This window comes from Lissotriton vulgaris, chromosome 1_1, assembly GCF_964263255.1.
Source record: "Lissotriton vulgaris chromosome 1_1, aLisVul1.2, whole genome shotgun sequence".
Classification (NCBI taxonomy): domain Eukaryota; kingdom Metazoa; phylum Chordata; class Amphibia; order Caudata; family Salamandridae; genus Lissotriton; species Lissotriton vulgaris.
Genome location: NC_141685.1, coordinates 1,712,061,413 through 1,712,133,501, shown reverse-complemented (window position 1 = coordinate 1,712,133,501; position 72,089 = coordinate 1,712,061,413). Strand labels below are relative to the sequence as shown.

The window sequence follows — 72,089 nt, the reverse complement described above, 5'->3', positions numbered from 1 at the left end:
GATGGTGGCGAGTCTGTACGTACATCTGCGGCTGTCCGCGACCCTGACGGTAATTCCTCGTCTGAGGCGCTCTCGATGGGGGACGGGTGTTGCCCCGGCGGTTCCCTAAAAAACGGTTTTGCTGATGATTGTAATTACCATTCCTGTTTCCCCGGTTGGTATTGTGTCCCTGGTTGGAGTTATGACCTTCATCATAAGTGGGATCATAGTCGTCAGGGTTATCCCCTTCAGAATCGGTAGTTTCTGAAAAGGTGGTAACTTTTCTCCCCTGGCCCCACCTAGGGGTTTGTCCCCGAGGTGCACTATCTTCCTGAGCTGTGTAGAAGTTAGTAGCCAGGTAGGGGTATGCCCTTTCTTGGGTGAACATTCGGATATCCTTTCTTAGTTTTTCAGTTTTTCTTTTAAGAAGGTAGTCAGAAAAGGATTCCAGTTCGTATTGGATTTCCTCTAGTTTCTTTTTACCATCGTCTACCGCATTGCCTTCCTTCAGTTTATCCTCCAGTTCACGGATTTCCTTGTTCAGGATGTCTATCACGGCTCGTGCTGTTTCTACAATGAGCATCATCCAGTCCCTGGAGCAACGGTTAGAAATAAGTGCCCATCGCTCCAGGAACTGTCTGATCTCAATGAACATCCCGGGGATATTCCGGACTCTAAGTCCAATCGGGATAGTACCAGCTCGTAGGTAGTCGAGCATGAATTTAGCATGTAGTTCTGTTCGCTTAAATTTTTTGCGAAGGTTTAACAGTTTATTCCAGTCACCGTTTAGACCTTTAGGAACGGTGAAATCCTGGTTGCCATCTGCCGGAAGACCTAGCATTTTGGCAAAGTCATCATCCGTAAAACCGAATGTTTTTATAGTATCCATAGTAGATCCAGTTCAAAATGGAGCTATATCAGGTAGAGTGGGTTCTATAATAGGGATTCTATGCACCTTAATCTTTATAGGTCAAACAATGTATTCCTCAATCACAACACCATTCAAATTATGACGACCATCCATCACAGCCCATCTCAATTGGTTTACTTAGAAAAGAGGCACCCGGAATACCCCCACAGCACAAGGCTGTGAGTAAGAAGGTGATGTATATGCAATACGTGCCTCCTTGATCAGTTCACATTACATATGGCCGGGATGCCTCTCACCCCCTCCCAACACAATCCCCAAGGATGGGAAGACGGATGCAGTTCTGAACTTTTGGAAGGCGGGAGGGAGTTACCCTCCCGGCCGTATTTATTAAAATATGAAACAAAATTAAAACATTAAAATAACAGTTTCATATCATGTACAATTTTTCATTTATACATTACGATGTTTATTGGCTAACCTTAACAAATCTCTAATACAAAGGTTCTCCTAGCCGAGTCTAAACATCCTGCAAATGCATACTCTCTAAATAAAAATTGTACATCCTAACATTACGGGCCAACGGCAAGGTCGTAACCGGTGTCAGATCCCTACTACCAGAACTCCACCCTCACGTGTGAGGGGCGGGCGCACTGAGGACTGTACCTCTGTGCCAACTTCCAATTTCCCTTGTCTTAGCGGGGGCCCCTTACTTAACTCGACGCCATCTTAATGGTCGTCCGAGGACTCATGTGAGGTGTCTAGAAGGTAGCGTGGACCCCCCTCTCACCCCACACTGTTCATCACATCCGCCGTCGCGGATATCCTGGCCCCGGGAAATTCCTAGGAGGGGCATTGAGCCGCCTCCTCCCCTGGGAGGGGCCTATGACCGCCTTCCCTTCGGCGACCCCATACTTAGTGGGTGCCGCCTCCCCGTGTGAGGGGCTCATGGCCACCTCCCCCGGGCGCTCCCATCCATAATGGGTGGCGCCCCTCCTCTAGGGATCTTGAAATTACTGCTCACCGATCATGACCTTACCGCCACAGGCCGGATAGTTGACCGGCTATCCGGACCCCCCACACTCCTACTAAAGGTCATGATTACACAAACCCCTTAACCAAGCTATGAAGTCTCCTATGAGTAAGACATTCCCCTCCCGGGACAAATGAACCCCATCTTCTAGGTACATGTTATCCCCCCGAATACATCCATGCGGAATACAGTGCAACTGTCCTGAACGAAACAATCTACCCAGCTTGTTATTGACTTTCTTTACTGAATGATTCAAAGCTGACACAGAGAGGGCCCCCCGCCACACCTTCCTTGGAATCATGTGTGACCATGCTATCGTGCACCCCGGAACCCTCTTTGCCAACCAGCTAACAGTGGATAGAACACGCTCGAGGAGTACTCGCCGACCGAGCGCCACCAAACCATTGCCTCCCAAATGCACTATGATTATAGACGGCGGTGACCTTGTCCGCCCTAACAGTCCCTCGACAAAACCTTGAAACTGGTCAATACAGAGCCCGCCCCTTCCGTGGAAGGTCACCCTGTACCCGTGTTCCCCAGCTGCGTGAATCATGTCACCTGCTTTGAATACGTCCGCAGCACGCCTCACGTATGAGTGGCCCACGACCCACACCACTCTCTCCTCAGCCGGTGTTCTTTGACCGCTGGTCCCCAGGTGTCGGGTCAACTGCACAGTCCGCCCCGCCTCGCAAGCTCGCGAAACTGTAAACCAAACAAAAGACAAGAAGCGTGAGTGCATGACATTAGCTTCACAACATGTGCAACCGCACATACCTTTTATAACAATTCGAGGACCATCGCCCCAAGTGTTTCACCATTTCAACACTCTGACCCCTGGCTGTAGCCTCTGTAGCAGCCCCTATCCTGAAGGAATGGGTCCCAAAATCGCTCGGGTCCAAGCCCGCTGCCGCGATTGCCAAAGTCAACACCCGCTGAAACTGAAACCTTGTAAGTGGGGTGGCGTCGGTGTGTCTCAGCAAGCTTCCCCCCCATGCTGCCGCCCTCTGCGCCAGATATTCCTCAACGCACTGCACCAGGCACATGGGGGACCCTCGCATGCGCTGGACCACAACCCTGTCCCCCATCGCACCCTGATCGGTTTTTGACCTGGCGATTGTGATTACCATTGAATCACCCTTGATCTGGACGTGCTCCCGACACACACCTCCCCCCACATCCTTCTTATTTTTTGCCACCAGCTCGCTTACCCGCATAGCCCCATGGAATGCTAATGCAAAAGCGGCCCGGAATAGCACTGCTTCGGACTGGGAGGAACATGTCGCGGGGAGCACCGACATCAACAGGGACAATCTTTCAAACCCAATCGGGTGCCTCTTGTCTACCCTACGACCCTCGAGGCGTTGCCACCCTCACAGTGCCTTCTTTACCAAAAAGGACGATGTAGGGTCCTTGATACCATACGCCTGCACCATGAATGCAATGGCGGCCCTGTGTCTATTGGCCGTCGCTGCTGATCGGCCTGCCTTGTGGAGTGCTACTAAGAACTTCAGTACATACTCCTCCTGCCCCCATTTATCCCCTTCTGCTGGACCCAAAAATGCGCAATAGGAACGAAACGCTCCTTCGTACGCCCTCCTTGTCCTGGGAGCTAAGCTGGCTCCCACGAGGTCCTGTAATCCGGGGCACCGAGCGACCAGAGAGCTTCGGGAAATGGTGCCGCCACTAGATCCGCAGAAGGTAGATAACCCCTGAAGGCCTGCATGTGGGAACGAGAGAGTGCATCAGCCGCCTTGTTCAGTACACCCGGCACATGCCTTGCCCTAAACTGAACGTTCAGTCTCATGCACAGAAGTACAATTTCCTTTAACAATCTCAAAATCCACTTGCAGCGTGCTGCCTGGTTATTTATGCATTCAACCACGGCCATGTTATCAGACCAAAACACCACTGAGCGATCACGGAACTTGTCCGGCCATGCCTTTAGGGCCACCAAAATGGGGAACAACTCAAGAAACCCAATGTTACCTGTTAACCCACTAGTGTGCCACCACGTCGGCCATGTTTGCGCCGACCATCGATTACCAAAGATGGCGCCAAATCCCACGCTCCCTGCCGAGTCGGTCCACAAACCCAGCTTGTCCGAGAATGCTGGTGATTTGCTCCATACCACTCGACCGTTGAAATCCGCCAGAAATGCCAACCATATGTGCATATCCTGGCGAACCTCTGCAGACAGTCTCGTGCGGTGGTGTCCTTCCTTGAGACCGACCATGGCTTGTGAAATAGAGCGGGAAAAGGGGCGGGCCATTGGTATCACTCTGAGGGCAAAGTTAAGCTGGCCCACCGCTTGTTGCAACTGCTGAAGAGTTACCTTTTCCTTGCAAATGCACAATTCTAGCGAGGCCCTGAATTTCATTACTTTGTCCCTGGGCAAACGGAAGCATCCCTCCACTGAATCGAGCTCAATTCCAAGAAACTCGAGTGAAGTGGATGGCCCCACCGTTTTACCTGGTGCCAATGGCACGCCAAACCGTTTCATGAGATTGCAAAATTCCATTAAAGCCTGTGCACATTCCGTGTCATCGGCTGGCCCCAAGAACAAAAAATCATCTAGGTAGTGCATCACCTGTGTATAGCCCGTAGCTCTGGTGAACGCCCATTGCAGAAAACAACTGAATTTCTCAAAATAAGCACAAGAGATGGAGCAACCCATTGGCATACATCTATCCATGTAATAGCGTCCTTGAAACACAAAACCTAACAGACGCTGATCCTGAGGGTGTACCGGGAGCAACCGGAATGCTGATTCAATATCCGATTTAGCCATCAGCGCTCCGGGCCCCAGGCGATTCAACATGGCGACGGCCTCATCAAAGGATGCGTACCGCACCGAACAGACTCCTGGATCAATCGCATCGTTTACCGAAAGACCCCTAGGAGCCGACAAGTTATGAATTAACCTAAACTCACCTGGGTCCTTCTTGGGGACTACTCCCAACGGTGAACAAATGAAATTAGGAACCGGCGGGTGCCTATATGGACCGGCGACCCTGCCCCGGGCAACCTCCTTCGCAATCTTGCTTTCTACAACCCCCGGGTGCTGCTAAACAGACAGTTGATTTCTACACAGTGATTCCCCCCGAAAATCCCCCGCCGGGATGTGGAAACCATATGAGAAGCCGTCCCGTAACACCCCAGCGGAGACATGATCAGGGTATTCGTTTAGCCAGGGGATCATTGCCATGATATCTACGGGGGTAGGTAGTGGTTCCCCTTGGCCGATATTAGACCTGTTTGGCACCTCCTCTACCCCCGGTATCCCCATTCTTGGCTCTGCACGAACTCTCAGGGTGTGAAGAGTGTCCGCATCCTGCACACTCATGCCTGAACTTACATGTGCCCTGTGGCCTCGTACACTTGCCTCTGTTAAAATTCCAGCAAACCCCTCTCCTACCCCCATTCCCACCACTCCTGGGTTGGTGATCACCAGCGGGGTTTGTTCGAAAGGGCGCCGCCGATTGATGGCGGGAAGGCGCCGACCCATACTCGCCGAGCGAGGACGACTTCGTCGTGCCCGGCAAGAGCTGCTTCTGCCAAGATACGGAGTCGAGACAGTCCCACGTCAGAGACGAATCGTGCTCCTTGGCCTTACGAAACTTACTATCATAACCCCTCCATTGATCGCCCTCATATGTCTCATAGAAATCCATTATGCGTGTCTGATAACAAGCCAATTCATTTAAAATCTCTGGCTTACGTTCCCCCATAATGGCTGTAAACATCCCAAAGGCCTTGGCCCAATTAGAGATCGTCTCATCCACCCTGAAGCCCGCCATTTTTGCGCGCCACACACTCGGATGCCACAAATCCTTCTGAGCCTTAACATACTCAATCTCGTGATGGTCAGTCAGAAGTGAAAACATGTTTACATATTTATCAGCCCAAATCATTTCCTTCGTGGCCAGTGGAATTTGCTGAACTACTTTTTCCCTCCTTGAGGGCAAAGACCCACCATTCGCCATTGGCAGTGGCTGCTTACCAGACTCCATAGCTGGTCCCGCTGATTTTTCACCGCCAGCCGTCGGTCCTTCCGAGGGAATCTGTGAGGGGACAAGAGGGAGATTCGCCTTCGCAGCATCTCGCGATTGCCGCAACTGCTTCATTAGCAATTTAGCCTCTTTGGCTGTGTCTCCGGGTGCCGCCGCACCCTCGGAATTCTTCCCAAGCCACGCGGCCAACTGGGCGGCCAACTCCGGAGGCATTTCCTCCTCGCTGGTGGGCGTAACGACAACCGTAATCGGTTGGCCTGCATCCGGGATCGGTACCGGGGCTTCGACTGGACTAACTGGGCTTGCCGGGGGTGACTCGGGAACCGGGGCCTCCCCCCCTGCCGCCCTATTCCTGGCCCTTTTACCTCTCCCTACGGGGACTACTCCCGGCAATGCTGGTCCGATGACCTTCTTCGGTCTGCCCGTATTGCTCATTGCCGCCATCTGCTTTTTCATGCTCGCCATATCTTTCATCAGCATGCGGAGCATCTGTTCCGTCCCTGCCTTCTTTCCGGCCTTCTTGCCAGGCATCGTCGTCGGATATTCGACCCTTGCTGCTTAGCTGCCCAACGAGGTCCTGGATCCAGAGGTCCGAAGTGAAGAGAAGGCTCCTGAAAGAGAAACACAAAAATTACAAGTTCTCAAAATTGCTCCTTGTTCCGTCGAGGGCTCACGTGCAACGAAAGAGTGCAGCTTCCAAGCACCGGAACAAGAGGATGCTTCTTTGGATTGTTGCTCCTTTTATTCCTCTTCGGGAGGGCGTGTACCCTCCTCTGGTACGCCTACGGGGCGTGGCCAACGGTGTAGGTGTCTAGGACAACCCCTCTTGGGCGGGGAAAAGGCGCGCCCCGGCTACGCCACTTCGGGCATACCAGCCGAGACACGCCCCCCGCCCAAAATGGTTTCCCGGGGGGATCCGGGCCCCCTACCATACGTTCGGGGGGACCGAGTGGTCGCCCCTTTCCAAATGTGTTTCTCTTAGAGAGGTCATTATCCTTCATTCATTCTCGGGAATTCAGTCACTATAAGGCATCCATCCCCTGCCATAACAGTGGTATGGTTATATCTAGAAGACAGGGTGAAAGTTGTTCGGATGGGTACCTGCCCTACTGCCTCTGACATATGCAGATGTATTATCTTCTCCCTCCATTGGGCCTTGCAACACCAACGAAACAACCTCAATGAAAAGAGACCTACAATATGAGAAACCTTCACAGTCTCCACAATACGAACCTTGTGTGTAAAAGAAAAAGAAGTTCATGTATGGCAAGTGTTTGATTGCTATTGAGTTCTACTTGTATCACTATTCCTATGTTGTTCCATTTTAAAATTGTCAACCACAAAACAATTTGTTCGCACATTTGTCGGTATTCACATGCTTGAATGCTACATTAATCTTTTTTTTAATGCTCGCTATTGTCATATGCTCCTACCACAATTTAAAATGGTTTAAGTACAGTTGTTGTCTTTTACCTCTGATCATGGATGTTGACATGGAGGTTTCATCCAATTAGTTTACTGTCCCTGAAGCAGTGGCCTCGTCTACACTAAGCCATAGGTCACCTACATGGTGTACCATGGTAGCCATGGCGACTTAGTGCATTACAATGTCTTTGTATGTTTGCAACCAAACCTTTTATGGCCTTGATCAAACCAAACTGGCTTGATTACTACAGGCATAGCATACACCGCGCACCCTGTACTCTACTTCTGGTCTACCTCTTGTAATCGGCAGAATAAAAAAAAAATCTTACCGCAGCAGCAAATCTTTTCATGTTTAAGGCTCCGACATTATGGAGCAACTTGCCTCCATCTCCATGCGGTATCCAGGATCACTCCTAATTTAGGAAGTTCTCGAAAACCTTACTATTGTGCTATCTATCCTTTTTGGGTACTGATTCTCCCTCTTTCTCCCTCAGCATGGATCTCGGCGCCAAGAGGCCCTTGGGTGCAGGAGTAATTTTGGTGCAATCAAACAATCAATCATTACGTATGTTGACATTTTCCTTTATTACTCTCACAGATTGATAAGTATTTGCATTGATCTGATGAAAAATGCAACTGTTGGAGAATGTTCTCCTGGGACAGTGGAACAGACCAGTTCCCCCACTTGAGCATGGTTAGCATGGGCTGTTGTCTGTGAGGAGCTGGTGGTGAATGTGTATGTTGCAACCTACTTCCAGGCAGCAAGGCCCAGGGCCGGGTCACTCCGCAGTGCGCGCTGAACAAGTTCACTGCCTCGGTCACGGCTAATCATCCGCTCAGAGTGATATTAATCAGCCAGTGCCTCCTGTGACGATAAATTACCAAACTTCCTGCAAACTTCAAGCCGCCAGACTTCAACGCAGGTTCAATCTTAGAGTCGTGCAGCTGAAAGGAGGATGGAGGAAGGAAGCATGCAGAGGTGTCAGAAGAGAACGTTTTAATTGAAGCAGTGGAGCTCTGCTCTCAGAGCACCTCAAATACGATTTTATTTCAAAAGTACTTCTCACAAAGGTGACTTCTTAAAAAACGGATGGAAACAAAGTACATTTTTTGGAATAAAACACTTTTAGTGTTGTTGTTTGCATCAAATAACCTCCAGTTCAACATTTGTTGTATGAATCTAATTTTGTAGCCCATGTGTGTATGCCGAGGATAGCTTAAAATTAAGCTACATTTTCTCTCTTTCTTTAGCACCCAAAATACATTTTCCATGAGATCTCTTATGAATAACTTATTTCATATTTGAAAATATGATTTATGACCAAACATTATCATTGTGGAGGGCACTAATTCTTATTAGCTATCCCTGTTTAACCTTGCTTGATTACTCTGAAAAGAAAACTGGGTGCCGACAGGGGTATTAGTCAAATTAGAAGGTGCGACAAATCTTCCAAAAACAATGACAAAAAGGCTCTCACGGTATCACAAGGAATTGTCCCAACCACAAAAGTTGGGGAAAAAATATTAAATTCATTTCTGTACATTTTTGCAGAGATTGTAGGAGTTGAAAGATTTAAAGCTGATCGATTTACAAAGGAAACCTTGCTACTTCTCTGCAGGTCCGGCCACTTTTCCAAAATGACAGTTTCTTTATGCTTTCCCATTGTTATGCAGCCGAACATTGGTCAGTTTTTCATAGAAAATTGAGTTTACTGGACCCTGGCCTGAATCTTCATGGATGATACGTCGCTGTGACCATTGCTTACATTAACTAGTGTTAGAAGTTGGGGGGCCCTGCATTTTGGAGACCAGAAATAATTTTTCATCATTTGATTTTTATCTACAAGTAAGAGAAAGGGACAAAAGAGAGGAGCACTGAGAAAGTGGGGATGAAATTGAATCTGCATGAGTGAAATAAAGTTAAGGATGTTTGAAGAAAAAAAACATGAAATTAAATCAAGATTAGACAGCTTCCTATTCACCTACCGTCAATCTCCCTACCCCCCACCCCGCATTCGGCAGCAGGGTCTTAAGAAATTAGCACCTGCCCTTACGTATTTTTTATTTGTTATACTTATTAAGTATTGGAGCCAGTGACCAGGTAGGCCGAGAGTAATAACATGATGGATATTTTCTGACCTGCATCTCATCCCTGAGACTAAATAGTCTGTTGAGGCTCAAGAACAGCCACTACAGAAAAATAATATGGAGTTCCCTTTTCACTAAATAACATCAGCCTTTCGTTATCATAATTATAGTTTGTATGAAGCGATTTGAATTTTTAGATTTTGAAGACATAATGTTCTGTACAATGAGGGACTTTGACTAGGTGATGGGTGACAGTTGAAAAGAAGGAGTTTATTAATGAAATGTATTTTATGTAATGTTTTTGGACATCATTTAAATGTCGGATATTCACTCAATTAGTCAACCATAGTAGGGTGAAATGCCGGGCCTGCCATTTCAGGGTTTCAAACTGGTGAGCTGCAAATGCAGACAGATGTCAACTGTGAGAGCTTAAATCACAAGATATTTTAGGGCACACGACATTGCCATGGCAGTAGCATGGCTTAAGGTAAAAAGGCGTTTAGCAATACTTTCTGGTTTGTACTAGTGGTTCTGAATTTTCTGACGTATTATTTCACGGTGGGCAATATTTATTAGTCAATTACATGCGTAATGAAAGCGATTCAGCTGAAATAGGGAGATGCCTCATGGGTATCCTCTTCAAACAGTTTTGGCTTTTAAGTGGGGAATACTTTAGTGGGATCTTGTAGTTTTCGTGTTACCACTATATCTATGCTCCTCCATGTACCAGCATACAAAGTGGACTATCTGAGGGTATCAGGCATAGTGGTTTCGGCTGCTGCTTTCACAAGGGCGTGTTCATTATTCCCACTAAACAAATAAGTGTGTTTTCCAACCGGTGACAGACAGCAGTATCTCCTTGAAGAGAATAAAAAACCGCCCGCAGGCGGTGTCACAAGCCGAAGGTGGTCAGGAGTGGAAGCCCCCACCAAGGTCAGCGCACTAGGATTAAGGCTCTTTTTTCTCCACAGCGCCACGAAGCATTTCAACTACAGTTTGTGAGACTAAGGGGTAGCAACATCCTTCTCCCCATAACCAGCAGCCCCCTTCGCGTCTACTTACTTTGGGGCCAAAAACCTTCACCGAAGAGCAATGTAATTCGCGACAGCAAACTTTAAGCAGTTTACATTTTGCAGGATGTCTTTGTAAATAACCCATTTTGTCTTTGCAAAGAGCCAGCTTTATTTCATCAACTCCAATCCTTTGCTCGCAATGGTTTCTCTGCACTATAATACGGAAGCAACACTTTAATAACCTGGAATGTCCTACATTAAATTCAGTTTTCATGCCAAGCAGCTGTTGACAAACACAGTTGGGTGGCGTCTGCGCTTCAGTGGTTGGAAGGCCTGCCAGGTAATGGGCTTTTATTACAAACTTCCTTCAGTCTTCAGCCCAGCAATTAGGCCCCAGCCATGCTTCACGACCCCAGGCTGTCTCCCCGTGGCTTTGATCACAACTTTGCTCAGTGACACACATCTAATAACCAGGAATGGCACAAACTAAACTATCAAGGCCCTGAGTTATGCCCCGGACCACATCCTACGCCAAACAAAAGCGTAATTACTCTTATATCAACTACCGGCTTGACCCAGAGCCCGACCTCTCGCTCAGCGGTAGAGCTGGGAGAAGCGGCATTTTAAAAGAAAGAAGCATTGTCATAAAAACACCAGCATTGCTTACATTCTGAATATCTTCCTGCCATGGAATAACACAACAGTGTTGTGCTCTGTAAATTGTTGAATAATTTGAAACGGTAACGTAGGAGAGTAACAGGCCAAACAGTAAAACCCGGGCACAATCTTAGCCACCAGCGACAGATCCTTTACTGACCCGCTGGCCCCAGGGAGTGTCATAAAATTCACTCAGACATAAAGCCCATCTTAGGAAGGATATGACTAGAACCGCAGCCGCTCCTGGGCGTGCTTGCTTCACTTCACGCACCTCCTTGTCCACCCACAGCGGTACACTTCCACTGCACGTTATTTGATTCTCTTGTTCTCTGTGCCGATTTTCGTGCAAGACATTTTTTTGGAGTTTTTTTGTTCTACCTTGGGCGAGAGGTTGAGTGAAAAGCACAACTACCCTTAGGTGGTCACGACTCATGGTGATGAGCTGTGACGTGCTCGGCAGGTATTGCGATCAAGGGATCTCTTGTGAAAGTCAGCAGTTCCAATGAGGCTACGCCTTCACTTCTGCATATGATAGTGGAAGGACACCATGTTTTAGGTGTATCCTCGTGTGCCTCAACTCAGTGCATTCTTTCAAATGTAACAGGTGTGCCACAAATGCGTGCATTCTGGGAATTGGAGTATTTGTGCCTCAAACCAAGGCATTCTGGGAAACGGAGTATTGCTGTATTTGTTCCACAAATCGGTGCAGTCTGGGAATTGCAGTATATAGGAAAGACCAGGTTTAGTGTTTTGCAGACACGGAGAGTACTGGAAAACAGACTCTGCCGCCGTAAAAAGGGCATCCCTTTACATGGTGGGGCTGGGCGTGCCGACTTATTGTGAAACATCTGTAACACAAACTACGGCGTGCTGCTGTCCAAATCAGGGGGTCTCTAATGATATGGCAAAACACCTTCATTCAGTCGTGGCTTCTTAGTCAATCACTTCATGCATGCTGGATTCACTGCACACTTGCAATGAACACATTGAAAGTCGCTTAATGCAATCTGAAGTTGGTTTACACCCCACAACCGTCTGAAAAGGTCACACCTGGCATCGGGTCATTTGGCAGATAAGGGTAACTGTCTGGTTTATGTTATGCAGTGCTATTCTAAGCTATAGTACGTCATATTATATTATGTTGTGTTAATTATGTTGTCTTTAGGGTTGCCAGATCATTCAAGGTAAGTCAAAACGCCCTGTATCCCTCCGTATACTTTTATTTAACATGTTGACCCATGTATTCTGGCAGGTGCAAGAAACTTGAAATTTCCAGGCACAGGCGAGAGTCGCCTATGCAGTTCATATTCTTCTTTGCATTCTGGTACTCGTAGTCCGCAAGGTATCATGGAACGAACAGAAGTACCAGTACAAGAACACGAAGTGAAAAACATACACATGGAGTAGATGAGCTACTCACACATGCACACGGCTCCAGGGTAGTGAGCGCGCTTCAGTTGTCCTATTTCTTTGCTTCAACTGATGCCAGTTTCCGTTGATGCAGAAGGTACGGTGGCACCTGGGCCCAGCGGCCGGAGGGGGCCGCTGAACCCTTAAAATTGAAGTATTACGTTTTTCAAATAGCAGCCAGGGGGTGCATTTCCTTCTTTGCGATGAGGCCAATGACACACTGTCTGCACAACTGAAAGAACCTATTGGACTAACACTCTTAAAACAATCATTTATAACAACAACAACAAAAAAACTAGAGGTGGATGCCTGGCGTTTTGTGAACATGAGCATTTCACAACAACAGTGTGGTGCACGGTGCCAACATGCTGCTGCTTCAAGGTTTGGTTGAATGCTGCCCTTGGCTTTCTCTGCTTCTCAAAACTCCGTCCTCACGAATTGCTGACACTGTAAACTCTGTATATACGGTGATTTATATCTGGAACGTACCCTCTTAACTACCAGTGCCATTTCTCAATAAACCCTGAAGAGAATATTTTATTTTTAGGTTTAAAGCATTTTATTAAAACACAAAAAACATGGGGAAGGGAAATAGGAGGTCAAGTTTACATACAGTACAAAAAGAGACGTGTTGCAGCAATTCTGGTGGAAAGTGGGGAGGTCGGTAGTCCGGGAGGGGAAAAAAGGCATATGCTGTAAGGCAAGAAGGCAGTGCGAATAACCCTCCAATAGTCCCCAACCTCCCAATCAAAGCTAAGCATGAGTAGCGTCCCGCAACACAGCGAAAACAACACAGTCCCTCCAAGCCCCCCGTCCCCAGAAAAAGAGAAAAAAGAAAACAATACCCCAACATCCCCGTCCAATAGCCCGTTATAGAAACATTCACCCCAGCCACCTACCCCCAACCCCCAGTCCCCCTGATCCCACCCCTCTTAATCCGCTGGAGCCGCCGGCGGCGTCAGCCTAAGAAGGCGTAGGTACCTCGGACATGTGAGCTCGCGAAATTCCGTGGACAGCAGTGCCAAGAAAGGGTGCCAGAGCTCCTCGAACTGGTCTACATTTCCAGTCACTGTGAGCGACATCTTCTCCATACCCAGTACCTGCCAGAGTCTATGTAACCAGCCAGTGATAGAGGGGGCAGTGGGGGTGCGCCAGTGTACAAGGATATTTTGAACCGCTGAGCCTAGCGCAATAGCAATCTGCCTACCCCTGCGGGACTTCAGCGGGTACATCAAGTCGTTGGGAAGGCCTAGCAGGACATATGCCGGGAAGCGCGGGAGTTCAACCTCGAAGTGCTTGTCCACCTTATCTAAGACCTCCTTCCAATAAGCAGACAGTATCGGGCACCCCCAGAGAATGTGCGATAGAGTACCCTCCTGTCCGCAGCCTCGCCAGCAACCCTTGTCGGTGAGTTTGTGCATCTCGTAGAGCCTCTCGGGGGTGTAATACCAGTAGGTGGACACCTTGGTAAAGGTCTCCGTCAGCCCAGTGTGATACGCAGAGTGCCTCGCCCGATATGCGATCTTGTCCCACTCCTTGTGGCTCAGGGTTCTGCCCAACTCCCTGTGCCAGCGCTCTCTCCCCGGGTTGTGGTAATGAAACGGCGGGGGTTGGAGAAATTTATATAGATCAGTGATAAGCTTGGCATCCGAGGTCCGGGTCACCAGCCACCGCTCGTAAGGTGTGATTTGACGGGCTGCGACGTCGCGCACCTGGGGTTGGAGAGCCCAGTGACGGACCTGCATATAACGCAGTCTGTCCACCTCCGTCAGACCAAATTCCTGTCGGAGTTGTTGGAAGGGGAGCACGCCCTCCGGTCCGTAAATCTGAAAGAGTGCCCTGCAACCCGCACTCACCCAGTGAGAAAAAGCTCCCGGTTCCAGGCCCGGAGTAAAGTCTGGGTTACCAACTATGGGTGTAAACGGTGATGGGAAAGTAGTTAGCTCGCGGAGCTCGCAAACCGCGTCCCACACTCGTAGTGGAACCCGGGTGACAAAGGAGGCGTAGAGATTAGCCGGGCGATGTGCGCGCCGCAGGAATGGAACCTCTTGAAGGGTGCGACCTGCAACCGCCTGATCTTGAAAGAGCCAGTGCTTGTCCGATTCCCACCTGCTCCATTCCACCAAATACCGGAGTTGCGCCGCTTGAAAATACTTCCGGAGGTCCGGAACACCGAGACCCCCCGCCTCCGGGGCAAGCGTGGAAAGAACCCTCTTCATCCGAGGCTTGCGGCCCTGCCACACGAAACGGGAGATGTCAGCCTGCGCTTGCTGTATCCAACCCACAGGGGGCTGGAGAGGTAGAGCGCGTAAAAGATACAAGATCTGAGGCAGTACCGTCATCTTCACCGCTGCGATACGGCCCAGCCACGAGAGCAGGCCCTTGCCCCATCGGCCGAGTTCCTCCTTAATCTTCTTGCTAAGGGAAGAGTAGTTGGCTTTGACCATTTCAGGCAGCGAAGGTGCAAGCAGGATCCCCAGGTACGGCACCGTGGAAGAGGACCACTGCATAGGGAAAAGACGCTGGAGGTCTCGCCTGGTGTCCGCGGAGAGCGACACATCCAGGGCGGCCGATTTGGACATGTTCATTTTAAAGCCGGCCACGCGTGCAAAGGCGTTCAGTTCCTGGACGCAGGCAGGGAGTGACCGCCTGGGGTCATCCAGGGTCAGCAGGACATCGTCCGCATACAGGCTAGCAGTATGGGTATACTGACCCATCTTAACCCCAATAGCGTCCGGATTGTCGCGAATCCTCTGGGCGAACGGCTCCATATAGAGGGCGAACAAGAGCGGTGAGAGGGGGCATCCCTGTCTCGTACCACGCTCAATGGCAAAACTACTAGAGCTGTGTCCGTTGACTCGCACCGATGCTGACGGTCTCTTATAACAATTGAGTACCATGGTGCGGAACTTCTCGCCGATCCCCAGTTTCCCGAGAACCAGCTCAAGGTACGGCCAATGAACCCTATCAAAGGCCTTCTCCGCATCGACCGACAGCAACATCCGTTCCCCCGGGACGCGTGAGGCCTTTTCTAACACGTGCGTCACCCTCTTGGTGTTGTCGACTGTCTGCCTACTGGGCACAAAACCAGCCTGGTCCGCCTCCACCAGGCCCGGTAGGTGCAGTCCAAGTCTGGCCGCCAGGATCCCCGTGTAGAGCTTAAGGTCCACATTCAGAAGCGAAATAGGCCGATATGAACCGCACAGGGTCCGATCCTTCCCGGGTTTCGGAATAACCGACACCGTCGCGGAAAGAAGGTCCGGCGGGATGGCCCCCGGCTCAGAGAAGGAGTTGAACAGGCGAGCCAGGATAGGCGCCACAGTGGAGCAGAAGGTCTTGTAGAACAAGGCCGTGTAGCCATCCGGGCCCGGGGCCTTACCGTGCTTCAATCGTGCGATAGCGGAGATGACTTCCTCCACATGGATGTCCCTCTCCAGGTGGTCCGCCTGGTCGGGCTCCAGAGCCGAGAGGGTCACAGACTCCAGATAGGCCTCAGCTTCTCCCGGTGGGGAGGGTTCCGCGGCGTATAGCGCCTCGTAAAAGCTACGGAAAGAATCCGCTACATCCGCGTCACCGGAAACCGGGACCCCATCTGCACCCACTAGCTCCTTCACCACATTGTGTTGCTGCGCAGCCCTGAGCCGATGGGCCAGGAGCTTACCGCATCTGTCTCCGCCCGTATAAAAGGCATGCTTCAGACGCAACGCTGCGTATTCCGCCCGATCTAGATCTAGCGCAGAGAGGAGTTTCCTCGCCGCTTTCAGCTGCCTCCAAACTCGCGGAGCCCCCGTTCGGCGGTGAACCTGCTCAAGTTCCCTGGCTTGCGCCGTCAGTTCGTCCCTCTTACATTGCCGCTCTCTGTTCTCCGCCGAGGAAATGGAAATAAATTCCCCCCTGAGGACCGCCTTCAAGGCTGCCCACTGCGTCGCTAGGGACGTGTCGGAGTTGTTATTGTGGACCAGGTACTCCTGAATGACCTCCCCCACTCGCTTCACCACCGACTTCTTATGTAGAAGCGTATCCCGAAGCCGCCACATCCCTCTGGGGGGGGGCTGCCGGCCAAGCAAAGACTCCGGAAACCGGTGCATGATCGGACAGGGACAAGACCCCGATGTCAGCCGCCGTGGCGGCCGAGCGAAGCGGTCCGCTCACCAAGAGGTAGTCCAACCGCGAATAAGTGCGGTGCGCGTGGGAGAAGTATGAATAGTCCCTATCGGTGGGGTGCATAGTGCGCCAGAGGTCATGCAGATCCATCTCTGTAATCCGGTCTTGCACCGCTCGGGAAAGCTCCCCCGTCTGCGGGAAGCGTTGAGCAGACCTATCCAAAGCTGAGTAGAAGACCATATTTAGGTCTCCCCCCAAGACAACATGGCGATCGGGCGAGGCAGTGACGGCCACCAACACTGATTCCAGGAAACGATCCTGGTGGTCATTCGGGCTGTAAACGGAGCCAACCGTGAAGGCGATACCCCCAAGCCGCATGCGATACACTAGGAGCCTCCCCTTCTGCTCGGCATATTTGTACAATACCTCGCCCCTGAAGGAGCTGGCTAAAAGAATGGCTACACCCGCAGTCTTGGTCGCCGCCGAAGAGAAGAATTGGGTGGGGAACTTGGCAGAGCGCAACCTGTGACAATCTTTGGAAAGTAAATGAGTTTCCTGCAAAAGGCAAATGTCCGCCTGCGTCCCCTCTAGCAGGGAAAGGATCGCCCTACGCTTCACAGGGTTGTTCAGACCCTTAACATTAAGGGTCACCACCTTCAAGGACGGCATCGCTCCCAGGGGATCGAAGCGCTATGCAGCAAGCGAGGGATCAGCGGAGGGGACGCGCGGGGCAGGGGCGCAGGGAAGGCCAGAACCGGCCTTGCGTGTGCATGGGCAGTATCGGACGGGACCCCACCAACAACAAACCAACTCCTAAGCCCTCCCAGAACCAACCCATGGCAACTAGCCAAAACCATAAACAAAGAAAAACACCCCATTGTCTCAGTCCAGCCCGAACGGGCAAGTCTGCAGAAATCAATCAAGTGGACGTTCAGCCACTCACCTCCAACCGTCCCCCCCCAACCCCCAGCCCAAACCCAGCATCGTAGAGGCTAAGAATCTCTCCCCCCGGAGTGAAGTTAGGCCGTCATGGCCACGCCGTTGGATTCAGGCAAGTTCCTGGCCGCCGTTCTCAGGGCCTCCGCCATATCCGCCCTGATGGTAGGGGAATCAGGGCGACTCGCTGTCGCCGGCGATTGTCGTCTCCTTGATCTTCGCCGGCTCCGTCTCTCGGGACGTCTCCATGCAGGCGTCGCCCCGTCTTCTTCCATGGCTGTGAGTCCCAACACCCCGCAGACGTCTTGGAGGGAGCGCAGCTGGTGCAACACCCCATTCCATCGGAAGATTAGACGGAAGGGGTGACCCCAGGAGTAGGGCGTCTCATGTTCCCGCAGAAAGTCCGTAGCGATCCGGAAGGACCAACGCTTCTGCAGCGTGATGACGGACAGGTCCTGGTAGAGCGCCACGGGCCGCTCTCTGAAAGTTAAAGGCTGCTTCCTGCGGGCCTCCGTCATAATGCGCTCCTTCAAAGGGAAATCCGGCAGGAACGCCAGAATATCAGGGGGGGGTGCCGATGACTGGCGCTGGCGGCCCACTCTGTGCGCTCTGTCTATGCGGATCGGAAAGTCCGTGTCTTCTCCCAAAATCTCCCGGAACAGGTCCTGCAAATAGGCCACCAGGTCCGTTCCCTCATCCGCGGATGGGACACCCCGCACCCGGATATTATTCCGCCTGGACCTGTTCTCGAGGTCCTCAGAGTGGGCCTGGAGCTCGACACACTGCTCCCGTAGGCGGAGAACGTCCTGCTGGAGATGGACTATCTCCTCATCGCGGCGCTGGGCTGCCGTTTCCACCGTGTCAACACGTTCGCCAAGGCCCTCGACCTCTCTGCGCACTTCTCGGACCTCGCTGGCCACCTCAGTCTTGAGCGTTTGGAAGTCTTCTTTGAGGGAGCTGAATAAGTCCTCCATGAAGGACCTCGTGACCGGTGGCTCGCCTCCAGTGGCGTCTGCCGAGGCCCGAGAGGACCCCGGGGACGGTTGTGTCCTGTCCCGCAGCTGCTGGGCCCTGCTGAGCATGTCTGGTAGAGTGCGGTCCCCCCTTTTCGCGCCTCCTCTCCCAGTCATCTTGGCCTCAGCAGTGGGCAAAGCTCAGGGCTGGCCGCTGTAGATGCTTCCAGTCGCTCGTGGGCACCAGATGTGAAGGCCCCGCCGGAGACAAGGGTGATGCGTCACAGGCGACAAAATGGCGGCTCAGGCCGGGGCGAGACGATCATAGTACCGACCAGGGCGGTAAACAGGGCCAAAGACAGGGTCAGGGTCCTTCAGTAGTCCACTCTCAAGGAAGTTAGTGCAGGAGCCAGGGTGAAAGTAGGCACCCATTCGGCAAGGGCGCGGGTGAGGGTCGCCAGCTCCAGCTCCTCAGTGACAAGATGGCGGAAGGGCGAGACCTGAGAGAGCGGCCCAGGCCTGCAAGACCGCCGGCGACCCTCGGGCTGCAATGGGCCAGGAAAGTTCAAAGCCAGTGTCTCACAGTCGTACCGGCGGGTACACCCAGATCGGCCGCCGCTCAAACGCCTCCGTCTCCTGCCTCCAGATTCGGGATCCACGTCGCATCATACACCGACAGCAGTGGTGAAGGGGCAGAGCGCCAGCGAGGGTCCAGGGTCCGCTATCCAGCGGTGACTCTGGTCACGTAGGCTTCGGCCGGAGGGCTCCTGTACTCTGCGGAGCACGTCGGGTCCGATCCCTCGGAATCACCAGCTTTCAGCACTCGGCCCAGCCGAGGCGCTCGGACAGCGCCGCACTACGCTCCGCCTCCCAGGCTCCTCTCCGTGGTCCGATCCAGGCTCTTCTCCGTGGTCCGATCTTTGAATAAACTTTCAGGGCACTTCCTCCAGGGCGATAGGAGTCAAAGTAGTATCAAAATGTGCCCCAGGAACTCCGGCACAGTTCTCTCGCCCGCAAAGTAGCCGCGGGGGGAGAGAAGCGCAGGAATCGGGGCTCGAGCTGAGCTGGGCCGGAGGAGCTACGGGAGGAAGCGTCCGCTCACCCCGCCATCTTGGCCACGCCCCCATATTTTATTTTTAAATCTTGTTGTAGAATGCTCTGCAAAGTTTTGTTCACACAAACTGCGTGGTTCCGTCATGCTGTGGCCGCTCCGCCCAGGCGGCACTGATTCCCTGCCTGTGCGGGCTAATTAGTAAGTGGGTTGTGTCGTGACAAAACCACGCTGTCATGAGCACAGTCCGCCCGTGGCTCATGATGGCGTGGTTCCGTCACGAGCATGGCGGCGCCGCGCTACCCCCCTCAAACCCCAGCGCCGCAGCGGAATTACCGGCGCGGCCAAGGGGTTAAGGGGTTTAGGATGCCATAGGAAATGGCTCCGACCCTTGGTCAGAGCCGTTCCACCATTATCGTAATCAGCAGTTTGGATTCATTTCCAACAGACCCATTTGGATGAAGTCGGTCAGAAATGAATCCAAACTCGATTTCTGAATGACTTCCGATAGGCTCGGAGAGCCCATCTGCCATTCGGAAAGCTTTCTGTAATCCCAAGGGTGGCTCTTTCCGCCTGAGGGATCACAATGTCGAATTCTAACAGCCTTTCTGTTCCAGCCTTTCCGACACAGACAAGCTGAGGGAAGTTGACTTTGGGAGCCCCCAGCAGTGCCCCCATGGGTGCAAGACCTACGGATGGTGGGTGAGGGGGCATCTATGGTGCACCCCTGTTGATTCCTGCACTCCTTGGCAGGCAATTTGAGGGGCCTGCCACTGGGTGCAGAGATGAACAGCATTTCTTTTCTTTACAACGAAAGTATGCATTCCGGTCGGGATGCATGCTTCCTTTGTAAAGAATAGGACTGTGACCGAACAGTGTTCGGTCGCATCCTAATTGCTGGGTTGGGACCGCAGACAGGAGGTTGGTCAGTCCCAGTACGCAATCGATGTTGGTCAGACTCAGGTTTGTCCGACATCGAAACCGGCCCCTAAGTGTTAAAATATACTTCTGACTGCCAAATCTCATATCCCCTTGCCCCTTGTTCCGAAGATCTCTGAAGTTGAAAAAGAAGTGGAAAATCCCCAGCTCCAGATGCAAGATATTAACTTGTGAACACAAAGTTGATAGCTCCTGTGATGTGTTACTCTTAAATCTGGCTGCTGTTGAAGTGTTCCCCACTGCAGTCCTTCAATCTGGAAACCTGCTATTCACAATGGAAATTGATATGTAATCCTGCATGAATGAGTGATGGGGCAGGGGGTTGTAGAAAGGGTTCCTGTACCTAGGTGTTGCGCTTGAGAAGTGCTGTACTAGGCGTTTCAAAAGTTCTTTTAGGTTGACTGCACACTATCAAACACTACTTGGAGTTTTGCTGTGATAACAGAATATGTGTTCTGAATAAAACTTCTTGGTTGGGATGTTAATCAACATTTTAAAAACCTCGTTTAGCCTCCCTCGTGACCACAATCTAGACTATCTGTATGCTGCAGTCTTTTGAGAATAATTTCAAGGGTGCGTTAGCAGCCTTGTAAGTGGGAAATGTTAGTTCTAAATATTTACTCAAATGGAACTACAAGTTCCTAGCTGATTGACAAGGAGACTACAGTGGCACCTTGACACAAGGTATGGAACAGGAACATGCAGAAAAAAACCTGCTAAAGTTTCCTTCATTTGTAAGAAGTTCTGTGACTCCCGATTTTATGAAGCTGAGCACTGTGCTTTAAAGAAATGAAAGCATATTTAGACTTTTCTGGGAAACTTTAAATATTGTCGATTATGTTTTTCATTCCTTGGCATATTAGAAACCATCCAAACCCTAGGTTATCTGGGGTGTAGTTGAAGACCGCATCTGGGAAAAATGCTTTTCCAGGAAGAAGAAAAATTTGCTTTTTCTTTCAGAACTTCATTCCTCCTGTGCTGATTTCTACAGAACAGGAGACAATGAGGAATGGTATATGATATTCACAGTAGAATGCCTGGAAAACCTGTGCCTGGTACCATTTTCCAGGCATTCTACAGGGAATGGTGGTGTTTTCCCCAAAAAGAAAAAGGTCATTTAGACTGAGACCTGAATCTCAACTAGTAATTTTATGCTTTTGTTGATGAATCATGCCCTACATGTCTAACCATTCCACATCAGTATGGGTACCCTCCAGCAAAATAATCTTGAAGCAAAGAAATTTGTAGCATTCAATTATTTGAAGGATACGTTTCTCAATATTCTCATTTTGTTTTTTAAAATAATTCTTTATTTGTGCATAATTATACAATTTACAGTAATTACTGTTCCTTACAGAAAACACAAACAAAAAAGAAGAAAAAAAGAAACACAAAAACAACCCAGAAGTCAAATATCAGAAAAAGTGTACAAATTATGCCCTTTTTATTAGTTTACCCCCCCCCCCCCCAATCCTTGAATCCACCCATGAGGGGTTGGATTTAAGCAGAGTAAATATAAAGCATGAAAAATTTCACTAATAGTTATCAATCCATCTAGACAATTGTGCCCACATTTTTAAGCCTTTAGAGCAGGCCCGTATTCCCCTCTTTGCGTAGATACTTTTTTCAAAGGTATAATTTGCTAATAAGCGGGAAAGCCATTGATGAAAGCTAGGGGGGGTTGGATCCAACCACGCCGAGGCCAAGCATAGGTGCAGTATCGCCATACCAATAAATACCACTTGTTCTCCTGGCTTCCCTTGAAGTTGCGAGTCTACCCCAAGTCCCACCAAAGAAGAAGTGAGGACATAGTCCACCCCTAGCAGTTTCTTTAAAAAAGTTTGAGATTCCCTGTTTCAAGCCACAGTGATAGGATGATAAGAGCCGGGTTCCAGTGGTGATTTCTTTTTTTTTAGAAAAATAATGATTTTGGCCTGTGACCAGGATTGTGGTGTTTTCCTCCCTTAAATACATGTGTAATCAAATGTAGCATTATCTCTTTCAAATGTGAGGCAAACTTTTTGTAAAACTCTAAAGGTATATCATTCAACCCAGTAGCTTTACCACGCCGAAGATTATTAATGCAAAGCAAAATATCCATCCACCGGGGAAGCTCCTCAAGTTGTTTTTGATCTTCCTCTGAGAATTGTTCCCTGGTTGAGGGGCCAGTACTACAACTCCCAACAGGCCCCCTTCACCCACAGCCCAGCAATATAGAGTCCCTCTACCATGTGCTAGCCTAACCAAAGTAACAGGTAGGTAGCCATCTTCACAGGGAGGGGTGTACCCGGGTGAAGGGCCAGCACTACAACTCCCAACAGGCCCCCTTCACCCACATCCCAGCAAGATGGAGTCCCTCCACCATGTGCTGGCAATGCAACCCCTCCCACCAAAGTAAAAGGTAGGTAGCCATCTTCACAGGGAGGGGTGTACCTGGGCGAGAGGCCAGCACTACAACTCCCAACAGGCCCCCTTCACTAACAGCCCAGCAAGATGGAGTCCCTCCACCATGTGCTAGCAATGCATCCACTCTCACCAAAGTAACAGGTAGGTAGCCATCTTCACTGGGAGGGGTATACCTGGGTGAGGTGCCAGAACTACAACTCCCAACAGGCCCCCTTCAACCACAGCCCAGCAAGATGGAGTCCCTCCACCATGTGCTAGCAATGCAACCCCTCTCACCAAAGTAACTGGTAGGTAGCCATCTTCACAGGGAGGGGTGTGCCTTGGTGAGGGGCCAGCACTACAACTTCCAGCAGCCCCCCTTCACCCACAGCCCAGCCAGATGGAGTCCCTCCACCATGTGCTAGCAATGCAACCCCTCTCACCAAAGTAACAGGTAGGTAGCCATCTTCACTGGGAGGGGTATACCTGGGTGAGGTGCCAGAACTACAACTCCCAACAGGCCCCCTTCAACCACAGCCCAGCAAGATGGAGTCCCTCCACCATGTGCTAGCAATGCAACCCCTCTCACCAAAGTAACTGGTAGGTAGCCATCTTCACAGGGAGGGGTGTACCTGGGTGAGGGGCCAGCACTGCAACTCCCAAAAGGCCCCCTTCACACTGTGGAAAATTAATACAGTTTGGTGAACATTATCCACGCCATCTTGCCTCTTTCGAGCCCATTCGTGCGCGTAAGCGGCAGCCATTTTGAGCACCATGGCCTCCCTGCCCCTCGCTGATAGCCAGCGCGTCTCTCTCTCTCTCTTAACCTCGCAAGCATCCCCCCGCACGCTGACAACCCCCCCGCTCTCTCATGCCTTGGGCCATAAACCCCTCTTCAGCGCAGCTTCACCGCAGAACCCCATCCTGTTCCCAGCGCGACACCTCCCTTCATTCCTTTCATGGTCTCAGACCCTTTTGATGCAAACCCCCTTTTCCTGTGTCCCCGTTTGTCTTCCTTGTTCCCAGGCCGCCACCTGGCCCTGCGGATACTGTTTATTACCCCGTACAGTAGGAAGCTTCCCCTCCCCATCAAAAGACCCTCGAGCCGATCAAAGCCCCCACCCTATGAGATCCGATCAACCCCATGCATTCCGTGAATCGGCGGAATGCCCTGCTGCGCGACAACCATCACCTGTTGTGACCGGGGTGGGGAATTCAACTGTAAATGTATGTGGGAACGGGCCTGAAGGGGAGATTCCGAGGATGTTCTTTCAAATATCAAAATGTTGCGAGAATGTGTTACGTGCAATAAAGGTCATAAAACCTAGTATAAGAGGCCAGGCCTCAGAGATGTGGTTAGAGCACCTCGTGACGATACTGTCTGAATTGATGTGTTCTCCTCCGGAGAGAATAAAATCCTCGTTTCCTGCCTTCCAGTCTCCAGCGCCTGCTTCTTCATTGATTAATATTGGTGGGTCATAGAGGCGACACCGCCGGGCAACATAAAAGGGTCTTTGGTTACTGGTTGTCTTTGAAACCCTTTTTAGCAATTGGCGCCCAATGTGGGGCCCATCAGCGACTCGTGGGTCCAGTGGGAGAGGTCCTGACGACAGAGTGAACGACTGCAACGATCGGAAGGTACCCTGTCCGATAGACCCTCGTCTGACAGCCGATCATCCGAACTTCACTGGTTCCGAACAGACCTCTCTCGAGTGATCTGCGGTCCTGACTGGGAACCATCAGGAGTGCCACGAGAAGTACGAAGAGAAGAGGACGATCGGGCGCTGGATTCGGAAGACAAGAAACTGTCCATGCGGTCCGGGTAAGGTCGTGTAAACACGACGAATTGCGAAAGTGATTGATAATTGAAAGTGATTGATAATTGATGAGAAAATACTAGTATTACTTTTTGTTAATTTATTTGGAGATTCACTGTCTGCAAACGGAGAAACAACAGGCTCTCCCTTTATAAACAGCGAAGGATAGGTACGCACCCGTCGGACCTATCTTTCTCCCCCACTGAACAATTGCCCCTCCCCCCCATTGATTAACTGTTATAGATTGTTTTCTGGAGATTCTCTGTCTGCAAAAAGGGAAGAATAGGTCCCCTCTTTGCAGATAGTGAAAGGGTAGGTGACGCGAACCTTTGCGAGCCTACTTATTCTCCCCTGACCTAACATTGATTGCTCAAGATTGGTTCATGAGGTATTCACTACGTGCAAACAACGTAGAATAGAAATATTCTGTCTAGTCTTTGCACGCAGCGATAAGATAGGTAGTGCTGACTATTATCCCATTGTGATCCGTCATGCCTGTCTTCTCCCCACTGGTTAGTAGCCTGTTTAGCCCGGACCGCTTATTAGAGATGAACCATCCGGCTCCGCTGGAAGGCACCCCTAATAAGGACATGTTCATGAAGCATGGATTGATCGCTATAGCCTATAGTGAGCTGTGGCATAAATATACGAAAAAGGATCGAGAAAGTCAGTGGCCACTGAGAGGATCCTTCGATCTTGACAAAATAGAAACGGTAGAAATAGCCCTTCGTAGGAATGAAACAACACCTATTATGCTCGATAGTCTCGGTATGTGGCGCAAAGAAGCCACACGACGAAGGGAAGGCGACGAATTCAGAAAAGGTGAAGGGACACGACGGACAACCCTCCAAACGTCTAGTAGGCAAAGGGAAGGGCCAGCGATGGCACAGTTCAGAGGAGTAGACATGAAAAGGGAACGGTGTAAAGGGATGTGCCGACAAGTCAACCCCGGGACACAACGACCCGAAGGTAATCCCCCGACACTATGCACAGGACGAACAGATTTAAAACAAAACCAATGTGCTTTCTGTAAATGTCTCGGGCACTGGAAAGCCCAATGCCCGACTCTGCAGAGCATAGGTAAGAACGGAGGGTCGACAGAAAGAACAGGCCGACAGAAAGGGAAAAGGCGCGAGATAAAAAACCAATCAGACTAGTGCAGACAGGACAGATAGAACCACCCCGTTTGATTATGCTCGATGGCACAGATTTCGTCAGACCAATTTTAACGACATGTTAGAGTTCTGGGACTGATTGCTCTCTGTTGCTCCCCCACTCTGAAAAACAAACACAATTACAGGCCAGTGTAAACAACCCCCGTTAGAGAAAGGACTCAAGGAAGCCAAACGTCTATTATATAACTTAGGATTTAATTACGGTAAAGAAAACACACAACCAACGGTAAATAGAATAACTAGTAGAACACTCTCTAAAACAAACTGTACTAATAGGAGAAATATAAAACATATTATGCTCACTCCGGAAGTCCTCGAAATGTAACAGTTCGATGGTCCCGCCCACCTGAAACACATAGCACGTGTGGGGCGGGGCCTGCCAGTAGCCATGGACCAAAAGAGATCGCCGGCGAGAAGGTACCGGAGGCTCCACAAAGCAGGCAATGAAATGGTCTTCCCATACTACCCTTCCAGGGATGGCGTCCCCCGGGCCACGAGTAGGGAGGGGGCGGATGCAAATGACCCCCTCCCTTGTATCTCCTGGTCCGGCCATCACGAATTCCTCCATCGAACGGATGCAGGGTGGGCAGGGAGGGAGAGGCGACACGGACAAGCCTCTCCTGCCTCCGCAGGTAGGAGGCTTCCCTGCCCTGGCCCGGCGCCGATGTCCTCCAGCCGGACGACGGCCATATACCTGCGCAGCACAGGACATACAATGCCCGACTGGTATATTTGCGCAGCACAGGACATACAATGTCCGACGGGCATACTTGAATAGCACCGGACGTACAACGGTCCCCCAAGAGTCGGAGTCAGGGGTGTAGGGTGGTCATCATGTGCACCCCTGATTCGAAGGGACGGCGTGGGATGCGCCGGGAGAGGGAGGCGGCACGGACGAGCCTCCCTCACCTCCCCAGATGAAGGCTCCACTGCTGCACCCTGGCGCCCCGAACCAAAATGTCCTGCTCCAACAGCATGATGTCCTGTCTTTGTCGCCACAAGAAGTTTCTTCCACTCCTGAAAGATACGACGGAGGGCGGCTGCCGCAGGGTCTCGAAATGGCGTCTGGGCCCTCGGAAGGCGGGTCAAGGCCTCTGGAGTAACTTTGTCCAAAATTGCAACTCGGGCATTTGCCCACCTGGGCGCAAGCCCCCACCATCGACAAACATCCCCTCGACTTTGAAGATTCTACCAAAGTCCCAAGAGCCCTCAGCCCCTTCAGACTTCCGGTGGGGAACAGCTGCATTGATCACAAATAAAATAACCACGGCACAGTAACAAGATGGCGGTGCTCTCGTGTCTGCATCAGCTTCCGTCTGAACCACCCAGGAACATTATGGGCTAACGAACTCGAGTAAGTTCCGGCTGAACATCAACATGACCCGGTAAGAAAGACTCTACCCCCTCCCTCTCTTGATTGACGGTCCACACCACCAGCCCCTCTGTTAGCACAGTTTTTTGAACTGCCGAAAGGGACCCTGGTCCAACCGCCAATCGTCGGGGACATTTTTGCCCCTGATGCTACTTCCGGACTAAACCGGCCTCGCCCAAAATGGCGCCGGAATCAATAGGAACTAACAGATGCCTCGTGGTGTTCCTTAGCTAATGAAACTTGGTGTACTAAGATTTATATACGAACCTTTGCGCACTTGATGAAAAAGGAAGGAGGGTTCACTTGACGAACATTTGAAAGGGGTCCCGTAAAAAAAATGTTGATTTCAATGAACGATTTATTTTGATATTTATTGTAACTGGTACATAACGTCGCTTATGACACACACCCATGGTATGCATCTAGGAAATGTGATTACAATGAGCTTGACTGTGTTCCCATTTATGAACTGAAATACCCCTGATCCCTCATCACGCAATGAAACGTTTTTAGTTACTTGCAAATAATTAATTAGGCCTTTCTAACATGTTCTTGTGCCGCAAAATAACCCCCCCTACTGTATGTGCTTCCATCATCGACATGTCCGGCCAGAATATGATCGCACTCTCACATTTTACGTACTGAACGATTATGCAAATAAAGGTTTTCCAAACTATGAATAGGCATCACATACTTTTGTAAATGTGGGAATTGGTGGGAGGGTTTTTTCTGTGCGCAACCGTTCTGCTCTTTTTTTAAGGTTATCTGAGAAATGGTTGTTCGGCCCTGGATTGATGATCGAATCAAAGGTATGATACGTTGCCTCCAAAATATGCGACTAAGCTCAGGAACTAACGTATGAAGAAGGACCTCGACTTCTGAGAATGGGTAAAGTAAAGCGGTGTGATTGATAAAATGTTATAAAGATATGGTGGTCGAAGGTACTAAGGTACAGGGTTGACCGAAGAACTGATATGCCTTAGACCATCACAGCTTTGGGAATGATTTAAGGATCCCGATGGCCAGATACATCTACAAAACCGGGTACCTCGCGCTAGGCACCTCTGATTCCTCTTTGTAGCGTTTCCCTACACACGATCCATAATGCCATCCTCGAACCCCCCCCATGAACCACCTATCACATTGCCCGCCCCCTTGACTTCAGAAACCAAGACCCTAGGGATTATATCCCGAAGAGATAAGTACGAGTATGCGGTAAGTAAAGGACTTTCGTGCCCGTACATTTGATGTGTTCGAATGTTGTTCCCCCCCCTCCCCCTTTCCCTCCTTTTTCCCTCTGCAGGTTACATTAGAATCCCGATTAGAGTATCATAAGGGATCTGGAGCCACGTCACGCCCGATGCATGAAAACGGACTAACGGTGCAAGACGACACAAAAAGACGCCCTACCCAATGCACGACCTTTTTGTACCTGACCTAATGCTCTTCCGTCCCAAAACTGCATGCTTTCTACATCCTAACACAGACCCGAAACGTCTAACGTTGGGTAACGCACTGAATAGCCCAAACAATACACGGTCATTCTCCATGTCACACGTGTACTGTTTGGCCTATTGTTTCTCTCTCTCTCTCTCTCTCTCTCTCTCTCTCTCTCTCTCTCTCTCTTTCTCTCTCTCTCTCTCTCTCTTTCACCCCTCCACACTTTCCCTCTTCCTAGCGACTGGCACCTAATTGGCGAACCTGGTGCACCTCCTGATTGGCCCCAAATACCACAAGTATTTGCACAAATTCGTCCTAAATAAAATTGTATCGGTACCACGTTACTACCTCTCCTTTTCTGCTAAATATGGATGAAATTTAAATTGGCCAAAAGGAAAGGGACAGGTAAGACGACTAAGGTTCCCTAAATTTGACCCACATTCAGGGAACTATTTGTCAGTGGCTTCTATGATAAAATATGTCTGTGGTAATGCGACCATCCCCATTCCAAATTGTCTCCATACCCCAAGCAGTAAGAAATGATCGAGACACCCCCGTCTTCCCAAAATGCCCCCAGTTCGGTATCAGCTGCCCTGAACGAGAACCTGAAAAACGCCCCTTGCTCCAATTCGCTGTGTTCCTAATTGCTTTCCATAAGATCCCACCCACCCCAAGGATAAGTTTAATAATTATCGCAAGCCCCCCCGAGTTTTTGTAGTAACCAGGTTGCGAGAATTTATATAGAAAGTTAGAAAGATGTGTGCAAAGTTAAAATTAGATCGAAAACCGAAAGAACTTGTTGCAGTAAACCTTGTTGAAAATAGGATGTTTTGATGTAATGAAGAGTCGTTTAGCCTATGTTCATCCCTCAGAAGGATGCCTATCAGACTATGGTGAATAGCACGTTGCACTTTTTCGTAAAATACAAAGCCCTGAAGACCAGCCTAGCCTTGCAAGACTCGTACTAGGGAAATGGGTCTCTACCAGAAGAACTGACATCTACTGTAATAGACGAATGCAATGAATGGGTACCAGACCTCGTACCTATTACAAATGAATGTAATAACCAACAAAACGCCAAAGAATTAGCCACAAAGGAAAGTTGTAAGGAATCCAGCAAACCCATCATCAATTGTTTATACGTTGGCTGCAAAATCTCAAATGTAGCGATTGTTTACCCCAGTTGCTTGGTGTTGGGAGAGAAATAGATTTATGTAATTACCTTCTTCTGCAAAATCTCTAAAGACTGTCTTTTCAAAACTCATTTAAGGGTATCACTGTCGGAGGAGAAAGAGACCGGATGTGGGAGCACGCGGCCTGACTGCGGATCGTGGAACCTCAGCGACGGAGGCCGAGGCGAGACCACAGCAGTAAGGAGTCGCAGGATGAGGCACTGTTTCAGACAAAACTAAGGAAAGGGCTGACCTGAAGCCCCTGCTCTATGATCGACGTGTGCCAAAAGGTCCCCGCTCTCTGAACCTGGTTATGGACCCGCCTGTCTCAAATTCTCCGTCCCCCTGATCTGTTCCCGACTTGGCCCTGCTCCATCCCCTCCTCCTCCGACCTACCATAAGGACTGTTCACACCCACACCTTTCCACCTGAACTTCCAAGTTCCTCCAAAATCCTACTGAGCTACCCAGAGAAGGGTATTCCCTGCGTCAAAAGGGAGGGAGCTCCGACTAAGTAGACCACGAACTATGTTAATCTCAGAACGGTGACCTAGAACTCCACCAAGGGTCGCCCCTAAAGAGAAGATGAACGAAGTATGTGGTTCTACCCGCTGCTGAACGCCTCGATGATGATGGAAGCAACAGGAAATACCCACCACAGAGACTCAAGAAACAAACAGATCCCACAACTCAAGGACAATTGCACTTTTCATCACAATCCTATGCTCTGCGTTACGGAAGAAAATGCACCTGCTCCAAAACCGTAACGCATTTCTCCTATGAGGTCTGACGAAACCAAACAAAATGTACCCCTACCCGCAGACCCCCAACGACTCAATCCACATGAACATTTCTGTTGACAGAACGAATTGTAATCCAGGTGCTTAACAGTGCCAACAGAAGACGACAAAGACACCGAGAACTCTGATATTTTTTTTTTACTATATCTCCTTTCTCTCCCAATCACCATTGGACTAACTATGCTCCCGCCGAATACAAAAAGGACTTACTTATATGATAACTTACCAGCTCCTATTCCGAATGACTATAAGTATCTATGATCTGTACCCAACGCCCTCGCTACGTAATTCTAGTCTGATATTGCATTACAATGACTTTTTCTGCGACCAACTTAACGATGAACCCGCCTACTAGATGATGAGATTTTTCAATATGATGTTTATAATGTGATGTTTATGTACAGTTCTTTTGCCTAAGTCCCCTCTCCCTTACTTATGACCGCTGCAATAGGTATAGATAGGAAATAGGCCAGCAAGATGTCTTGGAAATGTTAAAGGGAGGACTGTGGAAAATTAATACAGTTTGGTGAACATTATCCACGCCATCTTGCCTCTTTCGAGCCCATTCGTGCGCGTAAGCGGCAGCCATTTTGAGCACCATGGCCTCCCTGCCCCTCGCTGATAGCCAGCGCGTCTCTCTCTCTCTCTTAACCTCGCAAGCATCCCCCCGCACGCTGACAACCCCCCCGCTCTCTCATGCCTTGGGCCATAAACCCCTCTTCAGCGCAGCTTCACCGCAGAACCCCATCCTGTTCCCAGCGCGACACCTCCCTTCATTCCTTTCATGGTCTCAGACCCTTTTGATGCAAACCCCCTTTTCCTGTGTCCCCGTTTGTCTTCCTTGTTCCCAGGCCGCCACCTGGCCCTGCGGATACTGTTTATTACCCCGTACAGTAGGAAGCTTCCCCTCCCCATCAAAAGACCCTCGAGCCGATCAAAGCCCCCACCCTATGAGATCCGATCAACCCCATGCATTCCGTGAATCGGCGGAATGCCCTGCTGCGCGACAACCATCACCTGTTGTGACCGGGGTGGGGAATTCAACTGTAAATGTATGTGGGAACGGGCCTGAAGGGGAGATTCCGAGGATGTTCTTTCAAATATCAAAATGTTGCGAGAATGTGTTACGTGCAATAAAGGTCATAAAACCTAGTATAAGAGGCCAGGCCTCAGAGATGTGGTTAGAGCACCTCGTGACGATACTTGCTGTCTGAATTGATGTGTTCTCCTCCGGAGAGAATAAAATCCTCGTTTCCTGCCTTCCAGTCTCCAGCGCCTGCTTCTTCATTGGTTAATATTGGTGGGTCATAGAGGCGACACCGCCGGGCAACATAAAAGGGTCTTTGGTTACTGGTTGTCTTTGAAACCCTTTTTAACAACCTACAGCCCAGCAAGATGGAGTCCCTGCACCATGTGCTAGCAATGCAACCCCTCTCACCAAAGTAACAGGTAGGTAGCCATCTTCACAGGGAGGGGTGTACCTGGGTGAGGGGCCAGCACAGTATGACACCTAGCCAAGTGGCGTATGCCACCCAAACCCGTCATGATGCCTAATACTGTGTACCACAACAATGTGATGAGTTCGTCAATCGTGTGCTGCATGACATGACATCCCAATTGTCACAACAACCAACCTGTGCAGTACACATCAATGACTCTCTATCCTTTGTACAACAGGTGATCGTGAACTGGCAGGAAATGTCAGCAACTGGAAAAACCAGGCACCCCCCTCAGACCATGGACCCTTTGAGCTGATGACCTTGATGCCTCGGATGACGTGGAAGTGGCCAGTACACCAGTGTCGCCAGTGCCTTCCCGGTCCCAGGACATTGCTGTCACCACCACCTTGACCACAACACCAACAGTGGCCTCTGCCGTCGGGACCTGTACTGCCACTACCACCACCACTACCACTGTCAGGAATTCGCTCCACAGGATCCGGTCATTGCTCATAGGGGTCCACCTCCAAATGTTACCAACTCCCTGACCTTAGAATACAGGTAGTTCGAACCATTAGGCGATGGATAAAAGGGAAGGGAAAGGAACTGCTGGGACAAAAGGCTCTGAAATGACATAAACATAAAAGACACTGTTATGCAATGCATATAATGAAACAACTACTCTCATATATTCTCGCTATGAAGAAGTATGTCTGAAGGATCATAAACACACCTCCAACAGTAGAACCAGCACACAGACAGCAGTTCAGGAAATCATAGCAAAAAATAAACGAGCCCAGTTCTCAACCCCTGAAATAAGAAAACTCAGTTTTCATTAATGGTTGAAGCTTTCTAGCATTCCATAGAATAATAGAGATTGGCAAGAGCACAGATCATCTCTATAAACATCCTGCTTCAAAGATTTGGTTCCTGGAATATTGTATCATCATATTCCTGCAAGTCCAAAGTACTTGGAATTCCAATACATGGAATCCTGTTTACACACAGTAGAACATAGTGGCCACCACAGTCCTCCGCTGTACAAACAATAAAATGAATATCCAATGAAACACGGCAGCAAGTGGTCACCAAACACACATTGGTCCGCTAAGCTTGTAGAAAAAAAACTTCCATGAACGGCAACGCGTGGCAACTGTACACACAGCGTTCGGCCATTAATATAATAAAGAATACAATGTCACGGCAGCATGTAGCTCTCACCACAATGCTCCACAACAAATCCACAAGGCCAAAGGTGTTCTAAACGGTAACGCGTGGTCCGCCGACACACAGCGTTTCGTTTTAAGCCACAAGCGCAGCGTGCAGGAAGACACACTGAATACGGAATGTGGCAGGTAAACTGGGTTCTAAACGGTAACGCGTGGTCAGCCGACACACAGCGTTCCAATTAATGAAGAGGGCGCAGCCTCGCAGGTGCACTCACCATCCTCGGAGTATTTTCTGCACAAGATACAGGATTGTTTGATCAGCCCCGGGAGTTTCAGAGAAACGAGAGACCAGCTCACCGAGACGCCGGCACTGGGAAACAGGAAAGAAACAAAATAACGTGCATTCGCTGTAGCGCGTGAAGTCAATAAGTACCTCCCACTACAAGAGGTTCATGGGAGTTGTAGTCTTTAGGCGTTATGTAGGCGCCAATGAAACACGAATACTGACAACCACTGCAACAAGTCTTCCCTGTCCCACCCTCCCAGACCCATTGGACAACAAAACAACCACCACATCCCAGTAGAGCAGGGAGAGTCTCCGGGCTAGGACCCAGGTGAGGCAACAGGTTCCGGACAGGAGGCCAGGTGGAAGGGCAGGTGGCCAGCAACACCCACCCAATTGTGATGCCGAGGCCGTGGATGCCATCAACAGGGTTGTGGACGTTTATGAGCGTGCACAGGCACACCAAGACACACTGGAGCACTGGCAGCTGTTGAGGTCCATCGACAACAGGCTGGCACAGCTGGTGGACATCATGGGGCAGCAAGCAGCGTCTCGGAGGGAGCAACCTTCAGCCCATATACCACCTCCCCCTACCCCCAGTGGCCTGCAGGATGTCATTACACAAACATCCCCTGAGGCCACAGAGAGGGATGTGTCCCTCCTCCGGCGAAAATACAGAGGGGATGTCCGAGGAAACGGCCAGCTGAAACCAGTGGCAAAGCACCAGCCAGCTATCAGACGAGGAGCCGGTGCTGACTTCACCATGCCCGGAGCCTGCAAATCACTCTGCTGACTATCCTCCCCCACACCGGCAGGCCATCGCTTTTATGTATTGTACTGGGTTCCCACAACAATGTCGGTTCTACACGATGTTCTCATCCTCCATGACTTTCAACTTGATGATCCCCACCCCCATCTTGTAAATATGCACTCCACCAACACTGCCACCATTGTAAATAAACACCCTTGAAACACTCATGTCTGTGTATACTCCATGTTTTATTCACAGGGTGTACAATGATGTAAACGTTACCATGTCCCAGGAGCAATGCTTGTCTGTACTCATGTTGAAAATGAAGCGACCTAGGGAGAACAAGAGCACAACATACACATGTCAGGAAACTGCATCACAGTCTTCACACCACACCGCATTTCACGGCTGTGCTATCTATCCACTCCACAATTTTCACCAGTCACAACATTTCCATTTGTGAGCCGTGCATGACTACCATGTCACACACACATTTGAAAGCAGCAAAGAGCCAACCACAGGCAGCAGTCACAACACACATCCAGACATCACCACCAACCACCCCTCCCGCATACCATGTCAACACCGTACGTTGACACCCACCTTCAGGGGAAGTAGCGCTCAATGAGCTGTCATCTCTGGTCCACACCTTCCTCCTCTCCACTATCATCATCACTGGACACGGGCGGGATAGCATGCGGAGCCACTTGTTGGTCTGCAGGGTCCAGGATCAGGGGGATCCCCTTGCGCAGGGCCAGGTTGTGGAGCATGCAGCAGGAAACCACGATTTTGCAGACCTTTGCGGGTGAGTAAGGCAGGGCCCCTCCAGTCTTGTCCAGGCAGTGGAACCTTGACTTCAGCAGCCCGAATGTGCGCTACACCACCCGACGTGTCTTGCCATGTGCCATATTATATCGCTGTTCTCCTGGGGTAGTGGGATTCCGTACTGGGCTCAACAACCATGGGCGGTTAGGATACGCAGAGCCACCTATGGGAGAGGTGGACAGGCACACCCAACATTACCACTGTGGTGTGGGTCAGCAGGGCACACATACAACACAGTGTTTGACACTTGCAACTCACCAACAAGCCAGCCACGTTCCGGATGCATATTCACCATCAGTCGGGGCACAATGCTGCCCTGCAGGACGTGGGAGTCATGTGCAGAGCCTGGAAATCTGGCACACACATGCTAGATGATCTGATTGGTCTGGCACACCACTTGGACATTGATGGAGTGGTAATGCTTCCTATTGTGATAAATGTATTCACGTGCCTGTGGTGGAACCAGACCAATATGTGTGCCATCAATGGCACCCACCACATGTGGAATCCGACTCAGAGCGTAGAAATCAGCCTTCACAGCTGGCAATTCCGCTGCCCCAGGAAAATAGATATATTCATGCTTAAATAGCATCATGGCTGCCAGGACATCACGCAGTACCACACTAAACATGGGTTGGGACATCCCCCCTGCTGTACCAATTGTGTGCTGGAAAGTGCCAGTAGCGAAGAAGTGAAGTGCTGCCATTACCTTGGCCGTTGGTGTGATTGCCCCGGGATATTCCCTGCGTGGCTGCAGGTGGGGCTCCAGTTGGGCAACCAGGATCTGCAATGTGGGACGGTCGAAGCAGAATCTGTGTATCACCTCGTCATCCACAATGTCCTCCAGCACAGTGTTTGGACGGTGCACATTCGGAGCCCTCCCAGGATGGTAGCACATGTCAATTGTAAACACAACACAGCTGTACCACATTTGTGATCATGACAGACACAGCAATAACAATGACTGACATCAGCAGTGATGGTACCACAGACTGCATGTGGGTTGGCCCTCGCACACAACAATGGCACACCTGTAGACTTGCCACACATTGACATCCCCACAATGATGTCACAGACATGTGTATGACTATGCACAAAGGCACGTTCCCACATGTAGCACAGACAGCCTTGATTGTGCAACATATACCTCATGTGTGAATCTGCATCCACACAGGCCCCAATCTTTGTGCTGCACCATGCCAATACATAAATACACAGTCCATGAGGTCATGCATCTCTGACTAGACCTGCATAGGCTGAACAAGGACACATGAGAGGGCAATCCATCAGGCATCCATCACACAGCAACAAATTCATAGTGCATCCATAACATCATCACATGTCGTTGCACATACCATGCACAGACACACATGTAACACAATCTGCAGGTCCATGGTAACAATGAACTGTGTAAATGTAAACCAGCAACCCATGTCACATGTGAGCCACCACATCACTACATTGTCACAGATGTGCACTGGCCTGGCATGTGCACTCAGCACTGGTCTGGGTGCGTAACTTGCAATGTTAGCACTGCCCTGTTGCATGATCATGGTGGACAATGGACACCCTTGGACAGTGCCCGCGCCACAGCATGATGTGTTGGCAGGTACCATGTACCTGCTTAGGCACCCATGTCCCCTTGCCAACACGGAATGTGTGCCTGACCATGCAGTAATTGGCCTCGCGCTTGCAGTGCACGCCTGCCGCAATTTCAAAACTTGCATTCAGCCTCCAGGAATGCGTTTCCCATTGGCTGTTGAATAGGGTGCCATGGCGGGGACACACCGGCGCGGTCATACGTGCGCTGCCGCTAGGGTGCACCTTTCAAATGCATCCAGTTTCCGGCACCGCGATGGAGGTTCACGCATGCTGCGTGGGCGGGGCAGGCTTTCCACAACATTTAAATCTACATTGTGAAAGGGCAGTTGGTATGTCCCTCCATGCAGATAGCGGTACCCACCACTGTTCCCTGGCGCTGAGTCACCGCCCATGCCCATGCCCATTCAGTCCAGGGGCCCGCCATGCAGATAGCGGTACCCAACATCAGCGGTGGGTACCGCTATCTGCATGGCGGGTCCCTGGACTGAATGGGCATGGGCAGTGAGTAACTACCAGGGAACGGCGGTGGGTACCGCTATCTGCATGGTGGGCACCTGGACTGAATGGGCATAGGGGTGACTCACCACCGGGGAACAGCGGTGGGTACTGCTATCTGCATGGCGGGCCCCCGGACTGAATGGGCATGGGCATGGGCGGTGACTCACCACCGGGGAACAGCGGTGGGTACCTCTATCTGCATGGTGCTCCCCTGGACTGAATGGGCATGGGCATGGGTGGTGAGTCACCCCCGGGGAACGGCGGTGGGTACCGCTATCTACATGGCGGGCCCCTGGACTGAATGGGCATGCGCGGTGACTCACCGCTGGGGTACCACTGTCTGCATGGTGGGCCCTGGACTGCATGGGCATGGGCATGGGTGGTGAGTCACCGCCGGGGAACGGCAGTGGGTACTGCTATCTGCATGGCGGGCCCCTTGACTGAATGGGCATGGGCAGTGACTCACCGCCGGGGCAGGGCGGTGGGTACCGCTATCTGCCTGGTGGGCCCCTGTACTGAATGGGCATGGGCGGTTACCCACCGCCGGGTCCGGGCGGTGGGTGCCGCTATGTGACTGAATGGAGGGATAACAACTGGCATTGCCACTTGCACATTCATATGTATCTGTTAGCCTGCCCCACCCCTGCGGAATGCATGCTTCGGCATTGCGATGCCAGCAATTGATGTATTTCAAATGATGCACCATCGCGGTAGCACGCACATGCGGTTGGCGGTGCGTGACCGTGATGGTCCTTGCACATGCAGCCAATGGAAACAGGTACCGTGGGACACGTAAGCGATTTTCAAAAATGCGGAAGCCTTGCACCACCACATCGGGGCCAGTCATTGGCTAATTTTGAATGAGACAGCCCGGGAACACCAATTGCTGCAGATGTGTGCCACTGATATCAGCTCAGGGATCTATAAATGTGTGAGTCTGAGCACCACACATCCACTGCTTCCAGCCACTGCTGCCTGCACCCATCACCTCTAACTGCTGCTGCTGCCCACTCCACTAACTGCTGCTGTTGTGCCAGTGTCCTGGATCTTGCCATGCCGGGAGTTGGACAGATCCGGTCCCGTCCCTTCAGTCCAGAGGAGCTGGAGATCCTTGTGGATGGTGTGCTCAGCCACTATGAACGGCTCTACGGTGCCCCAGGACAGGTGGTAAGTGCAGTGGGGGACATGTTGGTGTGCATGAGGTGGTCCCTGACTCCTGGTGTCTGCAATCTGGGTGGTGTTCTGAGGGAGGCAGTGTGGGGGTGCCCCAGCAGTCCATGAACGCTGTGATGTGTTCCTGGTTCTGTCACTGACTGATTGACCTCTATGCTGCGCAGTGTTATCTTTGAGGGGTAACAAACATGACATGTGTAGTCTTGTGCCTGTGCTGGGTCACGACCGATTACAGCTATCTTGTGTGTGTGTGCCTCACCTGCTATCCATAATGGACTAATGCCATATTGTCCTGTCAGTCACATATGTTGTACTGTACATGGCTGCTGATAGAGACTCGTACCTTCTATCTGTGTGAACGGCCAACTGTTCACTGACTTGCCCCCTCTTGTCTCCCATTATGGTAGGTCAAGCTGCACCATCGCAAAGCCGTGTGGAGGGAAATAGCACATGATGTGGTTGCAGTGGGGGTGTGCAACAGGCGACACACACACTGCCACAAGTGGTGGGACGTGAAAATGTGATACCAGTGGGTCACTGGGACCATCCCCTTGGGAACACCTTTTACTCCTCTTAGCAACAGAGGATTCCACACAGTTGGTTTGTAAATATCAAATGTTTTTCATTTATTTGTCAAAGTTCACTGAATATTCATATGTAGCATATTCAATAGATGAAACTTTATCCACATTAATGTACCTCTATGGTTCAATCATTCATGAGGCATCATTATTTTTTGAAATGTCCAATGCATTTCGGGCTACTAGATGAGCCCTTCATCAGGGAATAACGCTATGGAAAGAAGAGATTACATGTAACCACTTAATGTCTTTGACCATAAAACAATGCATTCAAAAAAAGACAATCATCCTAGGTTAGAGTTGTGAATGTGTACATGCTGTCCTCACTGAGATAAAATGAAAAGTAAATGCGAACGGTAACTTACATGCCTTTCGCATTTGGATAGATCAAAAAGCTCGCTTGTTGCGTTACACTGAAATAAAGGGAAAACGCGGGTATTGTTAAGTATGGCAACGCTGTTTGAAACGGATAGACCAAGCGTGAGGGTATGTTCTGACAAACTAACCTGTTGTGCGGTGAGTTGGATTTTCGAAAAAATCAAGCGTGACGGCTTCTGTATGGTTTAGCGTCTCTGTCTGCAACAATGTTGCCATTTAGTTTGTAACTTCAAACCACGGACGCGGTCACGTGTCTAATGGAGGTTAAAGAAAGACTATGGGGAAGTGGTTCCCTGTCGATAAACATTCACTTTAATTGACATAACGTGCTCGCTATAAGCTGGTGTGAGTATCAGTGAATGGTGGTGAAAATAAGGGTAAATAAAGAATGTTGAAAAAAACGGAAAAAATGAAAGTAAACACGGGCGGCCCTGGGTCGTGAACCGGGGTCTGGGAAAACTGATCCTTATGGCAAGAGCTCTAAAACGCCACCCATGGAGAACCCAAACTTGATGAACTAAGATAAAAAGCTGTGCACCCATCCGAAATTGTTTTCTGTTACAAGTGTGGGGACGACATCTCCAGGCTCAGCAAGACCGTGGCGGATATGACACTGGGGCTGATTCCAAGATCGGCCGGTTTGCACGACGTACCATGATAACTCTAATGCTACGTATCATAGCTGTCACACATCCTGACCTGTCCGCACGGCTGAGAGGGGAGAAGCAGAAAACTAGCGGTGAGCACACTGACATGGGTTTGTGACTTGGGAGTGCATGCATGTATTGCTGGTCAGACACAGTAGTGACATCCATGGTGTATATGGTGTGCTGCTATTGCATGTTGGTGGATTAGCGGAGTGAGAGTCCGCATCCATGTCAGCCAGCTGGACATACCAGTTGCATTGTAGTGCAGGGGCCCAGGACATGTCATTCATGTCTGTGGTCCCATGGCTTCACATGTGTGGTGGTCTGCATGGACTTTCCCTGTTTGTTTCATGTACATGTGTCACAGGGCCCACTAATTCTTTGACATGAGGATGTCTGGGAGGGGTGGTTCATGTGCAGGATGGGTTCGACATTTTGTCCAGCAGTCAAGAAAGTTTGGATTTTGTAATTTGCTGTTAGTGAGTATGGCACTTAGGTATACCTCTGATCTTTCTCTTTCAGCTTTGAACGAGGGCACTGACAGACAAACGACGGAGGGAAGTGGTGGCAATGCATCCGGATCATAGACCACACAAACACTGACTGAGATGGAACAGAGCAGCCCCGGAGAGGGGGACAGAACTATCCCTGAGGACTCACATGTGGAGACACCATCGTTATCATCTTCAGACAGCGGTGGTGAGTCAGCACTGTTGGTAGACACAGGGAGTGGACAATCTACACCTTCAGTCGGTGCACACCACACTGGGCCCACACTGCCACCAACTGCAAAAACTACTGCTTGTGCTCGCAAGAGTAGGGGGAGCAGAGTGGCCTTTGGTGCAGGCGCCACTGCCCCAGCCCCTGTGATACAAACTGCCTTTAGTGCTGAGGCGGTTGATCTGCTGCAACAGCTGTGTGTAGGGCAAACAAACATGATAAATGCATTCCTGGACCACGATAGGAAGTTGGGGCAGGTGGTAGCATTCATGGCGGGCATGCATGGTGATGTTGTTGGTCTCCACAGGACAGTACAGTCCTTATCCAACACAGTGTCTGCAACCATTCAACAGTCACATGGACAAGTTTCTACTTCAGTTCCCTCATCCACACCACTTACTGTCTCAGGGTAGAGTGACACTTCTAAACATGCATCATTTTCAGGGTATTGCGCTAGAAGCAGCCACAGGCAGCAAGGCAGGCAACGGAGGCCACAGACACCATCCCCTGGGAAAGGGAAATATTTCACAGAACACAACATCAGCTACCCTGGAGATGACACACAGGACCCTCAAGGGGTGATGGGGGGGGCACAGATTTACAGGACACACAGGCATCCAGCCCAAAAGGTACTCACAAGGGCAAGGCACATCTCATGGACAAGGCACAGACCAAGGACAGGGCATCCGCAAAGGACAGGACACCACCCATGGACACGGCTCCTCCCAAGGAGCAGTCACCTCCCAAGGACCAGGCCCCTACAAAGGACAGGGCACCTCCCAAAGACAGGGCACCTACCAAGGACCAGGCCCCTACAAAGGACAGGGCACCTCCCAAGGACAGGGCACCTCCCAAGGACAGGGTACCTCCCAAGAACAGGGCACCTCCCAAGGACAGGGTATCTCCCAAGGACAGGGAACCTTCAATGGACAGGGCACCTCCCAAGGACAGGGCACCTTCAATGGACAGGGCACCTCCCAAGGACAGGGCACCTTCAATGGACAGGGCACCTCCCAGGGACAGAGCACCGGCCACGGATAAGGCACATTCCAAAGGCAGGACACCTCCTAAGGCCAAGGCGTCTCCCACGGCCAAGGCTACTCCCAGGGAGCAGGCACCTCCCAGGGCCAAGGCGTCTCACATGGACAGGACATCCACCAAGGACAGACATCCATCACCCATGCGTCCCCTGAAGCTGGTGTTGGTGAAGGAACGTAAACCACATCTGTCAGAGGTGGAGGACCCCATACCTCTACTCCTATCCACACCCCAGTGAAACAGAGGAAGGAGTATAGTGTTGTTGCATCCCCCTTTACACATAATGCAGAGGGCAGAAGGCAGGGCCAGAGCAAGCGGCAAGCAGGATCCAGCACGTCCCCAAAGAGCAGACCCACACATGCACATGATCCAACCTTGATGGGTGATGTTTCAGATGATGCCGCACCACTTACCAGTCCAGTCATGTCCAGGGTGCCCTTCCGAATCCCCAAGAAACGGAAACACACACCTGTAAAACCTGACCACTCCAATGTCGCACAAGGACAGCTGTCCCCAGCTCCCAGAGCCACCCTGCCTCCTGGCACTTACAGCCCGGTAGCACATCATTTCAGTGGTCCTAGTTGGTCAGCTGCAGTTCACTCTCATGTGTCAGATAGTGGCACTGTGTCTATTTCGCTGTCATGCCTCATGTAGTAGCACTGTGTCAGTTGTGCCCTCTCCTGTTTCAGGTACTGCCACTGTGGGTGTCCGCCAATCTCATGTCTCAGATGCTGGCATGGTATTTGTTGGTCAGTGTCCAGGGACAGGTCCTGGCAGTGTGTCAGGATCTATCGCTCATGTGTCAGTCACTAGAGCTGTGGCTGTTTCTCACACTCCTGAATCAGGTCTTGGCAGTGTGTCAGGGTCTGTCGCTCATGTGTCAGTCACTACAGCTGTGGCTGTTTCTCAGACTCCTGTATCAGGTCCTGGCAGTGTGTCAGGGTCTATCGCGCATATGTCAGTCACTAGAGCTGTGGCTGTTTCTCACACTCCTGTATCAGGTCCTGGCAGTGTGTCAGAGTCTGTCGCTCATGTGTCAGTCACTAGAGCTGTGGCTGTTTCTCACACTCCTGTATCAGGTCCTGCCACTGTGTCCGAAGCTACGAGGTCCCACAGTACACCTGATTCTGTGCTGTGAGGTGCAGTTCCCATCACTCAAATCTCATTGTAGCACTGTGTCAGTTGTGCCCTCTCCTGTTTCAGGTACTGCCACTGTGGGTGTCTGCCAATCTCATGTCTCAGATGCTGGCATGGTATTTGTTGGTCAGTGTCCAGGGACAGGTCCTGGCAGTGTGCCAGGGTCTATCGCTCATGTGTCAGTCACTAGAGCTGTGGCTGTTTCTCACACTCCTGTATCAGGTCTTGGCAGTGTGTCAGGGTCTGTCGCTCATGTGTCAGTCACTAGAGCTGTGGCTGTTTCTCACACTCCTGTATCAGGTCCTGGCAGTGTGTCAGAGTCTGTCGCTCATGTGTCAGTCACTAGAGCTGTGGCTGTTTCTCACACTCCTGTATCAGGTCCTGGCAGTGTGTCAGAGTCTGTCGTTCATGTGTCAGTCACTAGAGCTGTGGCTGTTTCTCACACTTCTGTATCAGGTCCTGGCAGTGTGTCAGGGTCTATCGCGCATATGTCAGTCACTAGAGCTGTGGCTGTTTCTCACACTCCTGTATCAGGTCTTGGCAGTGTGTCAGAGTCTGTCGCTCATGTGTCAGTCACTAGAGCTGTGGCTGTTTCTCAGACTCCTGTATCAGGTCCTGGCAGTGTGTCAGGGTCTATCGCGCATATGTCAGTCACTAGAGCTGTGGCTGTTTCTCACACTCCTGTATCAGGTCCTGGCAGTGTGTCAGAGTCTGTCGCTCATGTGTCAGTCACTAGAGCTGTGGCTGTTTCTCACACTCCTGTATCAGGTCCTGCCACTGTGTCCGAAGCTACGAGGTCCCACAGTACACCTGATTCTGTGCTGTGAGGTGCAGTTCCCATCACTCAAATCTCATTGTAGCACTGTGTCAGTTGTGCCCTCTCCTGTTTCAGGTACTGCCACTGTGGGTGTCCGCCAATCTCATGTCTCAGATGCTGGCATGGTATTTGTTGGTCAGTGTCCAGGGACAGGTCCTGGCAGTGTGTCAGGGTCTATCGCTCATGTGTCAGTCACTACAGCTGTGGCTGTTTCTCACACTCCTGTATCAGGTCTTGGCAGTGTGTCAGGGTCTGTCGCTCATGTGTCAGTCACTACAGCTGTGGCTGTTTCTCAGACTCCTGTATCAGGTCCTGGCAGTGTGTCAGGGTCTATCACGCATATGTCAGTCACTAGAGCTGTGGCTGTTTCTCACACTCCTGTATCAGGTCCTGGCAGTGTGTCAGAGTCTGTCGCTCATGTGTCAGTCACTAGAGCTGTGGCTGTTTCTCACACTCCTGTATCAGGTCCTGCCACTGTGTCCGAAGCTACGAGGTCCCACAGTACACCTGATTCTGTGCTGTGAGGTGCAGTTCCCATCACTCAAATCTCATTGTACTTGATGTCTGGACTGTTCATTGTAACCACCCTTGCAATATTCTTGTCCATGGGACTGTCCGTATGACATACGTCCTTCTGCTGCCTCAGATGTGCCTGCTCTGTTCTGGCCACTGGCCCTGTTAGTAATGGGATGCACTGTGCCCCTCACTTGCGCTGCCTCAGATGTACCTTTTCTATTCTGGCCACGGGCCCTGTTAGTAATGTGATGCACTGCGCCCCTCACTTGCGCTGCCTCAGATGTACCTGCTCTGTTCTGGCCACTGACACTGCTAGTAATGTGATGCACTGTGCCCCTCACTTGTGCTGCCTCAGATGTACCTGCTCTTTTCTGGCCACTGGTCCTGTTAGTATGGTGATGTACTGTGCCCCTCAATTGTGCTGCCTCAGATGTACCTGCTCTGTTCTGGCCACTGGCCCTGTTAGTAATGTTATGCAATGTGCCCCTCACCTGTGCTGCATCAGATGGACCTGCTCTGTTCTGGCCCTGTTAGTAATGTGATGCACTGTGCCCCTCACTTGTGCTGCCTCTATTGTACCTGCTCTATTCTGGCCACTGGCCCTGTTAGTAATGTGATGCAATGTGCCCCTCACTTGTGCTGCCACAGATGTACCTGCTCTGTTCTGTACCATGGACTGTTGATGCACTGTGCCCCTCACTTGTGCTGCCTCAGATGTATCTGCTCTGTTCTGGCCTCTGGCCCTGTTAGTAATGTGGTGCAATGTGCCCCTCAATTATGCTGCCTCAGCTGTACCTGCTCTAATCTGGCCACTGGCCCTGTTTGAGTTCTGATGCCATGTGTCCCTCACTTGTGTTGCCTCAGATGTAACTGCTCTGTTCTGGCCACAGGCTCTATGGTAACGGTGCTGCTTGTTGCCCCTTGGTTGTGCAGCTTCTCATGGACATGCTCTGCATTCTCTCATTGCCCTGACTGGAACTATGCTGCTTGTTGCCCCTTGGTTGTGCAGCTTCTCATAGACATGCTCTGCACTCTCTCATTGCCCTGTCTGGAACTGCGCTGTTGTTGACCCTTGGTGGTGCAGCTTCTCATGGACATGCTCTGCACTCTCTCATTGCCCTGCCTGGAACTGTGCTGCTTGTTGCCCCTTGGTTGTGCAGCTTCTCATGGACATGCTCTGCACACTCTCATTGGGCTGCCTGGAACTGTGCTGCTTGTTGCCCCTTGGTTGTGCAGCTTCTAATGGACATGCTCTGCACTCTTTCACTGTCCTGCCTGGAAATGTGCTGCTTGTTGCCCCTTGGTTGTGCAGCTTCTCATGGACATGCGCTGCACTCTCTCGTTGCCCTGCCTGGAACTGTGCTGCTTCTTGCCCCTTGGTTGTGCTGCTTCTCATGTACATGCTCTGCAATGTGTACTGGCCACTGGGCTGGCTCCTGGGTACATCAGAGTGCTTTCTTTGTGATGGTTAATAAAGGCACTAACTCATGTTGTGTACTTTGTCAGTGTTCGTGCTTGTTGTGTACTTGCATTGTGGATTTCTTGTGTTTACAACATGCCCTGTCTACCACGGATTAGTTCACAATGGTGACGCACCTGACAACTAGTGAGGCGAGTTTTGATCATGCCCTCTGCCCCGCTCAATATACATATATTACTGGTCCGGCCCAGCAAGAGTAAGGGAGTGACACCTCTGCCATTGATGGGAGGGTGGCATTATTGATGGCAGGGTGGCATTGAACGCACATATACTTACAGGAAGGCCACTCAGGCACCCACTGGGCCACTGGCGGTCATTTACAAATGCAGGGACCGCCCAGATCGGTCCACCACGGCTGCCCACAGCAGCAGCCCTCAGCTGGGACTGGACACCGGCCCCTCGGGCAGTGCCCTAGTGCCCTCGTTGCTAATCCTATGCTGCTGGTGTGAACAGGTAACAATGTTCATGTATGCTGTGGCGTAGTATGTGTGTATTGCATACTTGCGTACCTGCGGCGGCGTCCACGACAGTGCATGACATGCTGGAAGTGAAGTACAAAGAGGGCCGGGAAGGCATGTAGGGCTGGGTCCATAGCGGTCGGGTACGTGCGGTGGGTCTGGAGGCACTGCTTTCCCTTTCGGTTGTGGTGCTCCTGCCGTCTATGAGATGGTGGTTTTTCCGCTGTGGTGTTCTCGTTTGTTTGCGACTACATAATACGGTGTCTGGTGTGTTCCGCGGCGGTTCACATTTTTCCGCGGCGGACGGTAAATGTGCCCAGTTCGCCTTATTAATATGGCGGACGGAAGGCCCGCTGCTGGCGGACGGTGAGGTGCATTTTCTGCCGCCTCCACCACTGCGGTCATGCTTCCGTCCGCCATCCTAATGGACCTCCTAGTCCACCTCGGCACTCCCTATGTTCTCTTTTAAAAATTGGGGTATCCATTTCCTCATATGCACCCAATATTCCTCGTTTAAAAGTAGCGCTCCCTCAAAACTCCAATTAGATTTGTCCTTATTTCTAGTGCCAAACACCTTAAGTACCACTATTAAAGGGTTGGGGACTGCTAGTATGCGCAGAGCTTTCTCAATTGAGCACTCATGAAGAATAGTGTGTGAAGCTAAAATAAAATCTAATCAAGCATGTTTTTGATGTGGAAAAGAAAAAAATGTAAAGCCCGGATCAGTGGGATTTTGTCAGATCCAAATGTCGGGAAGAGCCTGTTCGAGGCATAGTGTCCTTAGAGCTTTGGGTTTCTGCCCACTGTAGTACCATTCGTTGTCAAGGGACACATTTTGACTTGCAAGCAAATTTATATTAAAATTCCCACAAATAATAATAGGTAGTGGCCATGTAGCTAACTCATTATTTGTATAATCAAAAACAGTTGGATCATCCATAGTACTTCCATAAATAGTGCATATTGTGATTGGATCCCCATTGTCCCTACAGCACTGTGTGATTACCCACCACCCATTTTGATCAGCTATTGTATAGATTAATTGAATAGACTGATTAGCTGTCAATATTGCTACACTCTGTGTCTTAGAGTTTTGGGTTTTGGCCCCCACCAATCTGTATCCAAGTGTCTCCAGCAAATGTATCTGTGCCCCTTTGATGTGGTTTGACTGCATAAATATTATATTGGCTTTTAACAATCGTAACCCTACCGCAGTGTGCCGGCGTTTCTTGACATCATTAAGACCACAGATATTAATCGTGGCAATACGCAAATTACTCATTATTACAAATGCTTTTCTGCCAAACTAGTAAAACCATGCAACTTAATGTCTGCCCACAGAGTACCAACCCCTTCAGCCCCAACCCCTTCCTGTCAGACTCTTACCTAATTTGTTTTTCACAGGAACGTCATGGATCTGAGGTATGGTCCTCAACTTCTCCAATTCATCACTTGCTATTGACACTTAGTCACAGCCAGGCAGCAATGGTAATCGGGGAAGAAGGGAAACAAAACAAGAAATAAAAGGAAAGAAACACAACACGTTCTTCAGCACACAGGACCAGTCGGGGAGATGATATGATGTGAATAGGAAAACGGTAGCAATTACTAAAGTGATAATATATCTATTAACCTATTGTATCGCTTACTTCTTAATGTATAACTACATTGAGTTTTCCTTCTTCAATGTGTAATGCATGATTACTTATGCAATGGTGTAGGATGATCTCTGGTGCTCGGACTACTGGTGCTAGGAATAAAACAGAATATAATAAATTCAATGTTTTTCTTTCTTGTAATAGGCGAAAGGTATGAGTGAGCTTGTCTGTTGCTTTGCCTATTCTTATTGTAGCTCGCTGAATGTATTCCAAATGAAAATAACTAAATGTAAACTTAAAACTCCTTCATGCAGGTACTGAATTACTTGAGGCTTTGTTTCTTTTCATAAATGCCAGTAGCAAGAAAAGAGCGAGATCAACAGCGCAGGAGCACTGGATCAGGTAAGTAATACAAAAACAATAGCATTAACATTGACAGAGCAGAAGCGCTGTTACCGTGTAAACCAAAAGGATATTCTGATTTAAATGCCTTCTTTTCCCTTTGAAATGCAGGTCCGACCGTCTGGAGGTTCCAGAAAGCAGAGAAGAAACACTGGTACTAGGAATGACCCGCCGAGAACAAAACGAGAGAAGCCGCCAACACGGAGAAAAGACGCGGTACCAATGCCCGAAGAGAAGCCCCAGAAAGCACTGCCTCAGGAAACACTGCTGGTGAGTATTGGGCCATTCGAGAGCGAGAGAACGCGAAGCATTTGCCGCTTGAGGAGAGGCAGATTATGACTCTCTCTGTCTTTTCCCGCACAGGTGCAATAATGCTCGGCGGCCATCTTAGTAGTTTTTACGTGCGTGGTAGTTCCTTACTCGCGCACACCTGACACTTCCTCCTTTGAAACCCCCCACCCTCAGACCCCACCCGCTCCCGCCACTGATGTTACCTGGCGCCGAAAGAGCCAGAATGATAGCATCGGAGCACTTGTGAACTCGTGCCCCTCCCCGGTCCAATCCTTCTAATTTCATTATTATTCTCTTTTGCCACCCTGTATAATTCTCAATAATACGCCTTATTTGGTGCCAACAGCTTTAGAGGCATTCGCTCAATTCCCCAGTTAGAAGAAAGAAAAACGATTAAGAAAAAATAAATATTATTGTTGCAAATCTTAATTCGAGAGGAAGGCAAGAAAGAAAGAAAAGAAGAAGTCAATCTGGAAATGTAGCCGGTGTCCACTTCACAAAATTATGTTCAGAGATTCATTCTGAGATCTTATGTCAGCAGCTGTAGGCTATTTGTGAACGGAAAACTCTTGGAGGTAAGCTTGGGCCTGGATTTCTGATGCAAAACTACGTGTAGTTCCCTTGAATATAACCTTTAGGCAAGCAGGGTTCTATAGGTAGACTGTTGCGCCCAGTTGTTAAAATGGTGCAAAGAGTTGTCTCAGCCTCCATCTACGCTCCACCGTTGCATGGGCGAAATCAGGCCGTGTAGAAAAAGAGATACAGTTAAATTCTTTCTTGTTTGTGGACCTTGCAAGGTCATACAGCAGTTGTCGCAAGAGAAAATTGCCAAAATAGATTAGCATGGTGCTAGGATATTGCGGGGGTGGTAGATTTTTTAGATAGTGTTAGTGGGAAGCGATGAACCCAATGTATCTCCTTATCCCAATCCCAAGAAGGTAGATCCGGGAAAGCTCCTTTAAAGAATGTAATCATAAAAGTCTTGGGATCATTCCCCTCTGCCCCCTTCGGAGTACCTAGAACACGTAAATTGTTGCGGCATAGGCTGTTTTCCTGCTCCTCAATTTTAAGCACAAGGTCCTTGACTATCCCATCATGTTCCTCGCCTTGTGTTTTCAGGGTTACAATGTCTTTCTCAAGGTTTTCAGTACGTGCCTCGACTGAGGCCATCCTATCTGCAATCTTAATACAAGTCTTGCCCACTTTCATGATGGTGCCCTGTAGCTTTTGCATGGCCCGGCGTGACCTTCGGTTGTCTATCTTGACTTCCTCTTGAAAATTCTTTACAGATTGCAATACTTCTGATACAGTAGGCTCAACTTTAGACTCAGCCCCCCCATCAACGGTGCATCCTGTGGGTGTATGGCTCTCTCTTGCACACATCGTTGGTTTTGTCAATGTTGACAATTGCAATGCAGAATAGTCCCATCTGAGATCCATCGTGCTGCCCTGATCCGGAGTCTCACATTTCTTATGTTGATTAAGTTTCTATCTCAGCATTTTCCTTGGTGAGGTGGAAGAGCAAGATACTTGTCCTTGACAGGCTCACTGAGAGTCACAACATCTTCATTAATCAGATTGCCCTTCTCTGCTGCCGTGATATTGGGGGCGTGTGAGCTCTGTGCATCAGCGTCGGGACAGGGTAATGGCGATTTATTCCTCTCATACTCTTGAGCTATCCCCAGGCTGGGAGCTGGACTAGACTGGAAGATAGGTGCTTTGATCTCCATTACACTTCCTGTGAGTTGTACAACTGCCAAGGGACCTAACTGATCCATTGAACCATTTGAGCCAGCCATTTCCCCCTCTATTACACTGTGTATTTTCCCATCTACTGGAGCGAATATGTTCGAAATAAGTGGTCGTCCACACTGCACGCTTTGGGTAGATTGGCCATTAACTGCACCTTTAATTATCTTCGCTTGTCTTTTTTACTCTGTTTAATAGTCCGCTCGCTCTTTTCCATAGAGTTGGGATTTTCTCACTTCTCTCTGTTCTTGTCTCTATGAGTATCTGGGTGTTTTTGGTGATTCTCAGCTACAGCAGGGTTAGGCTGTGAGATGTCACTCCCCAGTGGTTCTGTCAGTTGTACATTTCTAGTTTTATTAACTTTAGCTCCCCGCCCTGCCATCCTTACTTGCTTTGTTGCAGTGAACAGAATACAGTGTATCTTCCACGTCTGGGAGGTCCCACGCCTTCTGCGCGTCAGTGTTAGAGTCTCTCTCCCCGCCTTCAACAGGTTTCTGCAGATCTCGAGAAACTCCAGCAGAGAGCACACTGCGTTAGAGTCCCGCCGCAGGGCAGCCGTGGCCGATGATGCGATGATGCAGGAACAAAGCGTGTTACAAGCGCCGAGAAGAGCCAGGAGAGAAGCATCAGTGTTGCTTCTACCGCAGCTTGTTTGTATTTTCTGCACAGCGAGCGACAGATCAGAATCGCGGTCAATGCGCCTCAACGTGCCTCAGATAAGTTCAGGTCCATGAAAAGGTTAAAGTATAGTTAAGGCAAGATGGTGCCTGAGTAGTCGCTGCCGATGCGATTCTACCGATCCGGTCTCAAAATGAACCATAATTGACCCTGCATCCACATGCTACACACACAAAAAAAACTTTCCTTCAACATTGTCATTTTGAAAGAATATTTGGATAAGGTGCCTCTGTACCTGATAAAAATTAGGCACCTGATGTATTAAAGATGTTTACCCTTTCTGTGACTATGAAAAATGGTGTTAGTACGTACTAGTCTAGAACTAATATGGAGTTTTATTGAGACATAAAATGCCTTTCTTTTTTGTTATGCTTCCTGGGTGCACAGTAGTTAATTTTTGTAAGGATCTAGCACTTTATAGATAATAAACAATTAAGATTAATCGCATTTTTTGGATCAGAGTAGGTATCTATATTTTTCAAGAGGAAGTTGGTTAATGAGATCATTCCTTTGTCATTCACGAGATTGCTTATTGGTGCCTAGATGTCTGCTGGACTAAGTATTCACACTTTTGTATTGCTTAGAAGACCATCTTCTCCCACTAGGCAGTTTGGCTGCAGCTCTTTGGCTAGGTCCTGGCTTTAGATACTGGGTGTAGATTAAAAGAACTTGAGGCTTACAAGGTAACCTTATTTGAGCATGCTGACATCTGGCTGTTAGCCCAGCTCGTTCTGGAGGCCACTTTTGATAGACTAGAAAGGTTTGAGCCCAATGTGTTTCCCTCTCACATGCAGATATTGCAGTGGTGGTTTTGGTACAACTAGCACACCAGGAGCTTCTCTTATCTTTCAAGCAGGGCTGGATGGATCCTGATGGATACTGCCAGGCGTTGTTGGGGAAATAGGGTGTAATTTACAGACCCTCTTGACTGAGAATAATTGGTCTCAGGCAGTTTGAACTCACTACTCTAACTTGAAAGAATGAGATGAAGCTTTTCAGCCTCTTAATGGATTCTTCTTTGTAATGCGGTTCAAAGCCATGTATGTTTATTCAGGCAGGTATTTTTCAGAGGTGTCCTTCGAAGTTGATTTGTGGGTGGAAGAGCATCTGTTATATCTCTCTGCTAACTAGATCAAGCACTGGGAAGTTTAGATGTAGACACTGCAACAGGATCATTTCATATTCTTCAAACTATCGTCTCATCCCTAACAAATATGTGACCCTTTTCAGCTGGTTAATTAAACAAGGAATAAACTTCATCATCAACCTACCTCTAAAATTGAATGTGGGCTTAATTTTTTTTGGCAAAATGCACTGCTTCTCCTATTGTGTTTCTCAGAGAGGATCTACTTTGGGTTCCAAGGTCAATGTGCATGTCAATCATTTTCTATCATTTACAGTTTACTGGTTCAGATCGGGATGAAGAGATGGTGCTCTATAATGATCAGAGTGCCTTGCTCAAGGAGCATGTACTTGGTCTTTTCCTGTTCTAGGTGACAGCAGCACGAATATATTTCTACATGCCTTTGTTCTTTATGTTCCCCAGCACTCTTGATTCAGGCGCATGACGGCAAGTGAGTATCTCAAATTTAGGTTTTTGTGTATTGAGGCTTGCTAATTTGGTTCCATTGTGCAGGACAGGCCTTCAACTTGGTGTCTCTGGAAATGATCAGCAGCACGGATGGACTTCTTTGCAGATATGGGTGTGCTAATAATACCTGTCCAGAGGACTCTGAGCCTAACCATGTCTGATGTTTATTTGGGATTTTACACCACAACCATCAGTGCACAGGGCAGCCTTTAGAGCCTGTATGAAACCCTGTTACAGGGGTCAAATCTGAGTCTATAGGAACATATGCAGACTACTTCAGAAGTGGTTTCTGTGTTATACACAAATATTTCACCTCCTGCTAGCTATCTTACAGGGATCTCTCTTAGAATTGCTGGTAAATGTTCCTTTAAAAGATCTATCTCTAAAACATTTTTGTTTTCTATTTATTGTATTGCCAAACTGTTACCAGGTCTTAAAGGGAGGATTAATTCTTATGTTTATTATGCCTTAAAGGGGATTTCCATACAGTACAATACAAAGAGAGTCCTTTGATTTGTGTCTTGAAAAAAGAGAAATCATCACATTTATGCGGTGCAGTGTAATCATAATCACCAGTTTACTAACCTTTTGGCAATGTAGAGTTGGCTTGTCAACCTTGGGCTAGCCTGAAAGTGAATGAATCCTCCAAGGTGCACCCTGAGGAGACATGTCCAATTGGTGACTATGCTGACTTACTCTTTGTCACAGTTGGTGCTCCTAGGCAGGTTCCATGAAAGGGGTGCAGACAACTTGACAGGAATACTGGAGGAGTAACTATGTAAAAAAGTTGTGGTGCACTACCACAGTTAGTTAGTGCATATACTGTGAAGAGTGTATCAGTAAATCCTCAGATATTTCAGAGGGGTCCTACGTACCATCCTTGGGGGTGTGGAATTACAGATCGCAACAATCATAAAAGGATGAGATGCAGGGTGCTCCTGAAGAGATGCGGAAACCAGGGTAGTGTAGCTCAAAATGCACTGTCCCCCCCTTCATGGCAAAATGGAACCTCAATTCCTTCACCCATGAAATGTTAATCACCACCAGGTAGCATACTGTGGTTGTTATCGGGATAGTTACATCAAAACAATAGTCTGGATTAACACACAAGTCTAGGCTCAATATGGGTACTGATGAGCACCTTTGCTGGTTTCTGCGACCAATAGCTCAGTCTGTATTTCCTGTAATAGACAGATTTCTTTCACTGTACTTATTGTTAAATTATGTATCCCACATAAATCTATATTATATTTCATTATGTTCAGCTTAGTTTAACGCTTGTGAGAAAGTCAGATCCTGGGAAGTCCTGTGTTAGAGTTGGCATGTTTACCCTGTCTTTTTGCCTTCTGACCTCCTGGTTTTGACTCTGATTTTGCTGCTTTAGTGTCTCTGCACACTTTCTCACTGCTGTCCGGTGTTAACGTGCAAGTGCAAGAGCAAGTTTTTCTAAAACTCGTTTGGTTACTATTCCCACTACAGTGAGTGCAAAAGCAGGGAAAGTGTTGGATAGTGGAGGGGTAAAATTTAATATTCCCACTCAAGTGAGTGCAACAGTAGAGATAGTGTTGGATAGCGGAGGGGTAAAAAAAAATTATTATTCTCACTCCAGTTAGTGCAAAAGCAGGGAAAGTGTTGGATAGCGGAGGGGTACAAATTACTATTCCCACGCCAGTGAGTGCAAAAGCAGGGAAAGTTTTGGATAGCAAGGGGTACAAATTACTATTCCCACTCCAGTGAGTGCAACAGTAGGGAAAGTGCTGGATGCCACACCAATAAAAAAAATACATCAACATTTTTATGAAATTTTATTTCCATTATTAACATGAATTAATATTGAAATTTCAAAATATAGTTATTAAAAAAGATAATAAACATTCATTAATTACACATTGTTTAACGCTATAATATCCACAACACACAGCTAAAATTAATTACACAATTACAATGACTAATTACTAATTAATTAATGCAAATTAATTAACAAATAATTAATAATTTATCAATAAAATATAAATTACTTCGCACCCTTCCCACCATTTACACCTATAAACACCACAACACGCACCTGAAATTAATTAAACAATTCCAATAATTAATTAATAATTAATTAATTTAAATGTATTGACAACTAATTATCAAAAACGTATTATTACATTAATTTACACATTTAACCCTATAACATCACAATTATACAATTATGAATAAATATATTTTTTTTTTATAAATTTCATATAGTTAAATTACTTCCCACTATATTCACCTATAAACCCACAATCTGCTACAGAACTAAACACGCACAATTCAATATAAAAAAATATTAACTACTATAAATAATAAATAAAATCTATATAATTAAATTACTTCCCACCCTGTTCCCCTATAAATCCACAACCCGCTACGTAACTAAAAACACAAAATTCCATTTATATTTTTTTATTAACTACTACAATTTTAACAAATACAATAACAATCCCAATAATTCTCAGACAAAATACTAAAATATATAACATTAATAATCGATATTTTTAACAACTATAATTTTGTAAATGATATTTAACACTTAAATATTTTTGCAATCGATAATACTTACCTAACTATCGATATTCTTGTCCATATTTTTTCTATCGATATTTCTGACCCACAATATTTTTACCTCGATATTAATAGATTGATATTTATACATTGATATTCTAGCTCTGTACCAAGGTAGTACTAGCTAATTTCCATTATCCTCCTCCGGTGGAAGTCACAGGAAAAAGCACGCTGGTTGAAGGGAGGGATTGTAAGTTGCCTCAGCTCATGCTGCTTACATTCTGAAGGCTGAGAGACTTTGAGCAGACTCAGGTCAACTTCAGTTACTTTCTCGCAAACAGACTGCACTTCAGTCTTTGGTCCTCTACTGGGCATAGCAGCTGGGCTTCTCTTTCTTTGGCAAGTCAGCTTCTGCTGAACTATACATGTGCCACCTCAGGTCAGACACACTCCTAGGTCACAGGCAGATTCACAGCAAATTGTTTAAACTTCAGGGGGATGTCTCCTCCCTTCTGGGAGACTTGCAGTCACCAGCCATGGATCTCAGCAGTTCTGAGAGTACTCTGAGGAGCACTCCCTTCCTTGATCTTAAAGAGCTTGGATCTGGAACCAAGTGAAGTAGTTTGTGTCCTCCTTTTGTAAACATTTATTAGACAGATGATGTTTATCTCACTGTCAATGCCCAGGAACCAGTTATGGGTGGTACCTTTTCATAATTGATGTTCTTTCTACAGCACAGATATAATGTTTGTAAATCCTGATGGCTCTCACAGAAAATAGTAATGATGCTGGCTTCAAATAGGAGTACCCAAACTTGAACACAATGACATGTTAAACCTCTTTGCTTGGCTGTCACAGCCTTCCTGAAGTATCACTAGGGTAAGAGGCAAAAGAAGCATGCCCTGCCTAGAAGCTTCACCCTCTCAAGCAAACTGAATCCGCTTATTCACCCCACTCACTGCCATTAACTCAAATGCCAGTGCCTACCATTGAAGTTATAGAGGCAGCCCAGTCCCCATCTATGCATATGTAAGTGCCTAAACTTACACACTTCAGCTCAGGGAAGCAGGATTTACTCTCTCCTTGTCTGGGGAGGCTGTACAGCCAACTCCATCTGGTGCAAAATAAACCAGGAGCAAATCAAAATGGATTCTTCTGGTCTCAGAAATCTCAGACTCACAACATAGTCATTCTACAACCCAGGCTTCAACCAACATGCATTTGACATGCACACAGGATATCAACAGAAGGGTTTGGTATCTCATACAAGTGAACCTTTACATCAGTGTGGCTGTTATAAACCACTCTCCTTCTGAATCGGGGAAAAGGTATGTTCATTACTAAAATTAAAATAACAGTACAGTGTTAACACCACTTATCATCGGTCATTTAGGCCACTCCACACATGGACAGTAGTTCCATTTCAACTAGAGGACACACTTCATGCATTCCTCGTGATCTCAGAATCAAGCTCTGGATCTTTGAATGAAAGGACAGGCCTAAGCCTCCATATGCACACTGGGTTAGCATGTAAGCTGGATCACAAGAAGATAGAAAACCAGATATCACAATCAGTCGTATCACTCAGCGTAGGGCTACACACACATTTAAGGAACAACAGAGGAGATAACCTTACAATCAAGTCAGGGACAGGGTAAGTACATATAGAAAACACAAGGGTCCCTACTCACAAATAATTTGCTTATAAAGTTCTACACATTGCTGGTGCCAGGAGTGAGACAACAAATCTATACAGTCATAAAATATACAATAATAGTAAGTCAGTGCAACACAGAGAACTGATACAAAAAAGAAACGTATAAAATGCTTTTAAAAAGGTTTTTCCAAAGCAAGGTTAAAAACATTCCATATTAAAAAGCATTTACAATATCACGAGGAAACAACAAGTTCACAATATCACTAAAAACAGAGTAGTCAACGCTGCGTTTTGGTGTGTGTAGTTAATTGCATACCTTCAGGACAGTTTTCTAAACAACAAAAACATTATATTATTAGCAAACTCATGTGTTACTGACATCATATATAATTGATTAAAACAACTACAAACTTTTATTTACACTTGATTTACCTATGTCATCACTCAGGCTACCAGAACACTTAATCTCATAATTCACTCCGAACAGTGGATAATATTTACCAGCTTAACTTCACATAGTAATTTAAGCAATGCCCATCATTTTTTGTTGTTATTACCCAAGACAAACAACAGTTTATTAAAAAAACATACCTAAAAGTTAGGACGTTGCTAGTGTTCAGTTTCACTAGACTTTATGACGAAGCAACATGCTTAAAGATGAGGAAACGAGAATGTTCCACTCATCAAGAGCCTTTGGATTCGAGAAGAACACAGACAGTTGTTTTTGACAGTAGCTGAAAAACCATATTTTTTGTAAAATAAACCAAACATATTTCAGCATACCATGAAATAAAACCCAATGACATTGCATTTGTTCGTTGGTGCCACCATTTTAATGTTGTGCGGTAATGATGCACAGACTCTATATGGGAAATTAATAGAGGGCATTAACAATTGCTAGTTGAAATAGCAAAATATGCTATATGTTATAGAAAGGCTTACCAAAAATAAAATCAAACTGGTACATCAAAATAGCCCACTGATAAGCCGTAACTGGATGCACAGAATCTACAATCAAGGTATTTGTGGGTGTTTTGATTGGCGAATAGGCTATTGTTAATAGAAGGGTGGGATAAAAACATTTTGGGTCACTATGATTCAAGAATATATTCCGTATCTATTATGACAATTATTAAATTGAAATTATTACCTGATCTAGTTGCTGTGACAATTAAGCAATCAATGGTATAAAAACCTATAAGGCAAAAACGTGATCTTATTTGAAGATATCTACATTTAACCGTTCTTGTTATTCTGGCTAGGCGGTCTATTTTACCACAATCGTGCAGGGAGCCAAAGGTCACCCTGTGCGTGTGATCCCTTATTGATCAAAGGAACTGTATGTGTAGGTATGCTAAAGTTTTCTTTTCTTTTAGACAACCCGTCTTGGGTGTGTACTTATATATCATGTGGCTGTTAATGTCTCAAAATTACTTGTAATCTCAAACCTACGCAGATATTAGTAAACTGCACATTTCGTTTGGACCCAATCGGGGATTAAAGTCTAAAAGAGATTGCTGCTAATATGCCTTAGTAACATAGTGGCAATGCTAACCCCTAGCCCTGTCGAGAGGTTGGCTGCAATATCGCGATTCTGTTATCTAAACCCCCTGGCAGAAATGCTCATGCGTTCTCTATATGCTCTATTATCTTAAATCGCAGAATAATTATCATGGCTTTACGCTCACCTGTTAAAAACAATATGGCCTCCTTGCAGCCAACGAACAGCACGATTGTGGTAATAGAGATGGAGAAGCCAGAACAACAAGAACGGTTAAATGTAGATATCTTCTAATAAGATTACGTTTTTGCCTTATAAGTTTTCATACCATTGACTGCTTAATTGTCACAGCAACTAGATCATGCAATATTTCAATTTTAATAATTATCATAAAAGATACGGAATATATTCTTGAATCATAGTGACACAAAATGTTTTTATCCCACCCTTCTGTTAACAATAGCCTAGTCGCCAATCATTTTCATAACAACGGCGAAGACCTTGATTGTAGATTCTGTGCATCCAGTAGGGGCTTATCAGCTGGCTATTTTGATGTACCAGTTTGATTTTATTTCCGATAAGCCTTTCTATAACATATAGCATATTTTTTCATTTCAACCAGCAATCAAACAGCTTTGGTAATACCCTCTATTAATTTCACATATAGAGTCTGTGCATCGTTAACGCACAACATTAAAACGTTGGACCAACAAACAAATGCAATATCATTGGGTTTTATTTCAAAGTATGCTGAAATATGTTAGGTTTATTTTACAAAAAATATGGTTTTACAGCTACCGTCGAAAACAACTGTCTGTGTTCTTCTCTAATCCAAAGGCCCTTAATGAGTGGAACATTCTCATTCCCTCATCTTTAAGCAGATTGCTTCGTCATAAAGTCTAGTGAAACTGAACACAAGCAACGTCCTAACTTTTAGGTATGTTTTGTTTAATAAACTGCTGTTTATCTTGTGTATTAACAACAAAAAATGATGGGCATTGCTTAAATTACTATGTGAAGTTAAGCTGGGAAATAGTGTCCACTGTACGGGGTGAATAATAAGATTAAGTGTTCTGGTAGCCTGAGTCATGACATAGGAAAATCAAGTGTAAATAAAAGTTTGTAGTTGTTTTAGTCAGTTATATAAGATGTCAGTAACACAGGAGATTGGTATTAATATAATGTTTTTGTTGCTTAGAAAACTGCCCTGAAGAAGGTGTACAATTAACTACACACTGAAACGCAGTGTCGACTACTCTGTTTTCTAGTGATATTGTGACCATTTTGTTGCCTTGTGATATTGTAATTGCTTTTTAATATGGAATGTTTTTGACCTTGCTTTGGAAAAGCCTTTTAAAATAAATTTTATACATTTCATTTTTCATATCAGGTTTCTGTGTTGCACTGACATACTATTATTGTCTATTTTAAGACTGTATAGATTTGTTTTCTTACTCCTGGCACCAGCAATGTGTAGAACCTTATAAGCAAAATATTTGTACACACAAATTTACAATGCAGGGACATTCCTGTCCCAGCAGACACCCATTCAGGATTAGACCACTCAGAACCTTCCTCCTAAATTCAATAGGATCTGGGCTAGACTCCAATGGGACTAATGTGGCACTGTCATTCTATTATGTATGTTTTTTCATTATGGGTCCACTCCTGTCATATATGTGTCATATAATTGTTCCTTCTCATATTTCAACTCCTAATATTAACTTTAGAGTTGGAAAATTGTAGTCATTTTATGTTTTGACTTCAACTGGAATTATGTGATGTTTACATTTCTAACGGTAATGAATAATTAATGTACAATCTATGTTTTACTTATATTCTTTTTCTTCCGTTTTTGTCTCTGTCAATTGTACTATACTGTGTTATATTCATGGCTCAATTAAAAAAAAAGGAACCTTCCTTCATCATTGGAGAGGTGCAGTTGTAAAATTAGCAGAACTCTTGGGAAAGTTCATCTGCATTCCAGTGCCACAATCCGGATTTGTGTATTACAGTGAAATCTAGAACTTATGGAGAAATAGACTGTCACTGTAACTTGTGATTCTCATCCTTCATTTGCCTTCAACCACTTGAGTGGCTTATGATGCCTCTTGACTGCAAGCGTGGCATGAAATAAGAAAGATCAGAATATCCTCTCTCCCACACCAATATATGCTTCTCTAGACGAGTTCACATCCTTTCCTTAAGGACCTTGTTAAAGCATCCCCAAGCCGAATCACCTGCTGATGGTACCCTATGGAGAAGTGGTAGTTCGCATCAGCTTACTACTTCAATGTTGTTCCTCTGGCAAACCTACCATATTGGGAAATCCAACCCATGAAAAGATCCTTATGAGTGCAGTTGTCACCATATACTGCTCCTCTGAACTAACCCCTATGGATACCTAGGACCCCATTAGGATGACGGGCGAAAAACCACCCTGACCGCCATGGAGGTGGGAAACAACCGCCCGCCGGGACCGCGGAAAACCAGCAGTCAAATTAGGAACAACTGCCAAAAAAGACAGACCGCGGCGGTAGCAGGCTAACCAAAACCGCACAATGCATGCGGTGACATCCAAAAACCAAGTAACCGACCGCGGCGATCGGAAACACAGCAGAAAAGCTAAAACCCGCGGCAAGCATAGCGAGGACACTGCACAGGAAATTAGTATATCCCGATGGTTCCATGATACGATCCGCTGTTTCTGACCTCCGCGGTCACATACAGGAGTGAATGTTAGAGACAGCGGAAGAGCTGCAGCATATCTACCGCAGTGGACGATACATGAAAAACATGGCGGTCCAAAGCAAAAACACCGCCGCAATGCCAAAAATTGCACAAACCAAAGTAGCCATGCCCCCAAATACACAAACAAATGCCAAACAGAAACATACAATTCCCAGGACAACCCCCACAACACACCTGACAGCACAATCCCATGTGGACACACCCACACAGCTGTGTATAAAACCAGACTATCACTGACCACAATCTTTTGCAACACTCCAGAAGAGAAGAGCATACACCAGATCTGACAGGAGAGGCAAGAGAACACAGCACACCCACCACCACCACCACCATCACACCAGCACCAACATTCCCCAGCACATAACACACCTCACACTAAAACACCACACCCACAACCCACACCCCTGCACCCACAAACACTTCAAACACCACACACCATGGCATCACAGAAAATGCCCAAATTCACAGAGAGTGAGTTGACAGTCATGGTAAATGAGATAGTCAGAGTGGAACCACAACTGTTTGGTAGCCTGGTCCAACAGACACCATTAGCCACAAGGACTCAAATGTGGGAACGGATAGTACAAAGGGTCAATACAGTAGGGTCTATCCCGCGATCCAAGAAGGAGATCAGGAAGCGGTGGCATGATCTCAAGAGGGTTGTCAAAGAGAGGAGGAGCAAGAACTGGGATCTGGCTAACCGGACTGGCAGTGGCCCTCCCAACCCACAGAAAACATTCACACCATGGGAGGAGAAGGTGCTTAAATACACAAAAAGAAGCGTGTAGGTCAAGTTTTCCCAAATGTGAAATGTAAGCTCAAAAGGACATTCGTTAACAGAAACTATCATTTACAAAAAGTCTCTACGGGCTCATATGAATCCCATCAGCCCACCTGCTTTGGCGAGCCTCATCATCTGGTAAACTGCGGAGCCAAGTGTAGGTGACTAAGCCAGAATGACACGGTTATCTGTCACTAAACTTGTGCCTGGCAAGAGGTGTGACCACAGTGCCCGTGAGCCAGTCGTGCTGATGGAGTGCAGTGCAAAGAAAAAAGTGATACTTAAAAAATTACTAAACGATCAGAAAATATATTTTATTAGGATCTGGTGGGATGTCAAGATTAAAAACAGCCTAACAGTGTGAAAGAATCACTGTTCTCTAGCAATAGGTGAAAGGTCAATATGTTTCAACCACAAAGTGATGTCCACTGTCTTTCGTCAGGACCTAAAAAAGGTGTAATGCTACTGCAGAAATAGAATTTTATCAAGTGAAAAAAATAAACAAATAACTTATTAAGAGGACTAAATTTAGAAGTGGTTCAATCACCACCTTACCAGGACCAAATATATGTCTAGGCGACTGGTAAGTCCATCTGTAATCTTCTTTCCTGTAAAAAATGAAAAATAATTTGAAGAAGAAAAAAGTAAACAACCTATTGAGCCAACAGATCAAATTCACATTTAACTTGGAAAAGTGAAAAGGCAAATTTGTAAAAACATTCCTAAATTTTGAAAAACAAGATACTCTATCATTATTATAAAGAGCAAGTTTCACGTGACATCCTTGTGAAAATAAAACTATTATCAAGCTTGTTAATTTTACTCACCCAGCTTTGTGTGGGAGAAAGCCTCACCTCACCCGGCAACTGAGGTTCCGTGACAATTATAGTGGTGTTTTTGACTCGTTCGAATATGGACGAGTTTGGTATCTATGAACCGCAAATGACGAGTTTAGTGGGTGTACGCGTTTTTGCTACACTGGCCTGAACCGTTCGTCCTATTCGTGGGTTTCTTCATCTGAACCCACGGGTTCCATTTTTGATACGGCATCCATTTTGTCGTGACCCTGGGATTCCCAAACTCTTGCGGAAGACACGTGTTCCTTTGAGGGTGTCTTTATGACGAGGGGGATGACACAGCAAAGGCAGATGGCCCCGCTCGAGGTTCATCTTGCCGTGCCGGTCTATTGTTTCAGCCGTGCATACATTAGGCACGAATCCTTTGATCCTGCAATCGTGTTTCCGATATCGCCCCTTACCCCCATCTGCTGTCTATCTTTGCCTTCCTTGCACCTGTTTCTGTGTTCTCTCAAACTCGTTTACAGCCGGAATGGAATGTACTTAATGGTGGGATAACGTACTTTTACAGTTGGGAGCCGGCGATGCTACTGTAATTATGTTCCGGGCTCCTGAATACATGAAAGCAACCCTTTTGAAGTTTACTGTGTGAACCGAGTTGTAACCTTTTGTTCGCCATGTTGTGCTATAACTAAAATCTGTATAAAAGGAGCGATCCACTGTTGCAATTTGAAGCAGTCTCCTAGAACCTACACATGTTGTACTTCTTGTGACTTCTGTGTTCCCTGCAGTAAATAAACCTCGACCTTTGACGCCGAAGGAAGTGTCCCGTGTCTCTGTAATTTGTACGCCGGAACAGGTAACCCACAAAGGTTTCAGGTGTTGTCCCCTGGCACCGCTGGGTTTTAGAATAGCCCAGTCCTTCAGTTGGCGCCCAACGTGGGGCGACATCAGCGGTACCGGTCCAAAGCCTGACGATCGTGAGGAACTTCGTGTGAAATCTCCGAGGGAAGGTGCACCCAGCTTCATCGATTCTGTTGTCAAAATAAGTGGTCCGAAGACTTTTCCCGCGAAGATCCCCGCCTCCTGACGGCTGCGACGGACTGATGCCCTGACTGTCAACCTGTTTTGGTGCCTGGCGTAGTCCTTTGTACAGCGAGACGATAGACGGGCCTTCTTGGTGACGCCATTGCTCTTTCAGTTAAGTATTTGTGGGTCGCTCCCAGAGTCCTTGGTTGTTGTTGTTGAAACTTGGTTGTTTGCATGGTTCCATTGCATTTGTGGTTCTTAGTTATTGGTTCTTAGTTGTTGGGTTTTATTTGACGATTGCAATTGCCAAAGACCCAGGGTCTTGCATTTCCGCGAGGACATCGTAATTCGATAACCCTTGAAGTTTGTAAACTCGGTTAGTGTGCACGATGCCTGGCCGTAGTACTTTGTTTAGTTGCTTTAAATGTTGCGGTGCGGATTCCCGATTGGAGGACTCATGTCCGATACCTCCAGTTGGAAGTCCGATCTATGAGCTCTATAGTCGCCATGGAGTGGGTCCTATCGTATATAATGATTATTGGATCCGCTATACTAAAGATGATGGTGTCCTTAGTTGGCCACCTCATGGTAGTTTCGAAACTGCAATCTTGGATAATCTTGAAGCCAAATTGTTCAAAAAGAAATCTAGGCCGGCCATGTTTGATTCCTTTCGGTTATGGCGAAAAGAGGCCAAACAGAAAGAAATCAAACAGCTTAAGAAAAATAAGAGGGAAGGTATCGTTACGGTGATGAGAAATGCAGAGCAGTTCCAGCGAGCCAAAGAAGACAAGGAAAAGGAAGTTTTTGCTAGATTGCAACATATGGCGGTGGATAAATGTTATCCTGTTTTATCGTTGAGTACTGATAAGAAGGTAGAGGAAGCGGTAGAGGACCCTTTGTTGTCCTATCTACTGAAATCACCACCTCCATACGCACAGGATACTACAGCCCATGTGGTTCCTCCTGTTCCCCAACCTGTTGTTCCGGCAGCTGCTGGTCAGCCTGTCGTTGGTCCTGTTCTTCCGAATCCTCTTGTTCCTCAAGTCGTCCCTGTTCCCTTACCTGCCCCTCTTCCTACTGCTCCACTGCCTATACCTTCTCAGTCTACTGTTCCAGCTACTTCTGCTCTTTTGGCTACTCCTACTGCTCCTACTGCTCCTACGTTTAGCCCTCATGTTGTTGCCCCTGTACTTCTCTCCTCTTCTCCGTCTGTTCGTAGCCGCATACCTAATGCTGTTGCTAATCTTTACTCTCCATTTGGACCGATCCTTGGGTCCGATGTTTCTGATGTCCCTCAAAGACGTAGTCAAATTCCTGGTGGTAGGGAGAGCGATACGTTAATAAAAATGTCACGTAATTGGATTAGGTATCCCATTAAAAACACCCCGCGCCTGGTTTATGAGACTTTTTCTCAATTTAATGAGCCCACGCAGAGATTTGTGTTTGAGGAAATGTGTAAATGTTTACGAGAGGTATGGGATGCCGATGAGGTAGACAATGTGCCGCCCGAAGTGACTGAACTCCAGCATCAGTTTTCGAGTGGTATGATTGTGGGTAGTAATGTTCAACGTGCTGTGGAGCGTCTCCTATCCTTTCGATCTACAGTACTACCTCGAGCGTTGTTTAAGGATGAAACTGAGGAGTGGATGGCAACACCTGGTCAGTATCCCATGCGAGAAGTCCCCCCAGTATGGATGCCAGGTAATCCTGGTGCTAACCCTCCGATTTTGCCACACTTCTAGAGAGTTTGGATACACCTCCCATGGAAGCGGTCGGAAGTTTTGCAGGTGAAGCAAACTTTGCCTGACCCCCGCAAAAATCCAGCAGGTTATTATAAGGAGTTATCCCAATTAGTAGATGCTACTGTGATGAACCTTGCCGACATCGACATGCTGTTTGGTAAGGTTGTACCTCAACCAATTTGGGCAAAAATCCATCAAGAAAATCACGTAGCCGAGTTAGGCGGTGATTGGGCTGCTCTTGCGGCGGCCGACGGACGACAAATTGGCGGGGCTAAGCCTGAACAGCTCATTACAGATCTGCCCCAAAGGATCATTACACTTATGAAGACGCTTATGCCAGCAATGAGAGTCAATTGGGATAAACTGTCTGCGTGCAAGCAAAAGAAGGACGAGAGTGTCTCCGATTTCTTTACGAGATTTGAGGAGGCATTCATCGATCACAGTGGTCAGGATATGAGCACTGAGGGAGGTCAGCGGTTATTTGTAGATAAATTTGCATCGAATTTGTTGCCTGACCTCAGCAACAAATTGAAAAATTCAGAGAGTTCATGGGCTGTTTCTACCTCTGCTCAGATATTGGCCACGGCTCAATATTACGAAAATAGGGAGAAGGAGGAAAATGATCGTGCGGATAAGAAAACTAAGGATCTTAAAACTAAAGTTCTGTTGCAGCAAGCGTATTCTCTGCGCTCGAATCAAAATGACTCACAGCAGCAGAATAGATCAATCACAGTCTTCTAGGTCGCAGTCGCGTAATGACTCCTCTACACTGAGATCTATGCTTGGTTATAATCAATGCGCATACTGTAGAGAAGAGGGCCATTTGAAGTTTAATTGTCCGGTTTTGCGCGACCGAAATAATGGTGGTTCGGTACGAGGAGGTCGTAGTGGTCCTCAACAGGCTTCACGTGGTAGAGGTCGTGGTGTTACTCAAAATCAGAATGAGCGTTCTACCAATTCATCAGATTCAAACAATTGCTTTGATCAGCGTGGTTCATCATCAGGTAGATCTGCACAGTATCATGTAGACGACTATTACGTCGAGCATGATATCGATACTGACGGTAATTACTAGGACAGCCACAGACAAAGAGAGGGAGTAGTATCAGTTCTGGTTGATCAGAGAGGGCCTTACGTCGCAGTTGCCACATCGGGCGTAGTTGAGCCTTTTCTGTTGGACACTGGTGCAGCGAAAAGTTCCATCATGCATTCGAAACTCCCTGGCGCACCTTTGTCTGGCTTAACTAATGTTTCCGTTGGATTCTCTGGAGCCCCCGTTAGCAATCCGGTTTCTAGCCCTTTGCCCCTCACAATTGGGCCTCGTGAGCTGGAAGCTCCTTTGATATTGACTACTGGTTGTGGTGAGAATCTTTTGGGCCTGGATTTGCTGAAGCGGTTATATGCGACCCTGTACTGTTCTCCTGCGGGAGTGGAGCTTACATTGGGTCAGAGAGTGATCTCTCCTATGTACTTGTCAACTGATAAGCTCCCACCGGAATTGAGTTCTCTTCCTAAGTCTTTGTGGGCAACAGGTCCCAATGATGTGGGCCTGCTGGACATATCACCTTATGTTGTCCAATTGAAATCGAATGTGCGACTACCACGTATTCCCCAGTATCGTATCTCTCTCGATGGTGAACGAGCGCTGTTAGCGATCATCTATGATTTGATCAAGAAGGATGTTATCGAGGAGACTCGGGTAAATGTGTGTAATAGTCCTGTGTTACCTATTTTGAAACAAACTGATCCATCTAAGCCTCCTGTGTACCGTTTTGTCATTGATTTACGGGAGGTGAATAAAATTGTGAATCCACAATTTCCTGTGGTGCCTGACATTACGGCTTTACTGACTCTGATTCCAGCCTCTGCCTCTTGGTTCTCAGTGATCGATCTGAAGAATGCTTTCTTTAGCATTCCGATTGCTGAGGAAAGCAGAGATCTATTCGGCTTCTCATTAGGTGGTCGCAGCTTCAGGTTTAAACGCGCTCCTCAGGGCTACTGTGAGAGTCCATCGATCTACAGCCAAGCTCTGAAGAGTCAACTTGACACGTTTGTGTTACCGGCTGGTGCGGCCTTGATTCAGTACGTTGATGACTTGTTAGTGGCTGCTGACACTAAAGAGATCTGCAAAACTGCTACAGTATGGCTGTTACAGCATCTTTGTGACTTGCATCACAAGGTGTCACCTTCTAAACTGCAATATTGTTGTCAAGAAGTAACCTATTTAGGTCACTTATTGTCAAAGGAGGGAAGAAGGTTGACCCCAGAGAGAATTGCAGCGATCGCTCGAATGACTGTGCCAACAACTCAAAGAGATGTGCGTGCCTTTCTAGGTATCACGTCATACTGCAGGCAATGGATTCCAAATTTTTCATTGCTAGCGAAGCCATTGGTAGCCCTCACGTGCAAGGATGTTCCAACTCCTTTGCCATGGACTGATGAGTGTCAGAAAAGTTTTTCTGAATTGCGTGATGCGTTGTGTTCGGCTCCTGTGTTAGGTACTCCTGACTACAGCAAGCTGTTTACACTATACGTTCACGAGAGAGAGGGTTGTGCGTTGAGTGTCTTGACGCAGCAATTTGGTGGTAAACAGCGTCCATGTGGATATTTTTCCTCGACCTTGGACCCAGTGGCTAGAGCATTGCCGAGTTGTCTAAGAGCGACAGCGGCAGCTGCGGTGTCCATCCGACAATCTGCAGGATTGGTCATGGATAATATGCTTACGGTGATGGTTCCGCATGCAGTTGACACTCTTTTGAATCGTACAAAAACCCAACACTTGACGAGCGCAAGGTTGTCCGGCTATGAGTTGACGCTTTTGGCAAGTCACATACAAATAAAGCGCTGTAATGTACTAAACCTGGCGACGTTGTTGCCAACTCATATGGAATCAGATGATGTACCACCACATGATTGCTATTTGCGAACTGAGGAAGAAACGAAGGGTCGTGTTGACCTAAAAAACACTCCATTGTCAGATCCCGATGGTATTTTGTATGTTGATGGTTCGTGTTTCAAGTTGCCGAATGGTGATGTGACGACTGCGTATGCTGTGGTGACATTGAGACGGTTGTGGAAACTGCGAGATTGAGTCAGAATTCCGCGCAGGCGGCAGAGTTGATTGCGTTGACGAGAGCGTGTGTTTTGTCTAAGGGAAAGCGAGTGAATGTGTTTACAGATAGTCAGTATGCATTTGGCGTTGCACATAGCTTTGGTCATCTGTGGAGAGAAAGAGGATTTATGACATCGCATGATACGAAGATCCAACACGGACAGCTCGTGAACGATCTTTTGGACGCACTTACATTGCCTAAGCAGGTGGCGATTATTAAATGCAGCGCGCACCGAAAGGTTACGGATGATGTTGGTCGTGGTAATGCGTTTGCAGATGAGATTGCTAAAGAGACAGCTAAAAACCTTGCAACCCGAATGTACGTTCCGAGTTCAGTAAGGTAGACGGCAGAGACTGGTATGTGTGAGGACACTGTTGAGAGCGTGAAACCGATTCAGAATGAGGCCACTGAAACTGAAAAGACAAGTGGAAAGAAAGCACGGGAAAGTTAGACGCGCACGGATGTTGGATTGATTTGTCGGAGTGTCAGAGGTGGATGTTACCGGATGCATATGTGCTAGCCGTTGTGACTATGGCTCACGGCTTGTCACATATTAGCGCGAAAGGTATATGCAAGTTGCTGTCCCCTGTATGGAAGAATGATGGTATTGCTAAGTGTGCTGAGAGAGTGGTTAAGAATTGTATGGTATGTATGATGTACAACCCCGGCAAAGGCACCCCTACTCCACCTGGCCATTTTGCTCCTCCTACATGTCCCTTTGAGGTTATCCAACTGGACTTCATCCATATGGAGAGATGTAATAACCTGAAGTACGTTTTAGTTGTGGTTTGCGCGTTCTCTAGATGGATCGATGCCTACCCTCTCAGAGATAATACTGCCCTGTCAACAGCGAAAGTCCTACTGAAGGAATACTTTCCTCGGTATGGAATGCCACGGATTGTATGGTCAGATAACGGAAGTGAGTTTGTGGGGAGTGTGATGAAGAGTGTGTGCAAGGGCCTTGGAATTCGACAAAAATTCCATAGCGCCAATCATCCCCAGTCAGCGGGTTTAGTTGAAGGGTACAATGGTACTCTGAAACTTGCTAAGATTCAAGCTACAACTGGCCTGTCATGGCCTGATGCCTTGCCTCTGGCTCTCTTGTCGACCAGGGTGACTGTACACTCTCGAGTAGGGCTTAGCCCATATGAGATTGTGTTCGGCCGTCCTGCGAACATTTGGGGAGTCCCGAGGCCCAAGGCCTTTGATAGTCTTGAGTACCCAATGTTAATTGATTATCTTCATGATCTGACTGCTAAACTGAGGTTAATTCATCAACAGGTCTTTGAAGCTCTACCGGCACAGACTGAGGGTCCTGGACATCGGCTCCAACCGGGTGACTGGGTGGTCACCCGCAACTTCGGCAGGAAGCACAATTTGGAGCCGAGATTTGTGGGTCCGTTCCAAGTCCTCCTAGCCACAAGGACTGCAGTTCGTCTGGAAGGCAGGAAGAATTGGGTGCATGCCACCCACACCAAAAAAGTGCCTATCCCCTTGCCAGCAGATTCTTGGGTGAGGACAGGAATTGCCGCAACGGAAACAGAGACCCCAACAAAATTTGTGCCGTTTAGTGATGCTCAACCTGTAGGAGACACTTCATTGCAGTCAGATACATTTGTTGAACCATCAGCATTGGAGAACTCAAGGCTTGAACAGTCATCCGATCGATTGGACGCTGTTACACAATCTGAACAATTATTTGAAGATCAGACTCGTCCAGGAAGAAGCAGATATTTTCTTCGTTCTCATAACAAAGACAAATAAACGAAAACCTTTTTGTTTTTTCCCCCTTTTTGAATTCATATTACCTCCCTATTGTTGCCTTGAACATTATGAACAATTGCATCCTCTATTAATTCTTGAGTTCTTTTTCTACGTATGTTTCTTTTTCCACAGCTAAGAGATTTGCACCAAAATTGAATGTTTGATTAAAGAAAACCTTACATCCGGGTTGACCGTAGGGCCGTGCGGGTACTTCCTTCTGTTTAGCAGGTTCCTGACACTAGGTCGGTACTTTTGTCGATTCCTGGGAACTCCTGGGAATTGATAATCGCTACTCAGAATGAAGTGCGTCAAGAACGTTGCGGACGGTTTTTAGAGGATGGAATTCTCTAAGTTGTCGGAAGTGGAGAGGATGCTAGCTCAAAGATCGACATTGCATAGGGTTGTACGAACAAAATGCTTTCTGTTTCAGGTATTCCTGCTGTTTCTGACAGTTTCCATGTTATTGGTGGGTGGAGTGTATTTTGGAATACAGTCGTTATTGCCTTCTGCTTTACCTACTTCTTCTTCTGAACCGAAATCTATTCCTACTGTTTCTCTACATTCCTTCCATCCTCTGCCCCAACACGAACAGGTTAGACGTGCGGAATTCATGAACAACTCCTTTGTCCAGCTTCTACATCAGCATCAGCTGGTGATGAACACTACTAACTGTTGGGTGTGTGGTTTAATGCCACATACCATGGATAGGGGTATTCCGTATTTGGTTCTTCCTTATAGCTCCCAGGGGTCAGCTCGAGCATTCCAAACTATGTTTCGTAGCGCACTAGATTCCTACCCCCACCGAGAGCCCCGCACTGCAGATCATGGTCCCGGCCTGTACCACAAGCCTTTGGCAAGAGCGATTGCTGATTTAGATAGAGATATTTTTGACGCATCGCTTATCCCAGAGGAAGAGGTGCGAGCATACAGGGATCTGAGTGAGGTTGAGTATAGCATGTCAGTGGGTGATAGGCAGCTTAAGAGCTCGTCTCCGATTTGGATCGTACCCCATCTCGGTAATTTCTGCTTGAAAGGTCTTGGCCGAAGCCCGCGAGCTCAGCTTGGGAGGAGTGCTTGCACTGAAACGTATGTTTTACCAACACTCTCTTCCCCTGTTCTTCTGACTGCCAAGGGTACATACTTTGTATGTTACGACCGCGCATATACATGGTTGCCCCGTGACTTCTCGGGCACCTGTTATACTGCGAATCTGTTGCCACCGACCTTCACAGTTGGCTCGGACTATCACAAGACTAGAGTTGTGAGAGGCATTATTAGCGAAGAGGACACTGCCGGTCAAGAAGCAGGAGACTTCTTTAAGCGTTTCCTGCCATTTTGGGGACCTATGATCAATAGTAGGAACCTGAGACAGTTGACTCGTGTGGTGGAATCAACGGCTAATATAACTGCAAGTGCTCTTGGTAATCTGACAGCAGAGCTTCAGGCGGATAGGCTTATGACGTTGCAAAACCGTATGGTTTTAGACGTGGTTCTTGCAGATAGAGGTGGTGTATGTAAGGTGATCCATTCGAGTTGCTGCATTTTCATCCCTGATAACGCTCCAACTGTCTATCAAGCCATCTCGAAGTTGCATAAGATCTCCGAGGCCATACACGTGGACGTAGGTGATTGGACGCTACTAGGATGGTTTTGGGGCCTAATGTCGACGTGGGGTTGGAAGATTCTGATGATCATTGGGGTTGTTGTAGCATTTCTGTTCACGTGTTGTCTTTGTGTGCAGTGTGGTCCTGCCTTATGTGGCCTCTTTGCTACGACGTGTATAAGACGGCCATCTGTTACCAAGGAACCATTGATGGATAGAATGATGTTGCAGCAACATCATCTGAATGATTTGATGAATATTGAGATCGATTCTGATATCGACTAGTGCTTGCCTACATGAGGGAAAAAGGGGCGTCTGAGGTTCCGTGACAATTATAGTGGTGTTTTCGACTCGTTCGAATATGGACGAGTT

General features: G+C 47.9%; 1 pseudogene; it reads right to left on the bottom strand.

Moving 5' to 3' along the window:
- Positions 1-44,225: 44,225 nt before the first annotated feature.
- LOC147751101 (uncharacterized) lies at positions 44,226-49,812 on the bottom strand (annotated as a pseudogene).
- Between the last annotated feature and the right edge of the window lie 22,277 nt (positions 49,813-72,089).